Source organism: Zeus faber (genome assembly GCF_960531495.2).
Source record: "Zeus faber genome assembly, chromosome: 15".
Taxonomy (NCBI): Eukaryota; Metazoa; Chordata; class Actinopteri; order Zeiformes; family Zeidae; genus Zeus; species Zeus faber.
The window spans coordinates 5219408-5290971 of record NC_137194.1 but is presented as its reverse complement, the minus strand read 5'-3'; the positions used below and the strand labels follow the sequence as shown (position 1 = coordinate 5290971).

At 48.5% G+C, this 71564-nt stretch overlaps 2 protein-coding genes across 5 annotated transcripts; both read left to right on the top strand.

Annotated features, from left to right (window-relative positions):
* Positions 1–838: 838 nt before the first annotated feature.
* Positions 839–28646, top strand: spen (spen family transcriptional repressor; the record flags this gene model as incomplete). Its single annotated transcript, XM_080015825.1, has 15 exons — positions 839–921; positions 3030–3350; positions 11657–12265; positions 16525–16682; positions 16864–17064; positions 17168–17319; positions 17434–17559; positions 17686–17799; positions 17881–17994; positions 18116–18216; positions 18327–26139; positions 26270–26629; positions 26737–26931; positions 28023–28181; positions 28399–28646. 15 exons carry the CDS (start codon positions 839–841, stop codon positions 28528–28530), a joined length of 10638 nt encoding a protein of 3545 aa, XP_079871951.1. The 3' UTR covers positions 28531–28646.
* Positions 28647–44928: 16282 nt separating this feature from the next.
* epha2b (eph receptor A2 b) lies at positions 44929–66741 on the top strand. Of its 4 annotated transcripts, XM_080014793.1 has the most exons (17): positions 44929–45039; positions 45871–45950; positions 47578–48226; positions 58408–58563; positions 58691–59050; positions 59337–59467; positions 59682–59850; positions 60845–60944; positions 61831–61886; positions 61967–62092; positions 62892–63077; positions 63222–63283; positions 63447–63656; positions 63770–63919; positions 64023–64216; positions 64608–64763; positions 66196–66741. In XM_080014793.1, the coding sequence occupies exons 1-17, from the start codon at positions 44967–44969 to the stop codon at positions 66302–66304; spliced, it is 2967 nt and encodes a 988-aa protein (XP_079870919.1). In that variant the 5' UTR covers positions 44929–44966; the 3' UTR covers positions 66305–66741. The 4 variants fall into 4 exon arrangements, with proteins under 4 accessions (XP_079870919.1, XP_079870920.1, XP_079870917.1 ...); XM_080014794.1 differs by lacking the exon at positions 64608–64763; XM_080014791.1 differs by having other exon boundaries at positions 62892–63283.
* Positions 66742–71564: the final 4823 nt, after the last annotated feature.

The following is a 71564-nucleotide window of genomic DNA, read 5'->3' as shown; positions in this document are numbered from 1 at the left end:
AGATAGATAGATAGATAGATAGATAGATAGATAGATAGATAGATAGATAAACAGATAAACAGACAGATAGATAGATAGATAGATAAATAGATAGATAGATAGATAGATAGATAGATAGATAGATAGATAGATAGATAGATAGATAGATAGATAGATAGATAGATAGATAGATAGATAGATAGATAGATAAACAGACAGATAGATAGATAGATAGATAGATAGATAGATAGATAGATAGATAGATAGATAGATAGATAGATAGATAGATAGATAGATAGATAGATAGATAGATAGATAGATAAATAGATAGATGGTTTACACTTGTTGGGGAGTCAGACGACAAAAGCGCCGCCGCGGGCTGAGCGGAATCTCCGGCGCGTGCGCAGAGGGCGCGGCGATCTCATCGGAAAAGGGAAACGGTTCACACACAATGCCACGCGTGCGCCGTGCGCCGCTCGCCCACCAGCCCAAGTTTGCGGCATCTTCCTTTTTCTCCGCGAGCAATTCCCCCCGCGAGCGAAAGGTCGCACGGAGTCAGGGACGCGCCTAGTCACGGGAGCAGCGTAGAGGCGCGTTCCCGACGCGACATGCCAGGTCGCGCTTCCACGGCGTTACAGCGTGCTGCCGGGATCGAACCGAACCTTGTGCTTGATGCGTCGGGCTCCAGGAACCAGCAGTCCATGTCGGTTGTTGTTTTTTTTTTTGGTTTTTTTTCCCCCCGGTCCGCGGAGGGGATTTTGTGGCGTTTGTTTTGCAGCGTGCGGCGTCTTTTATTTTGCACGGGAGCGGATTGACATAGGAAACCCATCTGCATGACCGGGGGACAGGAACGCGCAGTATGGTCCGGGAAACCAGACATTTATGGGTGGGAAATTTACCCGAAAATGTACGAGAAGAAAAAATCATTGAGCACTTCAAGCGGTGAGTAAAAACAAAAACAAAAAAAAAAATAGAAAGCAATAATCAGACACAGCCACAGGTCACGTTTATTTGAGTCGGGAGCGGAGAAGGAGATTCCCCGTTCACACAAAATGCCATTCGGCGATTGTGCTGTCAGCTCACGCCGACCATTGCACGGGATTTTTGGGGTGGTGGTGGTGGTGGGTGGGGGGGCATGGCTTGGACGCATTAAAACCCAAGGCAGTTTATTTTAGCTGTTCTGTTTTCTCTCGTTGTCTTTTGCGTGAACCTGCGGGGCGAACCACTTCCTTGGCCGCTGCGCGACGCCGTTGCCCGTTGGCGTCGTGGCTTTTCAGGGATTCTTTATTTATTTATTTTAAATTTTTTCCCACGGGGTAATTCGAGAAGGAAGCTTTTCCTCCAACCCTAACCGCACGCACACCACCCGCCCACCATGCACACACCCATGTAAACAAACTCCAGCCTCTACCTGGGATTGTAAAAAAAATAATAATAATAATAATAATAATAATAACAAGGCAGGTGTTATTTCCCAGGCGGGGTGACAGTTGTGCACATGCACGGCGTGTTTGGCGAAGCCCTACTTTGTCTGCACACGAGAGTGCCGCTGCACCGCAACCCCAACCCCGTCCCCCGCCCCCCAACCCCGCGCGGCGCAACACTTGGAGGCGAGTGACGCGCAACATTTTAACGGCACAACCCGCTGCAGCGTGAAAACGTGAAGCCTTTTATCCCCGGCGCGTTAATTATTGAAGCCCGGAGCCCGTCCAGCCGCCCACGGGGTCCGGGCGTCCCGGTTCACTGGAGGCACCAGGACCCCGGTGCGTCAACCAATTGGACATATTGGAAACGTTCGTCTGTGTTTACTTTCTGTCTGCCTGTAGTTTTTTTTTTTTTTGTTTTGTTTTTTTTTGGCGGCTGCATTTTTGTCGTTGCAGACACGCACGCACGCGTATATATTGTATTTTTTTTGGTATTCTTTTGACCGGAGGTTTTGCATGGCTTGTGCTTCACGCGCTCTGGTTTCGCTATAGTATGTAAAAAAAAGAAATGCACCAAAAAAGAGAGAGAACGGGAGAAAAGTCTTCTTATACGAGCCTCTATACACGCATGTTTGTTTTTTTTTTTTTGTTTTTTTTTTTTTAATAATCCGTTGTGCGCATAAATCCGAGTCAACACAAAACACACACACACACACACACGCGAGTCTCTCCGACGAACCTGCGCTTTTAAAATGCACGTTGCGTCGCAGCCCGCCCCCAGATAGAGGGAAAATATATATATTTAAAAACAAAAATATAAATATATATATTTTTTTTCAAGTATACATTAAAATATATTTTAAAAAACATATATATGAATATTAAAATAAAAATATACATAGACAATAAATAAACAAATACGTATCACAAATATGTATATATACAATTTTTATAAATATATATCTTTCTCTGCAGGCTTCACCTGTATTCGCTCTGTATCTCAGCGGCTCGGGTGGATTTCCCCGGACGCGCGTGGTTTTTGTGTCCTGTGCGTGCGTGCAGGTGCGTGACAGTGTGTGATGGGAGTCATTGAAGATGGGGGACGGCAGAATGAGTAAGCAGTGTGAACAGCCTTCTAAAATGGCGTCGGAGGCTATTCGACGTGGGGGCCGGCATAATAATAAAGCATCATATTTACGGGTCCGGCGTCTCCACCCTCGGACGTTTGGAACCGTCCTGTTCGATTGTTCTGTTATTAAACCGTTTAGACGCCCTCGACCCGCCCCCCTACCGAGGGGGGGGGGGGCGGCCATTTTTAATTTTCTTAAAACACGTTATAGGATATTCAGCGTTTTAGGTGTCAGTCCCTTGCACCTGTCGCTGAGAGGGATCGATTTTTCATTTATTTACTTATTTATTTAAAATTTTGGGGTCGGCTGCTTAGAATGCGCGTGGTAAAACCAGGAAACGAGAGATACCGCCATACCACGTACCCCAAGCGCCCGGGAACATCAAATATCGGGACGAAGGTGCCGCGGAAGCGGCCAATTTGTGAGACGGGCGCCCATTTAAACAACAATGCTGTTGACACCTTTCTCTTTCCCTCCCCCCGGCCCCCCCGACCAGATATGGACGCGTGGAGAGCGTCAAGGTCCTGCCCAAGCGCGGCTCGGAGGGCGGCGTGGCGGCCTTTGTGGACTTCGTGGACATCAAGAGCGCCCAGAAGGCCCACAACGCCATCAACAAGATGGGGGACAGGGACCTGCGCACAGATTACAATGAGCCGGGCACGATTCCGAGCGCCGCCCGGGGGCTGGACGATAGCCTGTCCCTGGGCTCCCGGGGCCGGGATGTATCAGGGTTCACGAGGGCGGCAGGGGGCGCTGTGTACGTACCCCCTGCCTCGCTCCACAGCAGAGACGGACGCTATGAACGCAGACTAGACGGGTAAGTGGACACAAGTTTCTCTGAAGGCAGGGGCGGGCGGGGGACGACCTTGGGTTTTTTTATTTTATTTTTTCTTGTTTTGGGTTTTTTTTGTAGCTCAACCCCCCCCCCCCCCCCCCACACACACCCACCCCACCCCCCCAAGCATCTTTCCACCATCTATTCATTTACTCGTTTGGGGGCTAAAGAGGAGGCAAGCGAGGTCACGCTCGGGAGTCGATCATTTAGGGATGCCCTCCAAAGTCCCCGGAGCGTTGCCGCCGCCCTAGGATCCCGTACTTAATGTGTAGACGCCGAGGCCTCCTGTAAGTACCAGCATGTTTGTACGGTTTGCACAAAAACACCTCCGTCTCACGCGTTGAGTAGTCTGTCGCGCGCGCGGCGGTTGGGGGGGGGGGGGGGTTACCTTTTGAGTTTAAGCGTCTCGGTGAGGTGGATGTATCGCTGGGTGAGAAAAATGCGGGGCAGAGATATTGGATGCCCGTTCAAAAAGGAAATCTCCCGGGATTATTGGAGATTGCTAGAGAGAGAGAGGGGGAAGACAGAGGGAGAGAATAAGGGGGAGAGAGTGGTCCAGTGGCCTTTCCTGGGATTCCCCCCCCCCCCCTAATCTGGAGTTACCGGGCCCCGCCTGCTGGATTAATACGGCACCCTGTTCCATTTGGTTTAAGTAACAAAAACGACCAAAGCTACACCGACCGTTGTGCACCGTCGCCACACGGTAACTGCTGTTTGGATGAGTCAAAGTCTGGTTTTTCCTCCAATGTTTTGCACCCTCGGCGGCGGGGTCCATTTCTCTGCCGGGAGTCCTGTGGATAACCTAACCAGGATATATGCCCTCCTTCTTGGATTAACGCCGGCCAGACTACCGAAGGATATCCCTTTAATTCCAACAGGTACGGGTTGGTTTTTTTTCGCCTTTCGCCCCGCCCGGATTATACCTCAGATCAGCACATTGCGCGTTAAGTGCACGGAGACAATGTGACCAGTGGCACTGAGTGTTTTTATTTTATTTTATTTTTTACCCGTTGTGATGACCTCCCCGCGACCAAGACCAGCGCCGCAATGCGGCCGCCCGTGGACAATGTTTGGATCCTACGAATCAAAGAAGGGTGGCGGTGATTTATGACGTGAAGGGTTGCCAACAATACCCCGTGGAGATTACCTCACTTCTTTCCCATGGATTACCTCACATCCTCCTACATGTGGAACTGTAATGCTCATTTTGTGGATATAAGCCGCCGCCAGCGCCAGAAGCCCATATTATTAAAAAAACAAAACAAAAAAACCCCATAACATTTTATGAGTCTAGGTTTTCATAACCGGTTGCCCGGAAATATTCTGTTGCCAGGATGACCACGGACAGCAGATATGGACCTCTTTGCGCTTGAAAACTGCAGCGTACGGTTTGTTTTCGTGTTGGGGTGGAAGCTTAACCTGAACAAGATTTCTGGATTACCGGCGAGTGACTGAGTCTGCCTTTCCTCCGTCTGTGGAATTAGGCTGTTGTTGTGCGCCGTGCGATCAAATTGGATTTGTGAATAACTTTTTACGAAATGAAGATGAAAGACTTTTTTCTTAAATTTATCTTTTCTTATTTCCACACGCCTTTGCCCTCCAAATCCGTGGCGGCTGGGGCGTCGAGGGAGCGTTGTTTGTTCCCCGCGGATACTATTTCTCACCCTGGACTTGACAGTTTGTCACTTCCTGTTTTTGGATGGATGTACGGACAGCCATTGACTCAAGATGGGCCAGATCGAGACCTACTCATGCTTTAATTTTTTTTTACTTAAAAAAAACAAAATCGAAACCGCAGCTCATCAATGCGTCCAAGCCCCCGCCCCTCCCTACTACGTCGCTAAGGATTACGTTTTCCAACCCGACAAATTTTGCTTCAAGTTTTTGACCCGAACAACTTTTTTTTTTTTCTTTTTTTTTTTTTTTTTTCTCCGTCCTCGTTTTGTTCACAAAATTCTATCTCCCTAGATTGTATTTGGAATATTAGGTCAAGTTACCACTCTCTCAAAAGGTTGGTATGTACTGCCCTGTGTATTTTAGCTGTTCTCTCTAACCTCCTAGTTTGAACCCCTGTCTCTCTCCATTTTTTTCCCCACTAACAGAAGTAGTCGGTATACAGACCTGTTGTTGTTGTTGTTATTATTGCCTGTTTGTCTGTATGCAGACTCTTTGACCTTTTTTCGATGTTGATTTCCTTTTCCGTCCCTGACGCCTTCCCTCGCTCCCGGCTCCTAACTCGCTCCAGCTCCTCTGTACCCAGTGGCTCAAATGTCCCGGGCATTTTTCCCTGTGAAAAACGTCTTCGCCGAAAGATAGACCTTGGCGGCTTAACGTAACAGAGAATGTGGCTGTGGAATGTGTTTTTTTTTTTTTTTTTAATGTAATGCAGCGTTTTTGCTTTTTTATTTTTTTAATACATTTTTATGACATTGCTTTCTCTGAAAGCGTAAGGAGACAGATTTCGAAACTCATTCAAATTTAATTCACTCATCTGCTTACTCTCAGAACCCGGTTTATCAAGATCATTCATTTTTAAGCGGCACGCTGTATTCAGTCTCACATAATATCGCTGAGTAGTTGCGTTTTAGTTCCGTCTGGAAGACTCTCTGTCTTCTGCGGTGAGTGAGAGACAGCCCAGCGCCATAAAGTTGTATGCGCCTAGAAGTGTTGCATGTGCAAAACCGGTCACAGTCCATTTTTGTAATCTTTACAATGAGAAGGCAGTTAGAAATGACACACACTATACCCAGTGACATCATCTGTTATCAGAGTTTTTACATAACGATAAATCATTTCTCATTGGGATGATTTAAAGTTTAAAATTGCGTTTACCCCCAATATAATATATTATTAATAATATATAACATAAATGAAAGATTTTTTTTATTTTTAAGTAAGAAGGTGCCATTCTCGCCTTAAATGACCCAAAACTTCATGCTATAAATTAATCCAAAATTTTATTTGAGGGATTTAGCACTATGACACGCTATTAATAATAATATTCCATCCTTCAGAAATTCTCTTCAATTACAGCGGATCTTTTTTTCTTTTCTTTTTTTTATTACACCCATAAATAATGTAAAAACGTTTTTTGTGGGAATTGAAATTGTGGCATATCTCTTTCAGCCTGTGAGCAGTAAGCCTGTACCTTGGCCAAATTTGCATTTTCAAGAGCGTCTCGGGGTCAAGATAATCCATCATTTTCATGGCAGACATAGTGCCATGGGTGATATTCATAAATCCTGCACGCCGACGATTGAGTGAGATCAAATTAAATTATCCTCCAACCTACTTTACCTATGTGTGGTGCATTAAAATAAAAATCAGTCCCTAGCCTCACCCGTGTTTTCATGCACACCCCGGTCGAATCCAATACGTCCATGCAATCTTTTGTTCTAGGGCACTATGGGATGTTTTTCGGCGGAGGGCCTGTTTTCCGCAAATGAGAAAGGATAACTATATTAATGACTATTTTGGGAGAACTCTGGGAACCGGTTTAAACTGAAGATACCGTTCCGTGAGCGATACACTGAAATGAATTCCTTGTTAAGCGTTGGTGTTCTGAATTCAGTATGTACAATCAAATTACTGTGCATTACGTCATCATGATCATCGAGCAGAGGCATTTGTCCAAAGCAACTTACAATCCTTCATACGCCGATGGACAGCAGATAGGGGTTGAGCGTCGCAATCAGCGAAAAGGTTTTACATCTGTGTAGGCTCGGGCGAACGCGCAAAATTCCAACAGCAATCGCTGGGGGGCAGCGATGGCCATTTGTCGTGCATAGAACGTAATGTAATGCAGAACATGCAGTCTCCCCATTTCAGAAGTGCAGCATTTATTATTAACAAGTAAAGTATTTACACAAAAACATCCAGTTTTTACTAAATTAAGTCCCATAGCAACGGAAAGCAACAACGTGTGTTACACGGCTCGGGACAGTGGGGACACAGTTTATTATTATTATTTTTGGGGGATTCAGGACAGTCCCTAAACTCAGTTGTGTTAAGAAAATAAAATGAGTTTCATACATGTAGGAAACAACCAAAAATAATTACATCTGAAATAAAAACACTGTCACGGGAGTCGAGAAACGGCGTACAGTGAACCGCTCTCTGGTGGGGGGGAGAATTGCTAATTCTCTGAATTATGATTACGTTTTTCATTTTCTATACAAGTAAGAAACTAAGGAAACAAAATGACTAGAAATATTTCTCTCTGAGATTATATTATATATTGCTATATTGTTATCTCAAGATTTGCATATGGAGCGGGGGGAAGTGTGATACGATCAAAAGTGGTTACTTGACAGCTCTGAGCGGAGAGACGGGAGCCTCCGCCCCCCCTCCCTCGATCACCCCCTCTCCCTCCCTCGCTTCCTCTCCCCATCCCTCCCACCAGTTTCAGAACACGGTAAACTGCGCTCACACCGTTTCAATGTCAATCGCGATCGATGGAGTCGATCGCCGATGGACGATTTTATCGTAAATCTCCCAAGGCCTACATCCGTGTTTAAACACCCGGCCGATATCTCCATGCACTCCTCTGGACAAAATATTTAATCCGGCAAATTGATGAGTTAATGAATCAATCATAAAATTAACCCACCTCTTTAAATTAAACATCCGCAGAATGTTGACACTCCTTTCGCTCGGGGCGATTGAGGGGAAAAACAAACTTTTTTTTTTTTTTTTTTTTTTTTAAATAATCTCTAAAAATGTTGCATCTCCTTTGATCTGCACTCGTGTTGATAGGAACGGAGCGACACTGCTTTTTCACTGCCCATACACACTCAGAGACAGATTCTCAGTCCTGACCTTAAGGTCGCGTCGAGTTTATTCATATATATAGGCACACTTCAGACAGCGCACTGTCATTGACGTCAAAGGACAATCAAAAATGACACCAATAATAAATAAATACAATTCATCGTTATCTATACATTAAAAGCACTACATACAGATGTGCACCATGTCGTTCAACGCCCCCCCCATGCACGCACGTGAAATGCAGCGTTAATAAACCCCATCCATCCACACGTACAGCATGCATGGATTCACAAAATACATTGATGAACCCCGTCCACCCTACCCACGCAGCAGCTCTCACAAACACCCCAACAGGATACAGCCGAGTCACACGCGCCTACACCCAGACGCAGAGACTAACCTTAGTCCCCGAAGGGAAGCGGAAAGTGCTCGGCCTGCTTCTACCAAGTTTGTCTTCCAGAGAGCGTGACCAGTTTGTTCCAGAGAGCAGGGCCCGAGTGACTAAAAGGCCCTGATAAGCGTGTGCCCCCTACTTGACCCAATGTAGGCTCTTCTGGGTACGTCAAGGCCCGTGAGCAGATGTGCTAAACTCTTCGGAGCCTCATAAACGATCGGTAGCGCTTTGAAACGGATTCGCCGACTGTCGCTGGAGCCGGTGAGATGAGAGCGCGGGAGTGATGTGCGGCGCGAGAGCGTCTGTGAGCCTCCCCCGCGCTATTTCTTTGGGGTAATTCCAGCAAAGAGGTCGCCGTAACCAACCCCTTCCCCACGAACTCACTGTTCCATTTTCAGGCTGATACCAGGAGCTCCTATATTTGGAGATGATTTTTATTTTTTTAAATTTTAAATTCTAACCAGCTGTCCTGTTAATGTCAGCGTTACGCTTTGGAAAGTTGAGATTGCCATCGATACAAACACCCTGACAACGCATCTGAAATTCACCAAAACCAATCAAGTCGATCTCCGAACACCGAGCGTTAACACCCACGACAAAGATCTCGCTCCAGATGTTGCTCGGCTGCAGGAAGTTCTGGTCAGATAGCTTCGGCGGATTTCGTTGATTGAATTAAAAAAAAAAAAAAAAAAAGCTTATTCACACCGCCGGGGTCGTCACGGCAAAGGGAGACGCACGAGGGTGCGCATTGGGGACGGCGCTTTACATCGCCTTGCCGGCAAAACGGCGAAAAGTCAGGTCTTCAAACACTTGGCAGGCTGTGTCCGCTTCTCTAAAAGCAGTCTGCTTCACGTCACGTCAGTCACGGAATTAGAAATGAAAAGTGCTGATGCAGTGGTTTGTCAGCCCGCGTGTTGCAAGTGTTTAAATGAGGAACGGAGGTCGGGATTGGCTCGGCCAGTCGCTAACTGCAGACAGATCTAGGTTGGGACCCTTCAGCCAGGCGGCGATGGTGCGCTTGAGGAAACAGAAGAAGAGAGACCCAGAACCTTACACGATGGGCCGGCGGAACCCCCCCCCCGTTGAATAGTTTTTGCGGGAATCGGGCGGAGGGAGTAAGTGACTCCGGCTGCTGCACCGCGTCCACGGCGTCACCGGAGATATTGGGTTTTAAATGACATCTAGTGTCCGCGGCGGTACATTGATTTTTCGGTCAGAGACCAACGAGAGATTCAAATCTTATCTCTAATCTGAAAGTGTTGTATGTATTGTTCACCTCACGGGAGCAATATGACACATTACTTCCACCCAGGCTGTAGACTTTGGGCTCATTAGAACATAATGGGGTCAGCGTGCTTCCATCTGTCAAAAAAGCTGGACGTCAAGTTGCTCTCATTAAATCTCTGTGCGGCAGATCATTTATCCGGTTTGGGGGGTATTCTCAGATACGATGACACATTTCCAAGCTGGTTTTGTGACTGATATCCTGATCATTGGCGACGGCGTAATTGTCGCCTAATAAAGGCGAAACCAACAGAATACCAACTGGCATCCATCGTCGGTTAGCGCTGCAAGCTTTTCCAAACACTGTCTGGTGGGCGTGGCACGACGTTTTAGAGGGAGGCGTGGCTGAAATCTGTAGAACATTTCAATGAAATAAACCCGTGATGTAATCAAGTGTCCCAAGCAGCCAGAACTTTAATAATAATTTTTTTGCACAGTGAAGTTCATCAACACTGAAAACATTATTAAATCTAAAACCACGAGCCCCGACATCATCTCCTCTTTCTTATTCAGCTCATTGGTTGTTTTTCCTTTTTCTCTTTTTCCTTTTTTTTTTTTTTAACTGTCACACATCTGACAGAAACAGCCTGAGTGTACCCTCCTCCCCAGAGTCTGTTTCAAGGAATTCATTTTCCCCAATTACTTTAGTGATTGTAGTAGTCGTTTCGTAACTGTACCCCCCCCTTGTTCTCCCCTGTTAACTCCTGATCCATGTCTTCAATGACTCACATTTTAAATTCAAAAATGGCATTAAATCTAAACTGGATATATCCATGAAAATGTTTTAAATCCATACGAGTGTATGCGTGGATGTCTTCAGATATTAATATGCACCGATCCATCTTTTGCACCAATCCACCAATTTATAAACATGAATGTTTTAAAAACACTTAATTCTCAGAAAAAAATCTAAATGACTATCTATGGAGTTTGTTTACTCTCCAGCCATTTTTGGTTCGTGATTCTGGGAAAGGAAAATTGGCAGTTCCATTTTTGTGATACTCTTTATATGTCTTGCATTAGAAGATTGGCGGACTCTCTCTGAGGCCCTTGCAGTATCATGTCTAAATTCTGTAAAAGCTCATTGTACAATTTCAAAAGCTCTTCTCCATAATCCTGACAATTCCATTTGATATTTTAAAAGTTGGACGTTCGGGGCATTCTGTCGAACTTAAAAACTTGAATCAGAAAATCCATTTAGCTCAATGAAAATGTACCGCCCTTTCAGTATGTATTCACCTCATATATGATTCTGGCAAATAAATGGGTGTTATCAAACTAAATCACCACATATCAAACGATAAACCACAAAAAACGAATTGCATAAAAACACGTCAATAGAATCCAAGGTACGTGAGGTCATCAAACCTGCTTACGTGTGCGTTCGCTTTATTGTAAACACCCATTTTACATCGTTTAAATATTCTGTCGAGTAATCTAACTATGTAAGACTAAACTGCCTTGTAATTAAATGTTATGAAGTTAAAAATTAACCGTTAGTTATGCTGAAAACGCCAACCCTTAAAAAACCCAGACCCAATGTTTTCAAGAGATATGCAAATTTTAAAAAGAAGCTGCGATCATAAAATAACCATGGTAGATTTGGAGTTCTGTAGTCAGCTTCAGGCAGTCAAGGATTTTTTTGAGCGTTTTATTTTAATTGTTAAAATATATATAGATATTTTTAAATTTTGTCGCCCTGTCTTCCCAGTCGTGTCCTCAAATCACCATTTAAAAAAAAATGTTATTGTGTCTTGTTTCCTGAAGCTGCTGGCGTCTACAAGTGAAATTGTAACTGATAATGTTCCTCCTCTTCATTCGTCCCATCCCTGTGACCCAGGACCACCGAGAGTCGAGATCGCGCGTACGATCACAGTGCCTACGTACACCACGAGCGCCCTGGGAGCAGCTTCGAGCGCCAGCGCCACTACGAAACCGACTATTACCGCGATGCCAGAGAAAGGACTCTCAGCGCGGGCGCCAGCGGCTCCGTCACGCCGAGCGGGGGCTCTGGGGCGCCGGCGGCAGCGGCGGGGGCCAGCGGAGCTATCGCCGGGGCCGCTGCCGGCGGCGCAGGCGTCGGGGCGGGGGCTGCGGCGGGAGGCGGCGGAGGGGTCGCCACATCCGGAGGCGTCGGCTTCTACCGCTCCCACAGCAGGAGCCCGTGTCGCTTTGAGACGCCGGAGCCGCGCTACGAGCCTCGCGCCAGGGAGCCCTTCACGCTGGCTAGCGTGGTCCACCGGGACCTCTACCGGGAGGAGCGGGGCCGGCGCAGCGACCGCTCGTACCGGCACAGCCGCAGCAGGTCGCCGCACTCGAGGAATCCCTCCCCTCAGAGGCTGGCCAGTCAGGCCAGCCGCCCTGCCCGCTCTCACAGCGGCTCCGGCTCTCGGAGCCGCTCCTCCAGCTCCGACTCGGTCAGCAGCACCAGCAGCAGTACGAGTGGCAGGTAAGGGGGAAGACGCCCGCTCTCAACTTTCATGTCGACTTGAATTTGTTTTGTCTGTCCATCAATCTTGCTTTCATACCGTGGGTTTGCGTTCACACTTCGATCACAATAAGGTAAATTACCCGAAAAAGAGGATAGTTTGAATAAGCTGCATTATGTTGATTCCTTCAGCCAACGACGTTCCCATGGCTCAACGTGAGTGGGAACATTCATCGGAACTTAGGTCACGCCGGGAGCAGAGCAAGTGACGTGTACATTTTTAGCATTTTGCATTTTTGGCGCAGACTTTCCTGGAGGGGAAAAAAAACAACCTTTTTAAAATATTCAGCTCTTTCCTTTGGGTGGGAATGAACTGGTTCAATAAGTGAATTGTTGGTTTTCGGGTGTGGCACCAATCTCTGACCTTTTGGTGGATGCTCAGAATGGTAATAGAGTCAACTCTTTACGTGTCACTCAGTAGAAAGATTTGTTAAAATTTCGGATTCTCCGTTCGTTTTATTCAGTTTGTCCAATGCGTGGGTTCAGCTCTGAATTTTGAACGGAATTCACACAAGAATCAATGTCAAATGATTTATTTAGGAAGAATGTAAAGTGTAAATCAGTCACATTCAATATGAACGAGGCCAAATGCCTTCACCTTTTTTTAACATCAATTTAATCCTCAGTAGGCTTGGGCCAATATTTGATAATATCGAATATGGCGAAATTTGCCGCCATATGCAATATTTTCACACTATCTATATATATATTGTGGACGTATGCGCGCTACAGCGAGGAAGCAGACGGAGCATTTGGACGTGGTGGCGCGTGATTAAGTTGCCGCTCCAGGTTATTACGTGCATGACTAAAATTATATTATAAAAAAATGTTTTTTAAATAATTGTTACACAGAGCTGGCCAAGTCTCACACTTTGACTGTGAGACTCAGGCATATCAACCTGAGAATCCCAAAATAAGTAAAACATTTTTTTTTAATTTTTTTTTTATTCTACGTTTATATTTCCACACTGGCGCTCGGTGCCCGTTACTGTTCGCGTGGTGAACTGGAGATCCTTTCCGCAGCCACGTTTTGTGAACGCCCACGGGCAACTTCCTAGTTGGAGTGGCACAAAGCGGTCCGTTCTCCGGGACAAAGGTCCAAGTGTTTCTCCAAAGAAAACGAATACAGGGTGTTTTATTGGAGATGTATTTATTGTAATTGATTGTAACCAAAAAAAAACGCTATGCGCAAGTGGAACACTTTGTCCGTCTGCGACTCTCTTCACCATCAACCCCACCAACAATGACGATCATTCTGTGCATCGCGATATGACATTTTGGAAACTCGCCCGAGCCGTCTCCTCAGTGATTATTCCTCTAGATGCACATGCGTGGCTCGCCAGACACGGATCTGGTTCATGAACCAGTTCAGGAGTCACCGCCTCTGCTTGAGGCTCATGAGTCACTCGCGACTCGGGGCTTGCTTTTGTTGCAGGTTCAAGTCTCGGTGAATGCCTGTGTCAGGCTGCAGTTACCAAGTTGCAAACTCACGACTCCTTTCCTGCCGTGACCCGCGACTCCTTTCCCGCCGTGACTCGCGACCCCCTTGTCATTGAAAAGATGTGTTACCTACCAGTGAATGGTTGGTAAGTCTTGCATCACCAGTGCAAGTCTTGCATAACTAGAGGGAACACCCCAGAATCAATACGATCAAGGTGTATAGATGCCACAGTTAAAACGAAATAGGATAGACTAAACTAGGGGCTCGGTGTTCAATGCGACTTTTGTGATTCGATGCGCCTGATCAGATCACAGACCTAGTGTCCTGACACTCGAATTCGAGCTCTGTGGCATTATCTGAGATTGGATCTCACGTTCCCGTGTGATATCAAAATGACTTTGTGGTGGAATATCGCTGGGTGCACTGGAATCCGTTCTGTTGTTTTTATATCTTGAAAAGATGTCGATTTTTAAGAGAGTGCAGCGGGGGCGAGCACTGCAGTCGTGCGTGACCATGCTGAGTGCCATCTCGGGTCATGAGCAGAGGGGTGTGTGGATGCGAGAGCGCGGCCGGCACCGGTAGGGTCATACTGTCAACAGGACCGTCACGGACGCCACCACACACACCTCCGCGCACCCGTGTCTGTGCGCCCAAGGGTGGCGTTGGTGGCATTCTGCTGCTTCGGGACTGGCCTGTGATACCGAGCAGTGGCCCATATGTTTGGACTCAGCGAAACGCCAACAGGCACATCTCTGTCGCTCCACACGATTAGTTTTCATTCTGCCATTTTTTTGCCGATGCGTTGTGCGATGTGTGCCGGACCAGTGACTTTGAGTGCGAGTTGGTTTGGGGCAGGATCGGTGGGGTTGGAGGGCGTGTGGTGTAGTTTGCAGACGTAGCAAGTAATTGAAATCCACATCGTAATCGTATCACAAAAGTCACATGGAAATGGAAAGTTTAACTGAGGGCGAGGTTTGTCAGTCGGAATAAGCCTCGTCTTTATGTTGATCTGATATAACAAATATGGTGTAAACATGAAAGTTGCAATTTTGTGAATGTTGCCTTATTTGCAATAACATTGGGACTTTAGTGTGTGTGTGTGTGCGTGTATGTCTCAACACACTGATAGTGGAGAACATTGAGTGTGTTGATATGTGCTATTTGAGGCCATTCTACTAATGGATTTGATCCATTTTTTAAATTTGATCAGTGGATAGATCAGGATCATTTATCAATATAAAATCAATAATGTTGTGGTACAACTTCAATTTTGTCTTTTTCTGGTTTTCTGAATTTATCGGACCAGCTGAACGAAACGAACAGTGAATGTCTCTTCTTCGTGTCCCTTTGGAAATGATTATGGCGTCATGATCTTTATGTGAAGTGAATTTTAATGTGCGGTGAATGTTAAGATTTATATATTGACACGCTATTTCCTCACAATATCACCCACCTTCGTGACAATAGTCACCCCCTAAATTTCCAAAAATAAATAAAAATAAAAAAAAAGAGGTATGTAATTCTGTAATTGAAATGCCTGTTCTGTAAAATGACATAAGCACTGAATTAAACCACCGTGTATTTTAATTTTAAAAGACGACGCTGAAGCTTTGATCGGCAGCAACAGATATCACATTCAAGTCAATTCACACGAGGGAGAATGGAGTAAGGATTGTCCTCGCGAGGCCTCACAAAAGAATGGCTCCTCCGTTCTCCCTCCATATTTCTTGTGACGTGACTGGATCACCTACGGACACATGCCCGCCCACTCCAGCTGCTCCGAATGCGTCTAGCGACACGCGTTGCCCGGTCGGGGTATCGCGCCGTGAGGAGGGGGGTTTCAGGAGACGGGATAGTATATTTTCTCACTGCCTGCCTCCTGTGTGTGTGGATAATGCCTCTTCCCCACCCACCCTCCTTCACCAACCCCAACCCTCCCGCTCCTCCTCCTCCTCCTCCTCCGTGAGATCCAGTTGGAACTGGAAATTTCTGGCCACTGCTGGCTCCCTGCCCACTCCCACAGGCCTGGCTCCGTCAGCGGCACTTCCGGGAGCGTCTGAGCAGGGTGGGAGAGGAGCGTAGAGGGGAGCGGAGCAGCAGATTGCCTCGAAAAGCCGAGGCGGGCGTTGGGAGTGGAAGGGCTTGTGCGGTTGCCTCTCCTCACGGGCGGATGGGGGGGGCGTGATCGGTCGCGAATTTCACACGGAGATGCTGGAAAACCCTCCCCTATAAATGCCGTCAGCCCGGTCCACATCATTCCCGTGTTGGCCAGCATGAAGGGAGGTGAAAAACAAAAGGGGGGAGGGGGGCTGCTTCTTTTTCTCCCCCCTCTTGAGCTAAAACGAGCGTCCACAACAGCCGGACACATTCACATGCGTACGTTCGCAGTATGCTGCATGTCTGCAGCTCTTAAGCAAATGTGTCACGGTCTCACATTCTTTATTTTTTTTATTTTTTTATTCTTTTTTTTTTTTCATGCCATTGATTTGAGCCCACAAGATTCCTATTTGATCAAATAAATAATCAAATCCTAATTTGTTGAATTGTGTATGTGTTAGAAGTGTCATTTCTCCTGTGTTTTCTTTTTTTTTTTTTTTTTTTTGCTTTGATGGGCTTGTAATATAATTCAGTGCTGAAATGTTCCGTTTGGTTTTCATTGAAGTAAATGTTTGCAAAGCGTTAACTCACTTACTTGACGGGTTGTTACCGTTGGATATTGATTTGTTCATCTAGATTTATCGGGTTTAAACCGTAAGCCTGTGTTCATGTTTCGCTGCAGTGATTCTAGCAGCAGTTCCAGCGATGAATCCCCAGCGCGCTCTGTGCAGTCCGCTGCTGTTCCCGCGCCATCCGCCCTTCCTTTATCGTCCCTCGACAAAGATGAGCCTCGTAAAAGCTTTGGCATCAAGGTCCAAAATCTTCCTGTGCGCTCCACGGGTACGTTTTCTTAAACCCTGTGGTTTCTCCATCCAGGCTGAAGTTGTATGGTGTTGTGTGGGTGTCCCCTTCTCCTAATACACCAATTATGATGATCATGAATCATAAAAAGGAAATCTGTTATTCATACAGATTTTAGTCATGCTACCCTTTCCCAACTCGTTCTATTTGTGTTTTGCAGACACGAGTCTAAAGGACGGTCTGTTTCATGAGTTCAAGAAACATGGCAAGGTGACATCGGTACAAATCCACGGGGCCTCAGAGGACCGCTATGGACTCGTGTTTTTTCGTCAGCAAGAGGACCAGGAGAAAGCCCTGGGAGCGTCGAAGGGGAAGCTGTTCTTTGGCATGCAAATCGACGTCACCGCCTGGAACGGCCCCGGTAAGCCACGGACATCTCATGAATCATGCGGCACCAAAATATAAATCTCCTTGAACATCACCATCATCCAAAGGTTGTAATTTAAACGCCTGGTTTTCTCCAGAGACAGAGAGCGAGAATGAGTTTCGTCCATTGGATGAAAGGATAGACGAGTTCCACCCGAAAGCCACGCGAACATTATTCATTGGGAACCTGGAGAAGACCACCAGCTATCATGACCTGCTAAACATCTTTCAGCGCTTTGGGGAAATTGTGGTATGTTGGTTGTGGATACAAATACATTAGGATGGGGGTCCTTGTCAAAGTGTAGTTATTTGTGGTGATGTGTGTTTATTCAATAAATTAATTTATTTCATTATATCCCAAAAGGATATTGACATCAAAAAGGTCAACGGTGCCCCTCAGTATGCCTTCCTACAGTATTGTGACATTGGCAGCGTCTGTAAGGCCATAAAGAAGATGGATGGCGAGTACCTTGGCAACAATAGGCTAAAGGTGAGTGTGGCATTCATCCATATTCATTAAGTGAACACTAATGCTCATAATTTATAGACAAATGTTTGTGTAGAAGTATCCCCTTGGTTTGTGTATTATGAGTGTATTATGAGTCCTCTTTTTCAGCTGGGCTTTGGGAAGAGTATGCCCACAACTTGCGTCTGGCTGGATGGACTGGCATCAAGCACCACAGAGCAGTTTCTCACTCGCCATTTCTGCCGCTATGGACATGTTGTCAAGGTAAGTCTGACTGAACTTTCATAGTTCTCCATTGCTTCCATTCGGACACAACCGGTGACCCCATTTTCTCTTCTTCTGCAGGTCGTATTTGACAGGATGAAAGGGATGGCCCTCATTTTATATAACAACATTGAGTACGCACAAGCTGCTGTCAAAGAGACAAAGGGATGGAAAATCGGTGGCAACAAAATCAAGGTGATTAACGCAAAGCACAATATAACATTGAGTTGTCATGTTATATGCCAAATGTGAACTGCACTTTATTGCCGTAGATGTTTTATTAGGTTTACTTAACAAGGTGTGCTTGTCATTTTAGGTGGACTTTGCTAATCAGGAAAGTCAGATGGCTTTTTATCGTTCGATGCAGGCATCTGGCCAGGACATTAGGGATTTTTACGACATCCTAACAGAACGAAGGTTTGCATTGTCTAACTTGGTAACCTATAATTTGTGCTAAAAGAATAAAATAAATCAGCTATTTATCCTTTTTTTTTTCTTTTTCTTTTTTTCCTTCTTTTTTTCGGCAGGGATGAGCGGCGCACACAATATGAGTTTTCGGCAGAGCGACCGTATTATGACGGTGTACGGACCCCAGGAACGTACACTGAAGATGCGCGGCGGAAATACCCTGCTCGGAGTCGGGAGTTCTATGCTGAATGGGACCCATATCAAGGAGACTATTATGACCCACAGTACTTTGAAGACCCCCGGGAATACAGAGAATACAGGGCAGACCCTTACGAGCAAGACATTCGCAAATACAGTTACCTGCAGCGGGAACGAGAAAGGGAGAGGGAGCGGTTTGAGACGGATCGAGGGCGTGACCACGCGAGGAGGACAGTTGAGCGCAGCCAGAGCCCCGCTCACGTTGCTTCTCGTCGTCCTGCCAGCCCCACTGCATCCCCTTCCCTCTCAGAGAGAATACCAAGTGACTCTGACCGACGACTCTGCTGCAGATCGTCTGAACGAAGCGGGAGCTGCAGTTCAGTCTCTCCACCCAGGTTTGAGAAGCCCGACAAGGCGCGTACTGAGAGATACAGCAAAACGGAAAAGCCCGATAAGGATCGGGCTTTTGAAGCCGAACGGGGAAATGCGAGTGACAAGGAGAAACGGGCAGGACGCAAAGACAGGGCGGACAAGGACAAAAGCGATAAACAGAGACTCAAGAAGCTCAAAGTGGCGTCACCTAGCACCCAAACCTGCGAGGCGGATCCCGAACCCGAAAAGGATGCGAGCCCTGATTCAGCTTTTCAGAGTAAAACGAGCAAGGTCCAAAAGGAAAGCTCTGGCAAAGGAAGGGTAGATCTCTTGCCTTGTGTGGTACAGTTAACGCGCGTTAAAGAAAAAGAAGGCAAAATAATTGGCCATGCGGTCCCAGACAAACGACTAAGCGACAGTCCGCGGTTGTCATCCCCATCATCTGACCAGAGGAGTCCTCTGTTTCGCATAGAACACCCAAAAGGGGATGTTTCGAAGCTGGGAAAAGTGCCCAAGGATAAAAATGTGGCGAGCCTAGTAGAGGTTGTTGACAAAGATACCAAAATCAAATCAAAGAAACACGGAAAATCCGAAGGGGGATTCGATGGTGCCATTACTGTGGATATCGACCGTTTGGCTGCAAGGAAAAGGCGTTTTGAGGACTCAATTGTGAAACCTAATAGACAAAAAAGGACTACTGAAGAGGACGACAGCAGAGTGGAACTTTGTAAATTGGCAGAGAGTGCTAAGGATCCAGACAATGACAAGAACATGGCATCGAAAGGGATGCATAAGAAAGACCACCGCAAGGACAAATCTGACAGAGTGGTTTCTGTTTATAGTCCCAGAGAGGGGCAAGACTCTGAGAGTAACACCATCGGCCTAACTCTTGAACTTCAGTCCCGACTCGGTGGACTTACTGAAGATTGTGTCGATTTGTTAGAAAATTCATATGTTAAAATGGAGTGTGCGGGATCGAAAAGTCAGAGTAGCTCAAATCCCAGGAAGTTGTCGGATGACAGCAGTTTTGATCTCCACGAATCTAAAGAACAGAAACCAGTTCCATTAGAAATTGCCGAGGAGAGCATTGTGCGGTACAGTGACATGGGTGAGTTCAATGAACGACTTCCCTCCCACATGGACCAAATAAACAGTTGTAAAAAACAAAGGGAACATAGTCGTTGGCTCGGCCAAAAGTTTGTTGAGACTGATAAATTTGCCAAATCTGAAAGCCTGCAATGTAACGAAGCTGATGACTTTGAAAAGGACTGTGTTCTGCAAGATGCAAGAAAATCAGCCCCGGATGTTGACAACGATAACTTTTCATCCTGTAAACGTAAGAAATTGGATAATTTCAACTTTGAAGTTCTCTCTCCAAAAAGTGAACACAACTTTGGCAGTTCCCAAAAGCTTAATGAGGATATTCACCAGAATACCACATCATTAATAGGTTCGAATCACCTGTCCGCAAGTGAAGATGACACCACGCAGATTTCACTATCAGTTATAAACAAAGAGAGGAAGTCCTCTCCAACGGCAGATGATAAGTTATTCTCACGCATTGAGTCCTTGAAATACAACTTAGACCTGACAACCAGAGATTTTCAGTCGGCGGATACAGTTTTCCCAACTCTAAAGACAACATTTCTTGGATGTGACGAGGAACTGCTCCATCGTTGGGAACGGAAAATTAAATCGGATTCGCTGAGGATGGAGATGACCTTTCCGAGCGGCATTGCAAAACGTGAACCCTTACATAAGCGCCTTGGACAAGATTTAGAGCCTGGAGAAGTGCAGTCAGATTCCGATGAGGACGGTGACAACAAGCATCACCCGAGGACCAATACCTCCCTGTCTTATATTCTCAGGGAACGTGATGAGAGGTTGCCTGACGTGAAGCTCTCAGGCTCCTTGGAAAAGAATAAGTTTTATTCCTTTGCGTTAGATAAGACCATAACTCCCGATACAAAAGCACTCCTTGAGCGAGCCAAGACACTGTACTCCTCCCGAGAGGATAATTGGTCCTTTCTTCCTTCGCGCTTCCCGAGCTCAGACAGTTGCTCAGATAAGGAGAAGGTGGAGTTGGCACCACGACCTATTCCTTCTTGGTACATGAAAAAGAAAAAGATACGCACCGATTCGGAAGGAAAGCTACATGACAAAAAGGAGGAGCTAAAGCCCCAGGAACAGGAGCGGCAGGAGCTGTTTGCATCACGTTTCCTCCACAGTTCAATCTTTGAACAGGATTCCCGACGTTTGCAACGTCTTGAGCGCAAAGATCAGGATGTGGAGACGGGAGCAGGCAGACCGCTTGCCAAGCTAGGTGCTACCGAGGTACAACCTGTGTCTGGAGGAGGTGACAACCCTCAGGAGCCCATAGTGCTTTTCCATAGTCGATTTTTGGAACTCCAACAACAAAAGGACAAAGATCACCCCCAACCGGATAATGAGAGTGTTGTCTTTGTGGCAGAGGTTAAAACGGATGAAGTGCAGAATGGCGAAAATCACTCATCTGTTAAGGCATCGGAGCCAACACATAATGTCGAGGAGAAGTCAGTCAACCCCACTGTAATCTTGTCAAGTTCAACGCGTATTCCCTCTCCCACAACAATGTCTCCAACAGAGAGGAAAGAAATTATATCCGAAGTTTCAGGATCTTCTGTCTCTAATGTAAAAGAAGAAGTAGCAGAGCGCATCCTTGAGGTGTCCCCACCGCAATCTCCACAAGTGCAAGAATTCAAAGCGGTCGATACCATTATAGCTAGGAACTCTCCTGTTGTCCTTCCAGAGCCAGAAACTGATTTTGAGGCTAAGGTAAAACCATGTGAATCCATAGTGATAATGGAAGACAGTTTGATAGTGGGACCCAACCCGCTCTTGGAAGATAAGCCTCCCACCCCTGGTAGTTCTATAAGTAGTTTTGAAGGAGAGACTGCAGAATTCGTTCATTCAGAGATAATTAAAACCGAGCCCAAAACGGAGAATAAAGAATCAAAACAGTTTGAGGAACTTCATCAGACTGAACCGGAGAGAGACGCTGCTACGCGAGAAATACAAGCCAATGTGAAGACATTGGCGAGCCGTAAGCAGCCCAAAAGCAAACGGGCAAAGCAAACTGTGTCAGTGCTACGTTCTCCACAGCCTTCCCAAATTCCAATTGCTGAAAAACCTGCGACTCGAAAGAGTGAACGCATTGACCGAGAGAAACTCAAAAAGGCGTCATCTCCTCGAGAAATATCCAAGCCATCCTCAGAGGTTAAAACCACGTCCAAGTCCCCAGTTCATGCCTCAGACTCAGAACAAAACCTTGATTCAAGCTTGGTCCACGGCAGGACACGCCGCAGAAATGTGAGATCGGTCTACGCCACACTTCCTGAAGGGGATCAAGGCGGGAAGGAAGTAGTTGAGCCACCTCGTTCGATGCGTAAACGTGGTTCCGATAAAGACCAGGTGCAGCAAGACTCTCCGAATGTACCTAGGCGTGGTCGGCCCCCTAAAAGGGGAGGTAGACGCGGGGAGGATGTGTCACCAATGAAGGCAGATCAGCAGAAGAATACAGAAGATGACGTTGATCTTAGAGATACCTCAACAGCTGTGGATGTCATGAAATCCTCTGAGGGGTGGCGTTCACCCCGTACCCAGAAAGTGCAGCAACCTCAACCTAAGAAAGCAAGTAAAATAGAAAGACAATTGGGCAGAGCTGCGTCACCCGCAGAGGGGGATGTTTTAGCAAATATTGAAGAATTGGTGCCAAAAGCTAAAGTGGATTCTACACTGGGAGGGAAATTGTCAGAAAAAGTGGAGACTCCAAACTCGCCTCTCTCGAGAAAGGAGAAGGACCACGATGTCCCCAAATCTGCCGAAGAGGAATGTGAGGTAATCGACCCAACGCGATTGGAAAGAAAACCACAGCAACAACAACCTGAAAAGCCGGTTAAGATTAAAACCCCAAGGTTAAAAAGAAATGCCAAGCAGGTCACCGAAGAGAAATCGCACAGCCTTAAAAACCTTGAGATCCGGGTTAGTGTTGACGATGTGAAATGTTTACTTCGTACGGAGGAGAATGAGAAGAATGAATCTTTTGATGTGGTTACTATCACAAAAACCAAACCAGGACTTGAGGATGATGAAGAAACAAAAAACCTTGGTCCTCTAAAAGAGGAAAAAGAGCTCGGTGCACTTCAAAAGGAGGATGATATATCAGATACTGAAACTCCTGTCGATCCATCTGCCACTCTTTTAGCACAGCAAATGGAACTGGAGCGGGCCGTGGAAAACATTGCCAAACTTGCAGTGGAGCAACCGTCTCGACCTTTCAAAGAACCAGCTCCAGATCAACCGGCCACACTTCCCCCTATTGTAGTCGAGCCAGAGAGTGCACTTGAGGAGGAAAAACGAGCTATTCCTGCAAGCGAAACAGAACTTGCAGCAGCCATTGATTCCATTACATCTGAAGACATATCTGCAGATGGATTCACGGCTCCTTCTACATACACCGCAATTATTCCCAACTCCGAACCTTTAATATCACCCTCCTCTAATGAAATTATGGAACCTGAAACTCATCTGGCAATCAACAATATTCTTGCGGCAGATCCGGATGCTGGACCCTTGACACCGACCGCCAAGGCACTCGTGTCACAAGCCAAGTCAGCTGAACCAGCTGTTGGAGTAGATGAGGTGTCCCCTTTGCGTGAAACGCCAAAGAAAACGGGCAAGGTTCGAGCCAAGACTCCAAAGAAGTCACGTAGTCGTAAAGGCGTAGCTATCAAGAGGGGCGAGGCTGCTGAGGTTCCAGAACCGGAGCCCTCCCCTATCAAACTACCAGATTCAATCCCAGAAGACCACCAGACCATGAACTCAAAGGCTGTCACCGTTACAGCTGCATCAGCAGCAGCGGCCTCGGTGGTCACTGCCGTAGCAACCTGCAGACGTGACATTACGAGTGCTATAACTGTAAACACCCCTAAAGAGGCAGAACAGCCTGCAGTGGAGCAGCCTGTACCCCAAGAATCTGCTTTTCACTCCGGCACCGTCAACGTCTCTAATTGTAAAAAAGGTTCCCGGCCAGTAGAGTCATCTAGCCCTACTCTAGCTCCCTCTCCGGCCCGCCCATCACCCATTTCCCAATTCAGTGTACCCCTAATACGGCCTGGGAAAATGTCGGTCTCTCCCGACTGGATACCTAGATCAGAGGAAAGTAGAATTTATGTGACTCCTTCATCTCAAGTTACTGTGGTGACTCCCTCCCCACCCACCGTAACCACACTTGGAACCCCTTCAGGGAATCCAACCCTTCCTCCTGACACAAAGGCATCGGATATCGACCCAAGTTCAAGCACCTTAAGGAAAATCCTAATGGAGCCTAAATATGTGTCTGCGTCAAACAGCAACTCTATAGCTACCACCACGGTGACCTCTGTACTTTCAGAACCCTCTCGAAAGTCAGAGAATGAAAATTCTTCAGATAAAGTTTGTTCAAGGCAGGTACACTCTGAAGAAAGGCAACTTTTACCTCTTCAGACCACACATCACAAACCATCTCCCCTCACAGAGTCTCACCAAAACTATGGAGATAAGATTCAGCATACAGTCATTTCATCCCCCACCACGTCTGTGATAAGTCGGATACCACTTCCCTATGACACAGAGGAAACTCCTCGAATTTCTCTCAGCAACCGTAACACCGGCCTGTCCCTTCCCAAGCAGAAATTTAGAACAAACACAAATGAGAATAGCCGCTACCATGGAATAGATACATTGGAAGATGGGACCAGACCACGATCTGTTGTTGAGAGTACCCCGTACAGTACAGGCTCCAGTCCTGGCCTGAGGGTTAACACATCAGAGGGCGTTGTTGTTCTAAGTTACTCGGGTCAGAAAACCGAAGGTCCTCAGAGGATGAGAGCCAAAATTAGTCAGATTCCCCAAGCTAGTGCTGGAGACATAGAATTTCAGCAGTCTGTGTCCAAATCTCAGATTAAGCAAGAGCCAATCACCCCTTCATCCCAAACACAGACACCAAAAGGGCCTTCGACCCCTACGGTTTATGGACACACAGGGGTGCTGTTGAGTGGCCAGTCATACACCTCTCAGCCGGTCATCTCCAGTACCAAGCAGGAAGTCTCTGGGCCTGACAAATCTGAAGCCCCATATCACATAGGATCCCAGGGTGGCGTGGTAAAGATGTTTCAACAACCCGTCACAACTTCACAAGTTTTGATGTATAGCCAAGCTGTTATACAGTCACAGCATGGAAAAAGAGTACTCGGACCAGAACCTGTCCCAAAAAAGATAGACATGGGAAGATCAGCTTCGCAAACTAATCTCAGTCCGGTAATGAGCCCTCATCACCCATCACTGTCTGGCACCCGCATGAGTCCCAGTCCTGGCATTCCAACTGATCGATCGGCCCCACACCTAAAGCAGGAACCGCAGTCTCCGAGAACAAGGGTTCATTCGCCGTCACCTTTTCCCAAAGCATGTCCCCCTAGCAGTTCTCCCATAGGTACCTCTGTGGTTCTGGGTCCTGGCATGTCTACTATGTCTCCATACCATTCTAGTGTGCATCATCCACATGCAGAACAGTCATCTGTCATTATGCCACCTCACAATCTGTCTCAGTCAATGGCGCACGATGTCAGGATCAACACCCCGCCCATTTCTGGAATTGGCTATGGAAGACTGTCGGATTCCCTGACCTCCCCCCGCCCTGTGCCACCACAACGCTCAAACACGCCCCAGTCCAACGTAATCCGGGACATAGTGCAGCAGTCCCACTCTGGCCCCCAGGGGGTGGTGTCAGGAGGCGGCAACGGCAGTGGGCCTGAAGAGGAACTGAGACACTTTAACAAGGTGCTTAGCAGGCCCTCTGTTCCCCAGGTCCAGCCAGATGTAATGATAATCCAAAGTGATCACAGAGGGCTCCACCCAGGCATGCGCTTGGACCAGTACAGAGACATGCACCAGCGTATCCTCATGCACCAGCAGCTAGGGGAGCAGGTTGCCACAGAAGCACGCCAGTCTCGCACTCCAGAGTCCAGCACGACCTCGTCGGGCACCATCTGTGGGCCATCCAAGAGCGCTTTGATTGGAAAGAACATGGTGTCAACGGCGAAGGAGTCAACAAAACCTCTGGAGGGGAAGATGCTACACCCACCCCCCACTGAGAGTAGAATCATGGGAGTTCATGCATCTGGTCCTGTTATGGTCTCCCCACACCCTCAAGCCCTGCAACAAATGCATCCTGGTGGTACAAGCTCTTTTCCTGTGTACCGCGATATGCGGGGCTTTCCCACCCAATTTCCAGGACATCCATCAATGGGAATGAACCTGACCAGCCGAGGAACTGCACCACCTCAGGTTAGGGCATAAACACACACACACACACACTGCATGTGTTTCACTTGAAATATGTTTCCACCTGTCCTTCTCTGTACACTTGTATTTGTGTTCTTGAATTGATTTTAATAAATATTTTCACATTGATTAGGTCCCTTCAGAATCCGAGCTGCTACACAGGGGGAAATTATCTCAGTCGCTTTCTGCTGGGTCAATCGGGGGAGGAGGCGATCCAAAGACGGAGAATTCCCACCTACGGCACACTGCCTCCGTGGACCTGTCACACGTGTCCCGAATGCCACGGGACTCCATCTCACCATCTTACCAGTCTTCTATGACTTCCCCAATTGTTCTTCCGCATAAGGCGGAGACGTCTCTCCAGAAAAGCCACCCAGCCTACCTAGCGGCCCCTTTACCAGCAGTAGCCCCTTCAGGATCCTCACAGCTACGACCTGATGCCAAGCTGGAGCATTCGGGGCATCACTCAATTGACATGGTGCAACTTTTGACGGTATGAAATCGGAGAGACCAGTGTAATCATCGAGCGCCAATTCCCTGTAGCTCCAAAGTGTGGGCAAAAATACAACTAAACCCCTCCTTTGTCTTTTCTTTATGCAGAAATATCCAATTGTATGGCAGGGCCTGTTGGCGCTGAAGAACGACCAGGCCGCTGTCCAGCTGCATTTTGTTTCTGGCAACAACATACTGGCCCAGCGCTCCCTGCCACCCCCAGAGGGGGGCTCCCTTCTCCGCATTGTCCAGAGGATGAGGCTTGAAACGTCCCAGCTGGACAGCGTGGCGCGTAGAATGACTGTAAGTGTCTTTCCTTCTACGGACATAATAAGAAAATAAGACAATGGTGTAGCTGCGGGGAAAAAATATATGATGTTTTACATAAGTAAATAAAGGTATCTGCGGTCCCCAAAACATTTTTCTTATGAAAATACTGTTATGCATTCTCGCCATTGTTGTCTTTGTCGGATGGGGCCACCCTCCCCAGCCCCCAGGTTCTGTGAGCCAATGGGGTTTGAGCTTTACTCCAGGTTCCGTTGTATTAAGTCTGTAAACTTGACACTGATTTCACCTTATCAGTCCACCAAAATCAGTTTCTGGACAAATTTAGGTGAGAAATGAGCAATCCAGTTGCTGGATCTTCACTCATTTTAGATCTACAAGGCCTCGTTTAAAGTTTAAAGTTTGTTCCGACTTTCGCGGCCGCTCTGCAAGCTTATGGGAGACACCGCACCGGGGCGCAGCACGCTGGGATTTTTTGTTTCATGTAAATGTCGGAAAATTAGATAAAGAAAATAAATGTACAATTAAAAACACTGTTTTTATGGAGAAACACTTAGCGGATCGCGCGCCGCAGTCATCCTGACGCATACATTTTTTTATTTTTTATTTTTTTTAAGAAAGAAAGAAACTTATTCATTTTTAATTTTTACTTTAAATATATTTCCATCATCTGCATTTTCTCCATGGACAGTCGGCTTTAATTCCTCTTTCTTTCTCAAGATTCGTGCCGGCCTTCCCAGCGGCGTTTGTTATTCTCCGCGTTATTTCTCCAGCCGTGGGTGGAGTCCCTCTCAGATGGGGGGGGGGGGGGTCTAATTCTACTCTCTCATTGTGACGTAGTACGGAGAGACCAATCCGAACGGCGCGTTTCGCCACGTGTTCTGGAAACGACAGCTAGTAAAAGACTGGGTTGTCTTATTTCACTGTGTGTGTGTGTGTGTGTGTGTTAGCAGTTCCATCAGAAACCCAAATGTACTGCATGTGCACGAGCACTGAAACACTGAGTTTTTCACAATAGGTCCCCTCCAAGACGAATTCAAAACTCTACACGGCGTGTTTCCGTATATATTGCGTGACTGACATGCGCTTCTTTTTTCAATCCTCGTCAGGTGGAGAACGACTACTGTTTGCTGCTCGCGCTACCCTGCGGTCGTGACCAGGGAGACGTACTCGGTCAGACTCAAGCTCTCAAATGCGGCTTCATTACCTACCTGCAGGCCAAACAGGCAGCCGGCATCATCAATGTGCCAAACCCTGGTTCCAATCAGGTCTGTGGAAACCTGAAGGGTTTATGTCGAATGCTAGAGCAAGACCTAGTGTGTAGGGGCGTAATGATGACATTTTTCTTAATCTATACGCACTTTGTTTTTGATTCTTTAACGCTATCCAATATACTGCACTTGGAAGTATATATACTATACTAGATCCTACTATAATAAAAAAGAAACTCCTTTGCTAATCATCTCCTAACTTTTGTTTCGCCAGCCAGCCTACGTGGTACAGATTTTCCCGCCCTGCGAGTTCTCGGAGGACCACCTGTCGCGCCTGGCCCCGGACCTCCTCAACAGCATCTCCAGCATCTCTCCTCACCTCATGATTGTCATTGCCTCGGTGTAAATTGACCCTTTTTTTTTTCTTTTTTTTTTTTTCCCCCTCCTCTCCTCTCCTCTCTAAACCAAGCCAACACCAGCCTCTTTGGACTCATCCAGTTTTGTTTTTTAAATAACTGGGAATGCCAGGTTTTTTTTTGTTTTTTTTTGATGAGATTTACATTTTTATTATTATTATTATTATTATTATTATTATTATTATTTAAGCATGCATTCACTTTTACTTCTTCACTTCACCGAGTCCTTAAGTCACCCATCCACCTTGAATTAAAGTGAAAAAAAACAAAACAAACAAAGTCAACACTCTGCCTTTACAGTGAGCACGCGGTGGGGTGGCGTTGGGACTTTGGATAAGTTATGCGCTCGCTCAGTGCAGTTTCTCCTTTTGAACCATCGTCGGCGGGGGAAGCGGACGTTGAAACTTGGAGCATTTCGAGGGGGGACGAAACGACAGAATGACACCTATTAAGGGATATTTTTACTTTCATAAAAGAAGATTGTGAACATTTGCTTTTGTTTTATAGAGAATCGATCTGATCAGTCATTGCACTATGTTGTGGGGGGTGGGGGTGGGGCGGGGGGGCAACAAATTGTGAACTTTGTACAGATTTGGGTATTCGAGTAAAAGGAATTGTCCTGTAATCAGCCGCACGCTTGCACCAGAAAGAAGGAAATCTTTTGCCAGAAAGACGACTGCAGTGTGACAGCCTGGTCATTCATCCTCCTGCTTTTTGCTTCCTTTGCCATCGGCCAATTTTCTTCTACTTATTTCCAGAATCAACTCTATCCCCAAGTGTTCCTTTCCCCAGGAACTCCACGGGGACATCGGGAGTTGTAGTTTACACTCAATGCCTCAACGGGGGACTATATAAAGAATATTTAATTTTGTTTTGATTTTGTTTTTGGGTTTGTTTTTTTGTTTGTTTTTGGGGCTGTTCTTTGAGCCTGCGGGTATTGTGGACAGTTGTGAAATTGTAAATATTATAAATATTTAAAGACTGAAGAGATGGGTGGAGACCAAGTGGATTATTTTAAAAAGAGACAGATTGTCAGCTTCAATGCTTTTTATTTTGTTTTGTGTTCTTTTTCATCCTTTTTTTCGGGGAGGTGGAGCCAAACCCCACGAGGCCCCCGCGGTGATAACTTCACAGACATATTTTTTAAACTGAGCCCGTGCCAAAATGTCTTTTTGCAGATGCTTAAAAAAAAAAAAAAAAAAAAAAAGAAGAAGAAGAAGAAACTGCGCAATGTACGAAACGACTGATTAGAACCTATTTTCATATGTGACTTTGTATTTGCCATTCAGAAGGCAGGACCGCTTCCGTCTTCTTTTTCCTTTTTTGCCTGAGAACATAGCTCCGATGCCACAGCACTATCACATCATACGATTTGTTTTTTTGGGTATTTTTTTTTTATTTTTTTATTTTTTGTTTTTTGTTTTTTTGCCCCCTTGTTTCAAAGAAGCAGTTATGTAAGACTTTGAATTGAAGCTTTGTGCTGTCCTTACCTTCGCCCCCCTCCCAATGTTATCCGCCACCGCCCCCTGCTGTCTCGTGTGAACACCGTCGCCTCATATTTCCCGGGCAGATTTGTAAATACTCTTGTGACGACCCGTCCCGTCCCGTCCCCGCTCCCCGGCCTCTGTCGTCTCCATTCAGGGTCTTCGTTTTTGTTTCGAGCCGCCTAAGAGAATAACCACGAAAAGGGAGCTTGGTGCGCTTAAAAAAAAAAAACAAAAAAAAAAAAAACCGATGCTGAAAGTAAAACCACGCTTGGCAGTATTGTGTTGTAAATATTTCTATGACTGCAAGCTGAGTACTCTCAATTGTTGTTGTTGTTGGAGGCACTTCTACATTTTTTTTTTTTTTTTGATAAGCAAAGGAGAAGATAAACAAAAGGAAAAAAAAAAAACGCGATTAAACTTACAAAAACAAAAAAAAAACACAAACAAAAAACCTTGTCTTTTGACCGATCTTCAGTTTAATGAGTGTATTTTGCGGTTCCTCCATGAGGACATTTAAAAATGTAAAATAAATGGTTGTTTAACATACTTCTACAGATCATTAAATGGTCCATCAATCAGATCCTGTGTTGTCTTTCTGGCTCCTATTTCCTCGGCGTCGTCGGAGGATCCTCGCCTCACGTCCACACGGGATCGAACCCAAGCTTGTTCGCCCCCCCCCCGGTGCAAGGCAGCGGGGTCAACCGGCAGAGCCCCGGTGATGTTAAAAAAAAAACACAGGGAAACGCATCTCCCGGAACCTCAGAACATACATTTTGATTATACGTTATTGACGTTGAGTAAAAAACAACGATCAATTAAAACGAGAGAACCCTCGTGGGGTTGACAGCCCGCGCCCCCCGGGTTGCCAGCTGGGTTTTTGTTGCCACTTCGCCCACGCTCCGGTGCTGCACGCCGCTCGTACCTGGCAACCCATGGCCGCTTCACCGCCGGTGCCCGTGCGTCCAAAGTAATGGTTCTGGACGTGGCTGCGCTGGAAGCCACAGCCGAGGTCTGGTTTTCCTTTGTCTGTTTGTTTGTTTGTTTGTTTTAACCCGTGGCGAAGACGCAAGCCGCGTCTCGTCGGCAACTCGGCCGCGGGGCGCCAGGCTCGTCGATGCCGCCTCGCGTGGAGCTAACGCGGTGGGCGGGCGGGCCCCGTCCACCGCATCTGTGGACGCGGACGCGCGGGGAAACGAGGTCGGTTCTGACCCAGCCAAGGCTAGTTCACCAGAACCCGGGCGGGAGTGCACCCGCTGGAGGCTTCGGCGGTCATGGGAGCGTAGTGCACGGGTCCGCCAGAAGAGGTCACCGGCAGATGCCGTACGGCCGCGAAGCTGCGGGGGCCTGGCGCTCGTTTTGTTGTGAACCTCGTATCGGGCTTCAGTTGTACTTTGATTCATGCCATTGGTACCGTGCAGCACCAGGCTTAGTATAATTGTACAGTATGTTTTTATATCACATTTTTATTAGTCCTATTATTAAACTCTGTGTGTGTGTGTGTGTTGTCAGAGATGACCAACAAAAAGTGTTTTTTTGTTAAAAACTGAAGCTGTACTTTTAAGTGATTAATGCCATAAAGACACTGAGATTGAAATCAAGCGCTCCCACTTTCGAGCAGTAGTGACACACCGGCTATTTAAATCGGAACTCCTTTCGCGGAGAGTGTCGTACATACATACAATAATAACTGTGTTTGTGTGAGAGTAATGGCAGTAGAATAAGGGTGTTGTCTGGAGGCCGAAGCCGCCTCTCAACAGTTGACCCTGCCATGGTCCGTCCCGTTCAGGGCGCCTCCGCCCCTCGCGCCCGCTCCGGCCGACGGGGATGGGCTCCGGCCCTCGTGTCCGGAAACACGACGGAGCAGGTAAAGCGGGCAGAGGGGATACCGCATTCCGCGCGGGGGGAACGTGGGTGGTGGTGGCGGCGGCGGCGGAGCGGTCCCCGCGACGGCCCTTTTGAAAGCGTCCCGTCGCCGCAGGCCTGAAAAAAAATGTTGTCGGCCTCACCCCGTCCAAAGCGGCGCCCGACCATCTTTTATGCCCCCCCCTCCACCCCGATGTTTCCTCAGCATTCCCAGAACCGAGGATGGGAAACGTGTCCGGGCTGGAACGAGGAGCGCTGCGTGGATGCCGGTGGAGTAACGCTTCCGGAACAACGGGCGCAGGGATCCCCGCATGCCAAGAGCCCCCGCCCCGACGCCCAGGGGTTTCCGGCTGCTCCCACCGAAAAATTTCAAGAGCACCCAAGTCCACGGATTCCGCAGTGGGTGGGGTGGGGTGGGGCGGTGGGGGAGGGCGGACGCATGCCTCTGGTGGAGCGCTCCGCGGAATGTCTGGCGGTGGAGCGTTTTTGCAGGGCCAGCACCTTATTTTTGGAAAAAGTCTTTGGAACGTAATAAACGTAATCCGCGGCCTTCGTTTGGCACCAGCATCAAAGTATGTCATGGGAATACAATGTTTCGCTTATCTGCTATTTCCCGTTATTGCTGCGGCGCAAACCGCGCTGACGTTTTGAAGAGCACCAGATTTACGGCGCCCTGGCGGGCCGGTGACCCGGTATGTTAATTGACGCCCTGGTCCGTGAGAAGAAGAGGATCCGCCACGGGACGCGGCGAAGGAAAGGAGGCGAAACAGGGACGTCTCGGGGGGAGGAACTCAATTGGACCCTGATGTTGGCTGATGTTACACACACACACACACACACACATAAAAGCACACACACACACACACACACACACATACAAGCACACACGTGCTCCTGGCTTGAAGGCTGGTGGGGTGGACTTACAGTAGCCTGGCTTCAACAGACATTCAGGGAAGGGTCAGAGCGGGTCGTCTAGTAATCTAGGAAGATGGCCGGTGCGATCCCCGGCTCCTCCGGGGTGGCGTGCCGATGTGTCCTTGGGCAAGACACTCAACCCCCTAACTGCTCCCCGGGCGCCGCAACATGACACCCCTCTGCTCCCAGCTACGTCAGTTACTAGGATGGTGAAATGCATTTCGTTGCCTCAGTTCTTGTACTCTCTTGTGCACTGACAATCAGTTGAATCAAATCAATATTTCTACTTCCGATACACTGAAATCACAACACTCCCGCTCAGAACACTGACTCCTGAGAGTCCGTGCTGGGAGTAAGTGAGCGGCTGGTGAAGCGAGAGGTGGGGCTTGGTCCTCTAGTGACCTCTTCCCCTGAGGTGTGTGGACAGATGAAGAGACGTCCCATTTGTGTCGGAAGGCGTGGCCTCAAGCGCCGCTCCCCTCGGTCTGTGCGGGAAGACCTGATAACCGAGAGGTCATTCAGGAAGTGTGTGTGTGTGTGTGTGTGTGTGTGTTGATAATGTGAGCGTGGTTTTCGCCACAGCAGTGCACTGTGAGCTCGTCTCATCAGACAGAGCACACGCACCCTTCATGTGGCCTTTTACAGCCCGGGCACCGCGGCCACTGTGCCTGTGATGTCCTCATTAAACAATAACGTTTGAACTGGAGTCAAGGTCCATCGCCTTAGCACCATTCATACATCAACAAAATGCAAAGACAGTGGATTTTCAAACTCTAAAGTTTCTATTGACTCGTGGCATTTCCACCTGTCACACCCCACCCGGGCGGTGTTTTCAGGGCCCTCCAACACAAAGACACAGGCAGAGGTGTTCCAAACACACAAGTTTATTGTAGAGAGTGGGCAAGCTGTAACAAGCAGGGAGCAGGTGGACAACATGTCATGACAGAGGCTGTCATGACATGTGATGTGGTGTGGATGGGTCATTTACCTATTGCTAATTGATTGCTCTGACGAGCAACAGGCGTACAGCCACCTCTCCGGGAATTGCCTAGAACCAACACAGTGTCTGCTTCAGCCGCACCACCCCCACACCACACGTACTGACCGGCCTTAAGCCACAATTCAATCATGACTAAATGATAATCAGAGCAACCCATGGATGAAATGGTATGATCTGATACCCCCCCCCAAACTCCACACACACACACACACACACACACACACACACACAATATCACGATAGATCAAGTGACTCCAGGGGCCAATGTGCACATTAGGCGTGGCCAAGCAGAGCTGAATGTTCAGCGTCCGCGCCCGGTGGGTGACTCAAACGCCATAAAGGCATCGCCTCCTCCTCCTGTACCCCCGCCAGGACGCAACCCCATGTCGGACAGGTTTGCGTGTGTGTATTTCTCGCGTTCTTCAAACCTTTTGTGGCGGGGAGGGGCCATGCGGTCCTCTTCTACCTGTAGGCAAATATTTTTTTTTTAGGTTCCGCTTCTTATTTATTTATTTGTTTGTTTGTTTTTTTGGTTACATTTTGTTGTCGGTATAGTGTATATTTTATTGCGTGCAGTTAGCTGTTAGGTTTGTTAACAGGTTTGTATTATTGCATATTATTACCATTTTCTTTTTAAATATTATTATAATTCCAGCCATTATTCTATTGCTTTATTATTATTATTATTGCCTATTTTATGGTGTAAGCTGTTTCTGACACTGCAATTTTATATCTGTCTGTCTGTCTAAAAACAGGTTGGAAAAACATTCGTCCCTTTGTCCCTGTCAAATACAACCTGTATGTCATGACGGTGGGAATGGCACTGAAGTTTACATAGCCCTCACGAAGGTTTCACAGAGAGAAAAAACCCCAAAAACTTTAAAAGATGTTTCTGTAAATGGAACACATATATATATATATATATATATATATATATATACACTGTATATATATATGTTGGTCAGGTGAGGGCACGGCTTCAGGGGATGGGAGGTTGATTTGAGGTCGGTTCTCTTTCAAGGGAAATAAAAAGACAGGCTGGTTGGGTTTTTTTAATTATTTCTTTTATTTTATTTCCAGTCCACCTTTGCTGGATTTTAAACCCCCCTCCCTGTAAACTCTATCTGTCACTAAGTGGGAATAATGTGTGTGTGTGTGGATGTGGGTGTGGGTGCGTGTGTGTGTGTGGGGGGGGTGTTCTAGTGTGTGTGCGCATGTGTGCGGGGGTGTGTTCGTGTGGGTGTGGGTCTTCGTGTGTGCGTGTGTGTGTGTGTGAGTGTGTGTTCCTGTGTGTGTCCAATTCATCCGGCAACAGATTTTCAGTGCTTGAGTGGGTGTGTAAAGAGGTCTATTATGCCAGTGGAGTTGTGCTGAGCGTGGAGGGGGAGCTGGCGGTGGCCGCTGCACTCCGCGCATCCTGGGATGGAAACCGGTGGGTTGGAACCCGTAAGAATGAGAGGGGAAGGGGAGTTTCGCTCCACCACGGAGGGTAAGGGTTAGGAGGGTATTTGAGTTTGAGGACGGAAATCTGGAAATCTCCGCATTTGTTTTGTTGAGTGCCAGTGCCTAGAATTTAGGTTAAGGCTCAAATTGTCATTTTTAGTTGTTTTTTTCCACTAATGGCGAGTACACAGTGTACCCAAAACCCGGACGCCGTGTACAAGAATATCACCGAACTGCTCCCCCTCAAACCTCAACCGTGTTATGATTCATGGCAGACTGCCGCTTCGCCCGGGATCCAGCCAACGACCAAACTGCAACTTCACATAGAAACTCATACTCCTCCCTCGCAGATTGGAAGGACTCCTTCTCTCCGCTGCCTCCATCTCCCTCTCTGTTTTAATTTGTGACTCACCGACCTGACTTATGCAACAGGACGAAAGCACAGAGGCATATGCTCGTTGTGTACCTGTGTGTGTGTGTGTGTCTGCGTGTGTGTGTGCCCTGTATGTGTGTCTGCGTGTGTGTGTCCTGTATGTGTGTCTGCGTGTGTGTATGTGTCCTGTATGTGTCTGCGTGTGTGTGTGTGTGTGTGTCCTCTGCGTGTGTGTGTGTGTGTGTCCTGTATGTGTGTCTGCGTGTGTGTGTCCTCTACGTGTGTGTGTGTGTGTCCTGTATGTGTGTCTGCGTGTGTGTGTGTGTGTGTGTGTGTGTGTGTGTGCGTTCGTGTGTATATGTGTGTGTGTGTGTGTGTGTGTGTGTGTATGCTGAGTCACTTGAGAGAGACTGAACAAGCAGGGACAAGCCGGGCTTGAAAGCTTCCTGACTGACGGGCGCTAATAGAAGATGCCATTTTCCCAACAATAAATCACCCCCTATGACTTATGTTGCTAAACCCCACCCCCCACATTAGTGACTTAGCAGCAGTGATCCCGGTGGCTCTCTAAAAAAGATACGAAACCTTGTGCGAGGCGCATATTTGGGGACAACACACACGCACACAAACACACTTTCTTGTACTGGCGTCAAAGTGAGGACGGAGTAAATACACACCCCCTAAGTTAGTACCCATGCTCCTGGCGTACTTCACTCAGAAATAGTCTAATTGGAGACCGGCCCTTACAAGTGCAGTCTCACACACACACACACACACACACACACCGCAGATACCCTTTGTTTATTCAACTGTTTACCTGAAGTGTCACAGCTGCACCTTGCTTGTCTGTCCAAACAAACCAATGCAACCTTTTTTGATGTGTGTGCGCGTGTGTGTTTGTCTCTGTGTATGTGTTTTACAGCCTAAGGGCCCCGGGGCCTTTTTCATCAGGAAATACAAGGCGTACACCGACCGTAGGATTTATCTCTCTTGGCTGATAACAAATTCATGGCACCACCTGCGTTCTGCTCCAAACAAGGAAGCGCCCTCATTCCACCTCGTCTGGTGGTATTTCCCTTCTGCCCTCTCACTTTCAATATGACTTGGTGCACGACCGGGACATTTTTCTTCGTGGCTGCTCAGCCAGACCCATTTCTTCACGTCTTTTAATCACTCGTCTGCCAGAGTAAAGTTGTGTTTTTTTCCCAGACAAACAGGCGCAAACAGACGCGGACGCGCAGCTGTTCCAACACTTTGATTGTTGTAAAAGCCTCCAAACACCAACCCCCCCTCCGAGGGGCGGGGGCAGACAGGGCCATATGGAGTGGAGTCAGACATGCCTGGCATCCCTGGCTCAGCGAATCACAGGCCTCAGAAGGGCCAACAGGCCCCCAGCTATCGGGACAGGTGGCACGGACGTGACATCACTTCCTGACGCGGGTCGGTGCTGGAGACCTGGCCCAGGGACAGGCCGGGGTTAGGGTGGTCACCGGGCACGGGGACCACCACGCCTTTTAGAACGGAACAATTAGATCAAGCCGCAACGGAATAGAATGTAATGGAACGGAACCCAACAGCAAGGCTCGCACAGACTCACGGAAACAGTCATCCATGTGCGCACACACCCTACACCCCACACCCTACACCCTACACCCTACACCCTACACCCCTTCCTCCCTCTCGGCTGTCCCATCTGATGCCCCCAGTAGGGTCATTTGGAACTGAATCAACAGGTGGCTCTCAATGGATTCACTCACCAGCCCCGACCTCCCCCACCCCTCCTCCTCCTCCTCCGCCTCTTCCTCCTCTGTCCTTCCTCTACACCCCCACCTACCCAAGGAATCTATCTCACAAACTCTTGAAAAGCTCTTTCTCTTCTGGGTCTCCGCTGCGTGCCTCCTTAAACGTCACACAATGGCCTTTAAAGATGGCCGTCACTCGATACGGAAGGCGCGGAGAGCCTCCAGGAGCAGGTCATTCTACTTGGGTGAGCAAATGGAACATCTGCTCCGGGCGGCCCCGCTCCCCCGCGACCCGCGTCTCCAATAAAAAAAAAAAAAAAAGAAGAAGAAGAATTTTCTTGTCCTTTTTTTTTTTTTTCCGAGGCCTCGTCTGCGAATATGAGCGCATTCCGGCCCTTGGCATTGGAATGTGGAGATAATGTTGTGATAACGAGCTGGATGAATGGTGCGGGGCGTCCGTTGGAGCCCTCCCTTCCCCGACCCCGAGGAAGATCTGTTACCTTCAAGGACGACCTCCTCGCCGGGCTCGGGAGGGAGCGGGAGGTTCACCCGAAGATAATTGCGAGGCCCTGTCAAGTTTCTGATGCCTGGATAGGGAAGCTCCGAAGGGTAGAGGGGGTGGGGGCGGGTTAATTTAGGAAAAATATGACTCTGGGCCAGATGTTAGGAATAATGAACTTACAGATATGATAATAAAAAAAAAACCATGAATGAGATCAGAAGCCTGTTTCTAACCCTTGGAAAAGCAGGTTTTTGTCATTAGCCAGGGGCAACGAGGAAATGCCCTGACATTTTAATCTGGTTTTCTGGGAGTATTTTACTCGTCCGGATGGGGTTAAGACGACGGGAGGCCGTTGAGTTCCATGTGAAATGTGGGTTTGTGAAGCCCTTTGAGACTGCGTCGCGGTTAAGGGCTGTATAAATAAACATGACTTGACTCGACTAATGCATGAACGACGTTGTTTCCTTTACTTTTACGATTGAAAAAAGCTTATGACGGCGCAGCCAGTGCGAGTACTTGCAAATAGCGCTTTTCAAAGCGGAAACACGACGCCCTCAACTCCGAAGCTCGGTAACAATCGCAACGGTAATGGATACGCCTCGACGAAAACCCAACCTGCGAACCGGCGCTGAACATGAATATCAAAAGCTTGGCAGATACCCTTTCGGCGTCAGCTGTCACGGCGAATTCCCTGTCAGCGCGGGCCCCCTCGGACCCTCGGAAAGACAAATGGCGCCCCGCCGCTGCATTAAACCAGCCACACATGGTTGGTTTACATCACAACTCAACACGTAGTTTGCACAGTCGCCCTCAAGGATCCGCCGCCCCCGCCGCCCACCCCTCACACCCCGCGCCCCGCGCCCAAACACACATTGGCCCCAGAGACACATACGCATACCACTAACTAACTCACGACGACCGTCTGGCGACATCTCCACGCAAAACTTTTCGAAATCTGTATGTGATGGAGTCACGGTGCACGTAAGCCGAGAGCGCGGTCCCGTGCCGTCGTTTCCATATCGTGTTGCAACGTCACCGGCCCGGGCTCCCGTCCTCGACCGTGAAGGTGTCCTCTGAGACGGCTACGTGCACTGGTAGCCGGCGCCCGGCCGGTGCACTGTTTATCTTTAGCCACCAACCCTGTTTGCTTAAAGAGGTAAATCTGACAAGACACATGGAACAGCTTCCCCGAGCTGCCAAAGGAGCTCGGTCGCCGACGTAGCTCCAGATCAACGGGGTCAGGTGCTGTTGGTGGTGGGAGGGGTTGGGTCATTTGGGAGGGGGGTGGGGGTGGTGGTGGTGGTGGTGGTGGTGGTGTAGAAGCACCACCAGGCTTTATGGCTAATCACACTAACAGATGAGCCTATATCCTGTTCTCACATGTGCTGGCACGGACACGCACTTGTTGTGTTTGTCTGTGTGTGTGTGGTTGTGTGTGTGTGTGTGTGTGTGTGTGTGTGTGTGTGTGTGTGTGTGTGTGTGTGTGCCTGTGTGTGTGTGTGTGCCTGTGTGTGTGTGTGTGCCTGTGCGCGCGTTTGCGTGTGTGTGTGCGTGTGTGTGTGTGTGTGTGTGTGTGCCTGTGCGTGTGTGTGCGCATGAGTGTGTGCGTGTGTGTGTGTGTGCCTGTGCGCGCGTGTGCGTGTGTGTGTGTGTGTGCCTGTGCGTGTGTGTGCGCATGAGTGTGTGTGTGTGTGTGTGTGTGTGTGTGTGTGTGCCTGTGCGCGTGTACGTGTGTGTGTGCGTGTGTGTGTGTCTGTGTGTGTGCCTGTGCGTGTGTGTGCGCGCGCGCGTGTGTGTGTGTGTGTGCGCGTGTGCGTGTGTGTGCGTACGCGCGGTCGCAAAGGGCTGGGGAACAATGGACCCGGTGTTTGCCTTTACCGCCGCTGGTGTGGTTCCCCCCCTGTACACCTGTGCTTGGCAGCCCTCTACACCCCCTCCACGACCTCCACCCCACCCACCCTCCCACCCGCCCGCCCCACCTCCACCACCGCAGCCCCCCGAACGCTGAACCGCACCGTTCCCATCCACTTTAGTTCTCCGTTTACACCCTCAAAGGGCTTCCTAAGCGACGCCACTACAAAGAACAATGCATATTCAACAAGCAGGCCCAGTGGTGGGGATGATACACACGTGTACCAGGGTGGGGGGGCGGAGGGGGCGCGGGGGGTGGAGGCGGGGGCGTTCGGTCGTTTCGAAAACCGAGCAAAAGACGTGCCCCCGCCGCTCGCTTGTCCTGAAAAAGTTGCGGGAAAGCGCAAAACGAGGCCCGTTTGGCCTGCTCACACTGCTCTTTCTTCTCTCCCGGCCCCCCTCCCCTCCCCTCCCCTCCCCTCCCCTCCCACACTGTCTCTCCTATCAGCCTTTTCAATCTCGGCCTCTCTGTACATTTACCCCCCCGCCAGCCCCACCCTCACAGATGGGGGTGCTCCTCAGCTCACTCCCACTGCCGAAAAAAAACCAGGACGAGGACTGAGAGGAGAGCAGGAGCGCCGGTGTGTGAAGTGGGAGTGGGAGGGTGGCTGGCTGTGGGGGAGGGGGGGTTTCACAGTATTTTGATGAAGGGGGTGGTTGACGGGAGCGGGGGGGGGGGGGGGTGGTCAGGGGGCTTCAGATGTGCACCGAGACCCAAAGCATTTTTCTTTTTCTGGTTTAGGGGGGGCTTTGTGAAACCAGAGGTCCCCCTTCCCATCCCACCCCCAACCCACCACACCCCATCCCCGACTACAGTAAGCGAAGGGCATCTGGTAGGGGTGTGTGTGCGTGCGTGCGTGCGTGCGTGCGTGCGTGCGTGCGTGGGTGCGCGTGCATGCATGTGTGGCTTTTGAGATTGTGTGTGTGTGCGTGTGTGTGTGTGAGTGTGTGTGAGTGTGAGTGTGTGGTTCTAGACTGAAACAGAAGAAACTCATGACTTTTCCCGCAGTCTGAACCAAAGGTGTGTGTGTGTGTGTGAGTGTGTGTGTGTGTGTGTGAGTGTGTGTGTGTATGTGTGTGTGTGAGTGCATGTGTGGCTATGGCTGTGTGTGTGTGTGTGTGTGGGTACATGCATGTGTGAGTGTGTGGTTGTGTGTGTGTTTGTGTGTGTGTGTGCATATGTGTGTGAGTGTATACCTGTGTGTGTGTGTGGTTCTACACTGAAACAGAAGAAACTCATGACTTTTCTAGAAGTTGGAACCACAAGTGTATGTGTGTGTGTGTGTGTGTGTGTGTGTGTGTGTGTGTGTGTGTGTGTGCGTGCGTGCGTGTGTGTGTGTGTGTGTGTGCGTTTGCGTTTGCGTGCGTGCGTGTGAACCATGCCAAATGAATGACACACTGTGCTGTCATCCTCTATGGTGGGGGACAAGGCCAGGACCCAAAAGGTAAACCCTTACCTGCGAAGGGCCCTCGCATCGCTCTCCCGAACCCATCCAGCCGCACGCGAAGAAAGGAGGATTCTGTTCAAAGGGGGAAATATTAAGTTCCTAAGCGCCCCAAATCATCTTCCCAGCTCTTGCCAAAGCCTCGCCACAGCAACCGCGGTTATAACAAACAAAGAAACTGAGAGGAGATAAACCTTGGCGTCGAATTCCTCAGAGCGCCAGTTGCTAGGTAAAGCACTTTTTTTTTTTTGCACGTCTCCATATTCATATTTAGCGCGGGCGACGTTTTCTCCATCCTCTTTCTTTCCCTCCGCTCCCCGGTCGGCCCGCGCCCCCTGTTTTCAGGTCATAACTCCCCCAATTTTTTTTTTATCCAAAGGGTTGGCAGGGGTGCCAACATTTCTCAAATGCTTCATATAAATCCTGACAGGGTGTCGGTGGGCCAGCTGTACCGGTGGACACTGGGATTCGGGCGCGCTATTCTGCCTTTATGAATACATTTCTATCCGCTTGTCGCGTCGATTCTGGCTCTGGGTGCGGGGATCCCCACAATAAAAGGGGGGCAAGTTTAAGCCTGTGCCCCGCCCCCTCCCCGCCTCCCAAGCTTCAAAATCCCATTCAGAAGCGCAAACAATTCAGAATCAATATATCCGTGCAAGCGATTGTGATGCTGTCCAGGCTGGGACCAGAAAACGGTGTTTAAAAAATAAAATAGAGATAAAGCGGCGTCTGGGACGTGACCCGCTGGATTCTGACGGGATGTTTTGAAGCCTCGGGTTTGGCTTTACGCGCTTTGCGCATCTCGCAGGATGAGGCCAGAGATTTATAGATTTGGGCAAAGGCTTTGTTCCACGAACCCAGACTCCCGTGAGAAGAAGGGAACTCCTAAATACCAAATGATGTATTGTATTTCTAGTGAGAGGTTTTTCATTTTCAGTGATTTCCATTGACTCTGAAGTTATTCGGGGTCAATTTGCTGAACTTTTTGAAATGTATTTATTAATGAAGCACGGAGCACAGAGGGGAGAAATGTTCTCTGAAGAAAGATTTTTATTTTTATTCTTACAAATGTGAATCAGTTTCCTGTGGTGGAAAGTAACAACGTGCAAGTACTTTGTGACTGTACTTAAGTACAATTTTCAAGTATATGTACTTACTAAAGTGTGTTCAATTTCGTAGACTTGGCTTTTACGCCACTACACTTCAAGGAAAATATCGACAGTATCTACAGTACTATTTACTCTAACTATACTTTTCTAACACAGTCACGTTACTTAAGTTGAAAAATTAAAAATCTAGATTAAAATATATACAGTATACTGTACAGTACATATGGTATGGTATAAGTATATCCTCTAGGATTTAAAAAATATAGAAAATATAGTATGGAAAATATAAAAAGTAAGAAAAAACATACTCATAGCACTCCCTTGCAGAAAAAGAATAACACCTTTACTTTATTAAGTATTACAGGCTCTGTCATATCAGAGTAAGTACCTTTACTTTTAATACTATAAGTACAGTAACAGGAAGTGTTTGCATACTTTTACTTAAGTAGTACCGTCAATGGGGTACTTTCACTTTTACGAGGGGGAGTTTGTTTCAGGGTACTTGCACTTTTACTTGCGTAAATGTTCCTGAATTTCCCTGCAGGGATGAGTAAAGTGTGATCTGATCTTATCTTAAAAAGCCTCAGCTCTGGGTGTCTTCTTCCACCGCTGTCACTCCCATAAACTTGTTGGTTAAATACCAAACAGTTTGGGTAGAGGCAGCAAAGAATAAAAAAGGAAGGTTTGTGTTATTTTTATTTTTAATATGAAGACAGAATTTTGCCATGAGAATAAGATATAAGATGTTAGAATAAGAAAGAATAAGAAGAAAGATATACAACAGCCGATGAAATAAATTTGGGTTGGACGTGAAATAAGTTCCGATAATTATCGTAACTTTTTTCGCAAGTTTAAACTTATTTTATAATATTTCCAAAAATAAATATCATTTTATCTATATACATCATTATTATTTGTTATTTATTATTATCATTTGTTATTTTATATGATAAAAAAAATTTATATAGATGTAATATTTTTTAAAATATGTGTTTTATTAAAACACACACACACACACACATATATATATATATATATATATATATAATAATTATTTTCAAACATAAACAATGGTTTTTTTTTACAAAAAATGTTGACATGCACAGAATAAAAATGCATGACCAGTTAAAAATAAATCGGACAATAATAATAATAATATAATATGAAATAATAATAATAATAATATTATTAATTATAATAGTAATATAATAATAATAATAATATTATTATTATTATTATTATTATTATTATTATTATTATTATTAATAATAATAATAATAATAATAATAATAATATCGTATAATAATAATAATATACTAATATCAATAATAATATATAATAATAATAATAATACCATAAAAAATAATTATTATAATAATATACCATTAAATAATAATAATTATTATTACTATTATCAAATTATTATTATTATTAATATTATTATTATTATTATTAATAATAATAATAATAATATAATTATAATAATAATATAAAATAATAATAATAATAATAATAATACTACTATAAAAAATAATATAATAATATACATTAAATAATAATAATAATTATTATTATAATTAAATTATTATTATTATTATTATTATTATTATTAATAATAATAATAATAATAATAATAATAATAATAATAACTATGATAATAACTATGATAATAATAATAACAGTAATAATAATAATAATTAGAGTAATAATAATAATAATAATAATAATAAGAGTAATAATAATAATAATAATAACTATGATAATAACTATGATAATAATAATAACAGTAATAATAATAATAATTAGAGTAATAATAATAATAATAATAATAATAACTATGCTAATAATAATAACAGTAATAATAATAATAATTAGAGTAATAATAATAATAATAATAATAATAATAACTATGATAACAACTATGATAATAATAATAACAGTAATAATAATAATAATTAGAGTAATAATAATAATAATAATAATAATAATAATAATAACTATGATTATAATAATAACAGTAATAATAATAATAATTAGAGTCATAATAATAATAATAATAATAATAATAATAATAATAATAAGAGTAATAATAATAATAATAATAATAACTATGATAATAATAATAACAGTAATAATAATAATAATTAGAGTCATAATAATAATAATAATAATAATAATAATAATAACTATGATAATAATAATAACAGTAATAATAATAATTAGAGTAATAATAATAATAATAATAATAATAATAATAAGAGTAATAATAATAACTATGATAATAACTATGATAATAATAATAACAGTAATAATAATAATAATTAGAGTCATAATAATAATAATAATAATAATAATAAGAGTAATAATAATAATAATAATAATAACTATGATAATAATAATAATAACAGTAATAATAATAATAATTAGAGTAATAATAATAATAATAATAATAATAATAAGGGCCAGCAGGTAGGCTGAACGTGGAGCCATGCGCCACACCTCCCCACGCGCATTCCACCGGGCGGAGTCCGTGACGTCACCGCCCCGCGGAGGGCTCGCGGCTCCCGGCGCCGCAGCTCCCACTCGAGACGAGGGCGAGTGGAGAGACGGACGGAGGGCTCCCGGCCGCAGCCCCGATGGATCCCCGTGGACTCCCGCGCCTCTTGCTCTCCTGCCTGCTCCTCCACGTCACGCTGCAGAGCCAGGAAGGTGAGCGGAACCGCCGTCGTTCGACTCCCCTCTCCCCTGCACGGAGCTCTGGGCGGGTTCAGTCCCGGTGGGGACCGAGCCGCCCCGCGCCATGTGTGTGAGACGCCGCCGGTGGCGACTGCACACGGTGGACTTGTGGACGACTCCAAGCGACTTATTACGCTAGTAATAGCAAGATGGCACACGTTATAGAACTAATAATACAATATGAATATCATACAGCTGCTCTGCTTGGCCCCGTGCCTGAGCGTGCTCCGTCACCCATCCCGACTTTTACTGTGTACGACTGTTAATATGTGACCTCGCCAAATGCCGTTCAAATTAAAGTTAAAAAACGTCACACTACATACGAAAAACAACGTTTTGCGGTCTTTTTTTGGATTATCCTCCCGCAGGGACTTTCAAAAAATTTGAAATAGAAATAAAATACAAACTCATTTCTTTATTTATGTACGTATTTCTTTTTAATCTGTGTCGTCACCTGCTGGTGTGGCATTTTGCATTCGGTCGGTTTAAAAAAAAAACAAAAAACGTAACAAAAAACCCAGTGAAAGGAAAGTCACTTTTGAATGTATAAACTCCGCTCTCCGTTTCCTCAGCATGCTCCATGCACATGCACAGTGTGGTTGAGGAACAGGACGCGGTAGAGGCATCTTAAAATGGCTAGAATGCACAATCTGCAAAAAAAAAACAAAAAACAAACAAACAAACCTAGAAGACATGTTTTGGGAACCTCAGAAACCTTTATTAACTTGTCAAAAAAGGAGTATGATGTGGAACCTTTAAAAAAAAATAATAATAACAATAATAAAAAAAACCTCTTCCCGGCAGAAGTTCTTCTGGACATGAAGGCATCCGGGGGTGATCTGGGCTGGCTGACCCGGCCCGTCGAGCAGGGAGACAAGAAAGGGGTGAGTAGTGACCCTCCCCTGGCCGTTCCACCGGTGTCCCCGTGGAACCCAAATTTGCCTTTTCGGAATCGGGATTTTGCCCAAGGGAGGGAAAGGGGAGAAAGAGAAGGAAGGGGGGGGGGTGAATGAGAAACTAAATCCTTGTTTCATTCCGGGTCATTTGGGATTTCTCGCGGGTCGGGTTCCCTCAAAGCGTGGCCCTTTGCATGTAAATGTGTGGAGAACGCCGCCGGGAGCGGGGAGGAGGAGGGGGGGGGCCCTCCGCAGATCCTCCGCAGCGTTTTGACGCAGAGTGAGAAGAGTTGCGCTGCCTGCGCCGGAATACCTGTGGTTTTTCAAGGCCGGGGCTCGGGAATTGTATGTTGGAGTGCAATTAAAACTTTAAACGTTTGCTGCATGTGGTGCCTCTTACAGGGGAGTGGGCGGGGCCAGCACTATCTCTGCCTGACCCAGGGGAAAGACTTTGGTGCCAATTTGAAGTAGCTTTTTGGCCGGAGTTATGCAAACGCACTGTACATTTGACTCACTTCACGTGCTGATGGCTCAGACGTGCCGGGACACGCCGGCGAGGTTTCGGGGCCGACACGGGCTCCGCTGGCTGCGGGAACTCTGAAATTAAAATAAACGGCGTTCAGGTGACTGCTCCGATGTGTTGCAATAGGAACGGTGAGTTGCGGCCAATTTTAGATCGAGATGCTTGTTGCGCGCTCTTTGTTTTTTTTTGTTTTTTTCATCTGACTCTTTAGGCCATCCTGTTGTTGGTAATTATGATGAATTATGATGATTAACATACAAGCTTGTTTAAATACCTCCTTGTTGAAAAAAAAAAGTCAGTGGCAGTTTATAGAGGCATTGGCTGACTCCGTTCGTCAAGTTTATGTGCCACACACTCAGCCAACAAAGCACATTCCTTTAATTAATCACACAGTGGTAACATGCAGGGCGCAAACCGCAGCTGGGAGCCAACCCTGCCGGGCCCATCGCTCGAGGCAGCTACGGTGATGATACGGTAAAATAACTGGCAACGCTAGGGTCCCGCCTCCTCTGGTATCGGCCGGATAAGAGTCCCAAAGTGACGACGCCGTGCGAAAGACGCAGGAATGGCAACCATTTGGTGCGCCTTCGGTGCCAGATGTTCGTTCTCACACAAAAAAGCCTCCCGTGGCCTTCTGGCCCCTGAGCAAGGCATCGCAATCCCATGAGGTGGGCAAATTCCCCGACACGTAGGAGAAATGTTCATTGTTTGTGGGAAGTTGCGCTTCAGAGCCCCCGTGGACCAGGTGCTCCCCATGCAACCTGCGCTCTGCAGCTTTTTAAGGTTTGAAACAGCAGTGGTTCTGGCCTGGACCTTCGTCCGACGTATCAGAGCCCCTGTGTCTTTGCCACGTGCATAAAGATACTTTACTGAGGAGGTTTCTCCCAAGGTCACTACTCCGTTTCACGCTACCTCTGTGGAGATTCTGCTGGCCTGCCGCACTCTTTCTAAACACTGTTATTATAGATCCTCTATTTTATGTTGATTTTAGCTTCACCTTTTAAAAATTTTACTGGGTGTTGTGTACGACATCGCCAGTCGCCGAGAACGGGATTTGTAACCCTGAGGCGTTGCTGTGGGCTTGCGTTTCAGTGGGAAGTGTCCCAGAGGACGCTGAACGGCTCTCCCTTTTACGCCTACTCCGTGTGCAACGTCGGCGAGCGAGAGCAGGACAACTGGCTCCGCACCACCTTCATCCAGCGGCGCCCGGCGGCCTCGCGCGTACTGGTGGAGCTCCAGTTCATCGTGCGCGACTGCAACTCCTTCGACGGCACCTCGCTGACCTGCAAGGAGACGTTCAACCTCTACGCCTCGGAGTCGGACGCCGACGTGGGCACCACCTTCCACAAGGGCCAGTTCAAGAAGGTGGCCACCATTGCGCCGGACGAGATCAACAGCAAGAACGAGATGCGCATCAACACGGAGACGCGGGTGGTGGAGAACCTCTCCCGGAAGGGCTTCTACCTGGCCTTCCAGGATATCGGCGCCTGCGTGGCCATCCTCTCCGTCAGGGTCTACTACAAGACCTGCCTGGCCACGGTGCAGAGCCTGGCGGCCTTCCCCGAGACGGTGGCGGGCGGCGAGAACCAGGCGCTGAGGAAGGTGGAGGGGGCGTGCGTGGAGAACGCCGTGAGCGAGGACGTGCCCCGCATCTACTGCACGGTGGACGGGGAGTGGGTGGTGCCGGTCGGGCAGTGCCAGTGCAAGCCGGGCTACGAAGAAATGAACGACACGTGCCAAGGTAAGGGCGTTCTCCCTCTCTCTCGCTCTCTCGCTCTCTCTCTCTCTCTCTCTCTCTCTCTCGCTCGCTCAGGTGCTGCCGTTTGAGTCTGTGGTATTTGTGAAAAGTGTCTTTGCCCCTCAGCGTTTTTTTTTCCTTCGTTTTTTGGATTCTTGTCGGTTGCGCGAGGCCAAATTACAAGTTCCCACGAGGTTGTCTTATACTTTCGGTCACCGGCTCGGCTTAATGGTGCCAAAGCACGTTGTTGAACATGGGAGACGATTGGTGCGTACGGTGGGGAGTTATTTATCGCCGGGCGGCGGCATTCTCCCCGTGGCGCACGCTCTCGGCCGGGGAAGGAATGCTCCGGCCTTCCCTACATGTCACAACATCATCCTTAACCTTGAACCCAATTTGACACAAATCCTTAAACTGGTCCTCACCTTTTTGTAGGATAACTGAGACGCAATTTATTTCGGGGGGCGGGGGGCGGGCATGACCCACAGCTGTTTATTTCCCATTTAAGAGTCTGAGTGCCAAGCTGTGTCTTTTATTTCCACCCAGTTGTGATTTGCTACGTCGTCCTCGTGGCTCACGCCGTTTCGATTTTCCAGTTATTGCTCGGGTGTTTTTTTTATTTACGTTTTTTTTTCTCAACCTTGGGCGGGTATAATTGTTGCGGTTGAGGCCTGTCAAGATGGAGGCCCCGGATCAAAAGGCGTCTCGAACGTGACTGGGCTACCGTGCGGCGATGAATGGGGGAATCTTCAAGGCGCTCGGGGGCTGAGGCGGGGGCGGCGGCGGTGGCGGCGGCGGCGGCAGGAAGCGCCTTGCGCGCCCCCATGGCTGTGTTCGCCACATGTTGGGGGGAGAGAGAGAGAGAGAGAGAGAGATAGACGGGCGGCCGGCCGGGCTCGCAACCGCGACCGGTCCATTCGCCCCATCCTCAGCCAGTCTTGGCGTTGTCTGACTCCAGCTGCGCGTGCGAGCGTGTTCGCCGGCGTGCCCGGGCCTGTTCGGAGCCGTTTGGTGACGGAGCACCTCAAGACTGCCATCAACTGAACTCGACATGTTTCTCCACCGCTGGAATTTTCACACATGCACTTAGTCACAGGTACATACACGGGTGTCTGTGCGCACGCACGCACACACACACACACACACACACACACACACACACACACACACACACACACACACACACACACACTTGCACGGACTACGGCTTTCACCCACGTTGTGGAACAGGCAGAGTGCCGCACGCACCTTGGGCTGTGGCTGTAAAGCCACAGGCTGAACCCACCTTCGTCTGAGAGGCTTTTTCCGCCGAGTTCACCTCCCTGGTAACGGCCGCGCCACACATGAGCGATGATCCGGTCTGTCAGTACGCGGTTTCATCCGCGGGAGGATCCCGGGCGGCCGATGAGGGGAGGGATAATGCAACCCAAAGCGAAAGAATGAAAGAAAGAAAGAAAAGAGTGGGATGAGTGGTTTTTTTTTTTTGTTTGTTTGTTTTTTTCTCTTCCTCCCTCCCTCTCTGTAAAGAAAGGTGAGGAATGGAATGCAAAGGTAGAGGAACAATGCAGCCCTGTGTCTTGTGCGAGGTCGTAGGAGCTGGCTCGTCCTCGCTTTTTTTTTTTTTTCCTCCCAATTGGTACATTCCTGTTGAGTTTGCTGAGCAGCAGCAGCAGCAGGAGGAGGAGGCGCCATAGGTTACTACAGACCTGTGGAATTCCCGGGCGGGGGGTGGGTGGGATGGGGGGGGGGGGGGGGGATCAGCTCCGGGTCAGATCCTCACATCATAAAATAAAGAAAGAAAGAAAGGTGGATGAAGTCAATTTGAACGGTCCAGGGGAAGGGGGCTGGTGGGAGATAGATGTTGGAGATAGATCACATGGGGTTACAAAGTTAGGCCAAGACGAATGGCTCCAAGCGCCTGAAGTGACAGACACACACACACACACAGACACACACACACACACACACAGAACACACACACACACACACACACACACACACAGACGCACAGACACACACACTCCAAAAACATGGCTCATGTTGAGCTAAAAACCACAAAAGACGTTTATATGACTATTTACTTGAGTTATGTCTATGGCCTCTAGCAGCCGGGATAAGAGAAATACAGCTTTTCATTTTTGACTAAATGTTTTTTTTTTTTTTTTTTTTTTTTTTTTTTTGATCATGGCTCGCTCACTACCCACAATGTCTGAGTTTTCCTTTTACTCAATATAATGGTAATGGGGGAGTCCACTATGCCCACACACACACACACACACACACACACACACCATTGCCACCATCGGCTGCCCCAGGCTGGCCCTCGGTGGAGGGGGGGGGGCGGGGGCGTGCGGGACGTGGCCCGCCGGGGCGCAGCGGATGTCAGCCCGCCGCGTGTTTTGCCTCTTACCCCTCCGCCCCAAACTTCCCTGTTTACTCATCGAAACCCCGTGTGGAATGTGCGGCCTGCTGGCCGCTGTTCTGGTGTCATTTCGGCATCGCCCATGGCAGCGCCGTCCAACGAGTTCCAGTAAAGAGAAATTCCCCCGCCGTTCCAGTAATCTTTTATTTTCCTCTGTCTCTCCCTCCGCCACTCCTTCTCTGTCCGTTTTTTCGCTCTCCCTCTCTCTCTCTCGGTCCCTCATGGCATCCTCTGCTGATGTAACCGAAACGGTTGGTGACTGAGGTGTAATTGCGCGACTGTGCCATGTGGTGAGTGGCTGCCTCATCGGGGTAGTAATTGACTTGGGTGTGTGTGGGAGCGTTTGGAGCTAAGGTAACTACCGCCTCTGCACACATTTATTTTCTTTGCCTCTCTCTCTCTCTCTCTCTCTCTCTCTCTCTCTCTCTCTCTCTCTCTCTGTCTCTCTGAACTCTGCAGCCTGTATTTAATGGTATTTATATTTATGCGTTAACACGCCGTTCCCATGAACTCGGCGACGCTGCTGCAGAAGAGCCGCCGTCCGTTGCAGCGGAGCCCAAAAAATAAATAAATAAATAAATAAATAAAAACACTCCCCAAAAATAAAACAAACAAACCGCTCATTTAATGGTCGAGGCTGTTGTTGTTGGCGCACGGCGCAGACCTTGAATGCGACGTCCGTCCGACTTGGACGTCCCCCCCGTTTCGCAGGCCCCAGGACCTCCCGGGCCCCTCCCGGCCGGGGCTATTTAGAGCAAATAAATAAGTTTGCTTTCCCTCCCCCGCCAGTGACACGGAGAGATAAACAGTGGCCGAGCAAGTCCTGGCTTTATCGTGCTCTATTTATTTTTGCTTAATGGATTGAATGGTGGCCCGTGAAAACCAGCTGACCGTCTCCACATCTTGGCCAGGGCGCGGAAATATTTATCGGATATTTAAAAAAAAAAAAAAAAAAAACACCACCCCATACGTTTGTTTCCAACGCGTCTTCATTTTGGCGGGCGGGGAGTTTGGCAACCCAGAGAACACGGAGAAAGAGGCGGCGGGGGGGGGAGTCTCCGTAGCGTTTTCATATCCAGATGTAAAACGTACAGAGGTCGGGAGGCAGCGTTCACTCCCTCGTGTTTTCCAGACCCCGGAGCCGCCTTCGCCGCGATCATAATCCTCACGGAACCGTTTAGGGCCGGCAGGGGCGGAGCGGGGTCCTTTCGCAATTCCATCTTATCTGGATGCGGGGGTTGTTTTTACGGAGCCGTCCAAACCCGGGATCCCAGAATCGGCGATCTCGGGGTGGGGGGGGGGGGGGGACCGTCAGAGGAACCGTCTCACGACCGGGCCTTCCTTCAGTGTAAGAGTCTCCCCCCTCCAAAAGCTTCTTTTCCACTCTCAACCAATCCCTCAGGTCCTTATGCAAACATGTCACTCTGCAAATAAACTGGCACTCCTGTGCCTCATTTAGACGCTCAGGCCACATGCAAAACCACTTTTTTTTTTTGTTTTTTCCCCTCCCATCGCTCCTTGTTAGAAAGGGAGGTTTCGCGAAAAAAAAGTAAAAAAAAAAAAAAAAAGTAAAAAAAAATAAAACGAAAGCGCCGCACTTTGAATTAGCGTCGTCGTCAGATCCCGTGCCAAGTCCAGGCGGGCCTCCCGGTCTCAACCTCGGTAAGGCATTGGATAATAGGAGATAATTGGGAGGGGTGGAGGAGGAGGTGGAGGGGGTCTGAAGATGATTTAAAGTGGTGTCGTGCACCGTCTTGTCGGAGCTCCACGTTTAGGAGTGGAGGAGCGATCGACCGGGCGCTCTGGGGCGGCACGATGGGAGATGTAGGAGCGTTGAGAGCTGGCAGACACCACCGCCGCCACCACCACCACCACCACCACCCCCTCCACCACCGCCAGTTAATGGATGCTCACTTTTGCAGTTTTTTTCTTAGTCACTGTGGCCGGTCACTGTGGCGACGGAGGCTAATAACCCAAATATGACTGTCGTTTTTTCACCGACAGAATGTCAATTAGGTGCCGTGTACGGTTGAGACCGCCATGACGTCAGGCCTCCGTGGAGGTCTCGGTTTCCACCGGTGTTTTAGAAACTGCCCACGAGATCGTTAGATACTTCATCGATCCCCGGAAGGCAATTACAGTGTCGCAGCAGCTTGCGTCAAAGTGGGCAATAATAATAATAATCATCATAACATAACATAATCACAATACCATTATAAAAATACAAATGGGGGGGGGGAGCAATAATCAATAAACCTGAGGATTGCCTGGAAGGATGGGATTATTCAGAAGATAGAAAAATTGGGAATGTGTAATAAAAATAAACCCACATTTATACAAAAATGTAATTGGCAACCTACTGGATGGACAAGTGGACACATTGAAAACAATAGAATGAGCCTACAAATCGACAACAAGCAACTCAGAGCATCGGGAGGAAACCCAGACGAGGCAGAGGATGTTTGGTCAATCTGCCGCCGGCCAATAAACCACACTCCAGGTGTAAATCACAATTTACCGTCAAGTTTGTTTGTTTTATTTGGCTCGCCTGCTAAAAACCCTACCAAGCGCTGAGTGCCGCGGCGACGGCCGGGGGCTTCCTCCCGGTGACATTCCTGGGGCCCGGGGGCCGTCCTGGGGGTGGTGTTTTTTAGGTCCGCCAGCTATGTGGAGTGCATTGTATTGTGCCGCTGGAGTGTGAGGTCAGCACTTCCTTTCCCTGTGTCAGTCGCCCCCCTGCCCCCCCGCCCCCCGCCCCCACCTCCCTCGACAGGACGAGTTAGGCCGGAAACCGGAGGCCGACTAATCCCGCCGCGAATCTCCGTCCCCGGCCCGTTGGGTCGGGGCTTTTCCATTGTCGGCCTACGCTCGGCCGCCTCGCTGCACCGCCCTCGGACCGGTTCCTTCTGTTTTATTGGTCTCGTTCGTTGACATTATTGTGAATGGAGGGGTCCGAGCGGGGGGGGGGGGGCGCGCGACCGGGCAGAGGAGCCGCGGCCTTAACCTCCTTTGCTTCATTTTATTTATTTTTTTTGCCTCTCCCTTTCTCCGCCACCATAAGGGTGACGGAGGTGAGCGAGGAGGAGGAGGGCGGCGTGGGGGTTTTAGGAAATTTATTGTGTCTGCTAACGACCCAGGATGAAAGCCGGGGTGCGATTGTAAAACAGATGTAATGGCCCTTTACAGCTGCCCCATCGCTCGGCTAATTCCTTTGAGTAATAATGTGCCCCCTACACCTCCGGACCCTGCTACACCCCCCCCACCTCCTCCTCCGCCCCCCATGGGTGACCCCTGGCCCGGCTCAGGTTACACCGCTTCAGAGACCCCCATTGTTCCGCTCTACACCCCACCTCGACACCACCCAGTCATGCTAATCACATGTTGTCACCCCCATACAAACAACACGACATGACGCATTGCGTTTCGGGGGGGGGGGGGGGGTCGGGTAGATGGGGGTCGGGTCAGGAACGGGGTGGGGGGGGGGGTTTGCGGCGGAGGTCCAGATGTGGAAAAGTTGCGAATCTGAGGGAATGGCTTCACCCCCATCCTCCTCCACCACTTCGGGATCCGTCTTATTCAGTCCGTACATTATTCTTCAGTGTTTCTTTTTCGCCCCTGTACACTGGGGCCATTCTTCCGAATCTGCCCTCCTTGCTCATGAAATAAACCAGCTGCTGCTGCTGCTGCTGCTGCTGCTGCCGCTGCTGCTACTGCTGCTCCTCATCTGCCCCCCCGCCGCACGCCCCCCCACCCCCCAACTCCCACTCCGCTCCCACATGTGTTTGTTTTGTTTGACCGTGGCGTCCGTGTAAACCGCGGACAGTTTAACTCGTTGCTCGCCCGGGGCAAACGTGACCCTTCGATCCCCGAGTCGGGGCCTCGGAGTCAATTGCGCCCCTGCCCGCCCCACCCCCCCCCCCCCCCCCCCATCCGGCGTCCTCGGGGGGCCGTTTATGCTTTGGAGCCGCCGTAAGACCCATTCAGCCATCCGTCTCACCGACGCATTCATCACTGTCGCCAATCTCATCCGTCTAAACCGCTGTCGACAAGACCCCCGCCCGCCGCCACGCCACTCGGGGACGGGGGGCTCCCAGAATGTAGCAGGTCCCTGCACTCACTCACTCACTCACTCACTCACTGGCAATTAACAAAAAAACTAGCCTCTTTGGGGAAGGGGGGGGGGTGCGCGCAGGGCCTCTCGGATGACGGCCAGAGTGCCGGAGCAGGGGCGGCGGCGGCGAGTGGAAATGGACGTTTGACATTTTGTCAGATGTTTCTAAACGCTGCAAGAGCTTTTTTGTTTCTGGGGGAGACGTATAATGTTCTAGGCACGCGCACACACACATACGCACGCACGCACACACATACGCACGCACACACATACGCACACATACGCACGCACGCACATACACAGATACACAATACATACATACATACATACATACATACACACACAGATACACAATACATACATACATACATATACATACACACAGATACACATATACATACACACACATACACAATACATACATACACACACATATACATAGATACATACATAGATACATACACACACACCTCCCAAGTTTTAACTCTTGCTTTCTTGTTGGCTAATCCAGAGTTTGGGACCTCCATTGGGAGGGCTCTCCTGTTTTTTTTTGCGTGCCTTGATCGGCTGCTTTAGGAAGGAAGCTCTGCGTCAGCCTCCTGCTTCCTGTTGTGTCCAGCAACAATCTGGAGACAACCTCTCCTACACACACACACACACAGAACATTCCCTGGATCGGACTTGGCTCAATTGTCGAGGAATCCAATTGTTAAATACCTCAACGGCCATGAGAGTTATCACAGCTTAAACCGGGATGCCATTTACTGTCATTGTGTGTGTGTGTGTGTGTGTGTGTGTGTGTGTGTGTGTGTGTGTGTGTGTGTGTGTGTGTGTGTGTGTGTGTGTGTGTGTGTGTGTGTGTGTGTGTGTGTGTGTGTGTGTGTGTGTGTGTGTGTGTGTGTGCGCGCGCGCGCCAACAAAACTCCCATTGGTTGACCTTTACGGAGGAGAAACGCTGGCTGAAAACTGAAACTCCGGCGGGGGCCCGCGCCAGCCCTCCTGTTGGGTGGTGGACGTTGGAATGCGTCTTGATTATAGAGCCGGCTCGCAGTGTAAGGCCATCGTCCCCGCAGTCCTAACCACCATGCACTGCAGTGGACCGTCGGTCAGGCCCTGCAGAGCCAAAAAGGAGGCTACAGTCCTCTATTCGGTTGCCATGTGGCATCTTGGCTATTCCTGTGTGTGTGTGTGTGTGTGTGTGTGTGTGTGTGTGTGTGTGTGTGTGTGTGTGTGTGTGTGTGTGTGTGTGTGTGTGTGTGTGTGTGTGTGTGTGTGTGTGTGTGTGTGTGTGTGCCTTTGTTTTTCCTCTCCCTCTAGTTGAATGGTGTGGCATTTTCCCTGTCTGCTGGTCAGGGCTGAATAGCAATTTTAATAGGTTAGCTGGAGGCTTTTTTAGCCTGAGGTGTGGGGGGTGGGGGGGCAGGAATTTTGGGATTATGAGGAGTGAGTTGGGGGGGTTAGGGGTTTTGAATTGGGGTTCAAGACGGCAGCTGTTCTCCGCCCCCCCCCCCCCCTCTTTTTTTTTTTTTTTTTTTTTTTTTTTAAACTAAATGGCACAGTTTGGGCCACCTCGCCAAATCCACAGCAGGGATACAGTATTCCTTTTCTCCCTTTTCGTCGCCCAGGCCTTCTCCTCTCCTCCTTGGCCCTTCTGTCGCCTCGGACACCTACTCCTCCGCCTTGCCCGGTCGGTGTTAATGAGTAGCAAGGGGAGCGGCCGGCGAAACAGCTGGCAAAGAAAAGGGAGCAGAGGTCGAGGCAAAGGAGGTGTGTGTGTGTGTGGTGTGTGTGTGTGTGTGTGTGTGTGTGTGTGTGTGTGTGTGTGTGTGTGCGTGTGCGCGCCCCTGTGGTCAAAGGGTGACAGTCCAGATTCCTTCCACTATTGTCAAGATGTGTATTGTCATGTGTCTCGGCTCTATCTTGTGAACTGCTGGCGAGAGGAAATCTGAGTGGAGTCCAAAGGGAAGAACTCAGAAGTCGATCGGACGTCTCAAAGTCTGAAAATCCCCTCGACGTGCGGCGGGCGGAGCGAGGCTCTTTTCAACTCGTGCCTCTTGGAGGCAGGGGGTTCCTTTCTATCTACGTCTCTATCGTGGAGGGGGAAAAAAAAGAAAAAAAAATCCATGGCGAGGGAAGGAAAAATAAACGGCTTCCGAGAACTTCTTGTGAGGGAAATTATCTTCCCGTCCTGAAACAAAACAATTCTCAAATGGCCGTGTTTTGTCTTGAAAAGACCTCCCCGGAGTCTCTCTTAAGTCTTTTTTTTTTTTTTTTTTTTTTTTTTTTTTTGCAAGGTCTATACAATTATAAAACCTGATCTACCTGTTGCACGGCCTTTTTGATTTCAAAATAACGATCTTTTGAACTTTTATTTTGAAATGAAAAGGCCGTGCAACATGTAGTTCATGGTTAATAAAGTAGTAGTCACGGGCCCCCCGAGGTGGCTGCCTTGGGGCCGTTCACTGGGTTTATCCGGGCCCCTCTCTCTCTCTCTCTCTCTCTCTCTCTCTCTCTCTCTCTCTCACACACACACTCTGTCACACGCTTCATAATCAATGTATGCGACTGTCATCTTAAACCATGTATTCAAAATTGCTTGGTTATGAGTCTCTCCCACTCTGGTACACATAGAAGTACTTGACTGCATTCAAATTGTTCCATCATCCTTGGTCCTCATTTCCATTGTCGATATCCATTGACGTCCACCGTCAGCTATTTAGGTGCAACAGGTGTGTGTGTGTGTGTGTGTGTGTGTGTGTGTGTGCGAGAAAGTGAGAGCGTGTGTGAAAGTGAGAGCGTGTGTGTTGTGTAAAGTTTGGGGAGGACTTTATGGGGGTATGAACAGGTGACGGACATAATCCGTCTTCAGATGTCAAAGGCACCCACCCACGGGCCTTCGTGCCTCCACGGCCGTGCTTTGCACACATGTACGTGTGTTTTGCACACACATGCACGCACCGTCCGTGTGGGGAGGAAAGCGGATAGTGTGTGTGTGTGTGTGTGTGTGTGTGTGTGTGTGTGTGTGTGTGTGTGTGTGTGTGTGTGTGTGTGTGTGTGTGTGTGTGTGTGTGTGTGTGTGTGGGGAGACAATCGGGGAAGCCTCTCGGCACTCCTGCTCGGCAAGAAATTTCACACCGTATTAAGTTCATATTTCACCACCGCCACGCACAGCTGGAACCACCTACCTGCTCTTCTTTACTCCGAGGTTTGGATTTGTGTGAAATCTGACGGCATCTCGTCTGAGCGCTACGGTTTCAAAAGGCGCTGCACCCAAGGCGGGGAGGGGGGGGGTGAACTAGAAAAGTTTGACCCCTGAAGTGAGCGTGAAGGCTGCTCTGGCTCCTCTCTTGTTATTTGCAGCGTTCGTTCTGCCGTCTCGCTTTTTGGACTCCTCACTCTCGCATCTCGGGGCTTGGGCCCAGCTTACCGCTGTGGAATGTGGGATGACTGGTTGTGTTTGTACATAGAGACCAGCCGGAGATGCAGAGATGGAGCACTCTGGAGAAGATGTGGTGGATAGGCAGGGAATCCCACTTTGTTTTTGTTGTTGTTGTGCTAAAAAAAAAAAAAAAAACCCCACTGGGCAGAGCCTCCTTCTCATAAATCCCGTCGTTAACCGAACGCAAAAACAATCTGCTTTGACGTTTGCAGAATGCCAGCCCGGGTTCTTCAAAGCCGCCGTGGCCGCTGGGACGTGCCAACCGTGTCCCGCCAACACGCAGAGGCTGGACACGGGGGCCCTGGCCTGTCCCTGTGTGCTGGGCTTCTACCGCGCCCCGGACGACCCGCCCACGGGGCCCTGCTCAGGTGAGAGGGAGGGAGGGAGGGAGGGAGGGTGGGGTGCTGTGGAATTCCGTCCGTTCCGTCCGGCCCTGTAAAATAAGGCGATCCTGTAACCGGGCCTCCCCCTTCTTTTCCTCCTTCCCCTCCCAAGGCCTGCCGTCCGCCCCGCGAGACCTGGCGGCCACCTCGGCCCAGCTCCCGGCGGGCCGGCTCCTGCTGTCCTGGAGTCCGCCCGAGGACACGGGCGGCCGCGCCGACCTCACCTACAGCGTGGACTGCCGGCGCTGCGAGGGCGCGGTGTGCCTCCCGTGCGGGGAGAGGGTGCGGTACGACCCGGCCGGCGCCGGCCTGACAGACACCCGGGTGCTGGTGAGCGAGCTGGACGCCCACCTCAACTACACCTTCAGCGTGGCGGCTCACAGCGGAGTGTCGCAGTTCGCCGGCGAGGCCACGCCGCGGGCAGGCCGCCCGCCCTTCACCAGCTCCCTGACCACCACGCTGCACTACACAGGTGAGTCCGGCTGATAAGAGGTGGCGGGAGGGAACCCATCTACACCGCGGTAATGACAGATGCCTATCTATGATGTGGTCTCGGCTTCACACTGATACTGCAAATCGAAATGTTGCTGCAGGGAAAGCCAGTCATTTTTTTCTGCCGTCTGTGCCAAAACGTATGTTTGTTCTCTCAAGGTTTTCTTTTTATTTTTTATATTTCAATATGGTGTTTGGTAGCTCCACTACCGTGTGCCTCGGGAAAGCCTTTGATATGCCAACATTCCTTTGCTGCCCCTCCACAGACCCTCCAAGGGTTACGTCCATGCGTCTGGATGACAGAAGCACCACCAGCCTGTCGCTCTCCTGGTTTGTGTCCCCCCAGCCGTGGGCCAAGCCCAGGACCATTCGCTACCAACTCACCTACCGCAAGAAGGTAATTGGACCACACAACCTGATTTGGCTGGGAAACAAAAAGGTTGCTCGGAAAACAAACTGCGGTCGTAAAGAACTAAGTAATAATTAAACACATGTTGCCCACAATCTTGTAAAATACAAGAAGAATCCTGACCCAACACAAAGTCTGCTCAGGGTTTTTGGGGTTTTTTTAATTGTTTTTTTTTGTTAAATTTCTCAATGTCCCTGTGTAGGACGACAACCTGAACGCGACCACGTACACGGTGCTGAGTTTGGACAAACCCTCAGTGCAGATCAGCAAGCTGGCCCCCGGCACGACCTACCTGTTCAGCGTGAAGGCCCTCGCCGAAGGGAGCCCCGACGGCTCCAGCATGGACAACGAGTTTGACACCATGCCCGATGGTACGCACACTTTTACACTTAGACTTAGATTTTCACATCAAAATAAAATAGGTGATTGGCACCTTTCCCATTGACGAAATAAATTTTCCCGGTTTTGCGGCGGTGCTGGAGTGGCTCGGCGAGCGTGGGGGGGGTTCTCCTCTGTGCTCCCCACGGTGCGATCCCCACACTCAAAACATTTCACGCTTTTTACAATTAAATAATCCAACGCTACACCACTGTCCTGCTTGCCACTAAAAACACCAGAAATATGCAGGACTGTGCTCATTATTATGACCCGCTTTTGGTGAGTGTGGCGAGACTCGCAAACGATTAGTTTGTCGTGAACCAATGTCTTAAACGGCTTGGGAGTTGGGAGTCACTCAAAAGAGTGAATCTTTGACTCACAAGCTGAATAATTACGACCGAGGACAAAATTAAAGTCAGAGGCGAAAAGGGCCAAGGCGTACGGCACAACTCATGATGAAGGTGACTCATTAACTCTTCGACATTCCACCAAAGTAAATGATATTTGCAGAATGAAATGGTCCTCGTGAGGATTCCATCCACGACTCGGAGCCGAAGCGACTCCTCTGACTCGGCGGCCGAGTGAGTCAGAAGAGTCGCTCGCCGCGCCCGAGACGCCAGCCGAGTCAACGAGTCGGAGAACCGGACGAAAGGAAGAGTCCGACCCGCCACCGTGACGACCGGTTCTCACTCTCTGTGAAACCTGTTCTTTTGGAGCTGCTGTTCTGTCCGGAACTGATGAATTAGTGCGGCCTTGCCACTTTGATCTTGCAACACAAGAGTTGATTTCCATTCTTTGCGTTTATTTTTTATTTTTTAAGTGTAATAAGGAAATAGCCCTGCTCCAAACCATCTGTGCCGGTTTGGAGCAGAGGAAGTGCCGGGACTCCCCGGCCCAGCGCTCGGCGTCTCGGGGGCTTTCTGGAGTGTGGGAACGTGGTCCCAGCCGTTGACGTGTGTCCGTGAGCGTCTCGCTTGTGTCTTTCAGCGGCCCAGCCCCAAAACAACACAGCCGCCATCTTCGGCGCCGCGGTCGGAGGAGTGGCCATGTTGCTGGTGGTGGCCGTGGTCCTGCTCGTACGCAAACGGTCAGAAACTTCATCAACCTTTTTTTTTTTTTTTTTTTCTCTCCTCTTCTTGCTCTCTCTGTTAAGCAGTCACACCACACAGTTCTCCTTCTCCTTCCTCCTTCTTCTTCTTCTCCTTTTTTCTTCTTCTTCCTCCTTCTTTTTTCTTCCTTCTTCTTCTTCTTTCTCCTACTCCCTCCTTATTCTTCCTCCTTATTCTTCTCCATTCTTCCTTTTTCTTCTTCTTCCTTGTTCTTTTTTCTTCTACTTTCTTCTTCTTCCTTCTTCTTCTTCTTTCTCCTACTCCCTCCTTATTCTTCCTTCTTCTTCTCCTCCTCCCTCCCTCCCAATTCCCTTTGCATTCGCCCTCTGCTCACTTCGCTCCTTTTTCCTTTTTCCTTTTGCCAACTCACACTTTCCTTTTATCCGGGTCCGTGTCTCGGCGCTCACTCGGGATGAATTATCCTTGAATGCGTCTGGTCATTGCTCAATGCTTGTATTCTGCCGAGCGGCAGGGGCCTTGGAAGGGACGCCGGCTTGCGGTGGCGCATTGTTGATGATAAGAGGCGCCGGGCCCTTTCTGTACCAGACACTAGGTACTTTGTAAAGGTGACCCTGTCCAGTGTCCTGGCTTACTGGAGCAGGCCGCAGCCGCCCCGTCTGCCTCCCCGCCCGCCTGACTGACTGTTGTTTAATCGGCTCGACAAACAGTCCGCCATCAGCCTTTTATCAAAGGGGCCGAGTCTTTCTGAGCGGAGACGGCGCACACATGCCTGGCTCCCTTTGGAAAAGGACCAGTCTTTTAAAAAGCCCCTTAAGGAAAATCCGCCGCAGCGGTTGCTACGCGCCGTCGGTCCAGGGGGAACGAAACGCACGTTGACCGACGTTGTTCTTATCGTTCATCCAGGAAGAGAAACTCCCACGCCAGACAAGGCCCGGAGGACACCTACTTCTCCAGCTCAGGTAGGCCGGAGACCAGGCCCTCCATCACGTCCTTGTTCTCCTTTGTCTTTTTATGCCCTAACGCTTCCCTCGCCTCTCAGAGCAACTGAAGCCCCTGAAGACCTACGTGGACCCCCACACCTACGAGGACCCCAACACGGCCGTCCTCAAGTTCGCCAGCGAAATTCACCCCAGCCACGTGACCAAGCAGAAAGTAATCGGGGCCGGTGAGTGAAGGCTCTGCCGGAGCGCTCGGCCGGCGGCGTTGAGAGATCTCGCCAGGTCACTGTTTACACTGTCTTTCTTTCCCGTCAGCTCTTTATTCCCAAAAGCTTAGCAGCTTGACAGACAGCGGTTGCTCAAGAGGGCTTTGCATCCGTCAGGGCGAATTGTCACCCGACGAGTTGAGACACATTTCGGTGCCGCAACTCTCAATGTGTCTAAACCTGAAAGTCACCAAAGTGGATATGTCAACGCTGTTGATTAATAGCAGTACACCTTAAATGATATCGGCGTATCTCCCTCGGCTCTTGATAAGTTTACTGAAGTGCAACCACCTTTACTCTTCGTACAGAGCCAGCCCCCCCCCACACACACACACACACACGCGCGCCGGGTTCCCACGCCAGTCGTGTCCTCCCTTTTGTTTAGCCACAGCTGATTCCCATGCTCCCCCACCACAGGCTCCTCCACCAATCCAAGAACATCTTTCAGCGCCCTGCCAACACACACACACACACACACACACACACACACACACACACGCGCACACACACACACACACACACACACGCACGCACGCACGCACCTCTTGCCGACGGGGCCCCAAGGCAAAACAGCCCTGAAAGAGAGTCTTCCTTGTTTACCTTTTCTTCGTATTCAAAGGAAAAAAATAAAAATAAACAACGCCCTCGGAGCCGGAAACCCGAGGAGAAGAAGATGTCGACAAAGCGGCCGCTATCTGCGATGTGTGTTGACCGAATCGGTTTTCTCTCACCCCCCACCCCCACCCGTCCCGCCCCACAGGAGAGTTTGGCGAGGTGTACCGCGGCATCCTGAAGGCGCCCGGCAGGAAGGAGGTGGCCGTGGCCGTCAAGACCCTCAAGCCGGGATACTCGGAAAAGCAGCGGCAGGACTTCCTCAGCGAGGCCTCCATCATGGGGCAGTTCTCCCACCAGAACATCATCCGCCTGGAGGGCGTGGTCACCAAATGTGAGGACGTCTCGCCACCGCCGCGCACCACTCATGCGTCTCCCATCGTCCGTTGTCCATTTCTCTTGAGTTGGCAATTTAATCATTTTTGGTTTGTTTTTCTTTCTTTTTTTTTTTTTTTTTTTTTTTTGTGTGTACATACAGTCAAACATGCCATGATCGTGACAGAATACATGGAGAATGGAGCGCTGGACAAGTACCTTCGGGTCAGTCATCCCCACACCATCCATCCCATTAGAAAACGACGTAGTACAACCACTACCTGTGTTTCATCATGATATATGAAGGGCGCTCATAACCCAGACGCCTCCAGTAAATGGCGGGTCCTCTGTTTGTTTTTAATGGAAGGCCTACTCTTTGTCACGCAAGGATCACGACGGCGAGATGCCGGCCTTCCAGCTGGTCAGCATGCTGCGCGGCATCGCCGCCGGCATGAAGTACCTCTCGGACATGAGCTACGTTCACCGCGACCTGGCCGCCCGCAACATCCTGGTCAACAACAACCTGGAGTGCAAGGTGTCCGACTTTGGCCTGTCCCGGGTGCTGGAGGACGACCCGGAGGGGACCTACACCACCAGCGTGAGTTGACGTCGGCTCGGTGGCTCATTGGGCATCGTTTAAAAAAAGATTATAATAATAATAATAACAAAAGGTAAAATCTGTACCCTAACTTTTTGAAATTATTTTAACAGGGCGGTAAGATCCCTATTCGCTGGACCGCTCCGGAGGCCATAGCGTACAGGAAGTTCACCTCGGCTAGCGACGTCTGGAGTTTTGGCATCGTCATGTGGGAAGTCATGGCCTTCGGAGAGAGGCCTTACTGGGACATGAGTAACCACGAGGTGAGCTGTGCTCTAGCACCGTTTTCTTCACGCTGCTCATCCTATTTAAGACTTGAAGGCGCGGCCTCTGGAGGGTGACGCTTTTGCCCGCCGCCCGTCTCAGGTGATGAAGGCCATCAACGAGGCGTTCAGGCTGCCGGCGCCCATGGACTGCCCGTCGGCCGTGTACCAGCTGATGCTGCAGTGCTGGCTGCAGGACCGCTCCAAGAGGCCCCGCTTCCCCGACATCGTCAGCCTGCTGGACAAGCTGCTCCGGAGCCCCGAGTCCCTGAAGGCCATCGCCGACTTTGACCCGCGGTGAGAATCCCATCGCACGCAAAAAACGCATTGTGGAAAGAAACTCAGCTGAGCGCATGGGAAAAGTCACATACAGTGTGTCATTTGTTTTTTTTGGGCAGGGTGTAGTAGTCGTTTAAAAAAAAAATGAGAAAAAAAAAGAAAGATCTTTGTCCGGCCTGTGTTAGCATGTGCGAGCGCACTGCACGGCGCGCTGAAGCGGGACAAAGGCCCCGTCATGTCGGTGGAACCCAACGGGCTCTCGCTCCCGACTGCGCCGACCGGTTTGATCGCGGCGCTTCCTGCGCGGTAATTACAGCCCTGTCGTCGGGCGGTCCTCTGTTGCGGGAAAGCCTGTGCGCAATTATCATTTCGGGTCCCCCCCCCCCCTTGCTCTCGCTCCCTTTTGCAGCGTTTCCATCCGCCTGCCCAGCACCAGCGGCTCCGACGGGTCCCCCTTCAGGTCCGTGTCCGAGTGGCTGGAGTCCATCAAGATGAGCCAGTACAGCGAGAACTTCACCTGCGCCGGCGTGGTCACCATGGACCAGGTGCTGCAGATGAAGAACGAGTACGTGGGCTCTTCACTTGGTCTCAGCGTAATGACGGCGTGTTGGGAATCTGGGAAGCGTCGCTCAAGCTCTTTTAAGTCTCCGCAAAGGACCGGGAGGAAATCGATCTTGTTAAATTCCTCGGCGCTAAATCCGGCGTTGTTGCATAAGGACAAATTTTATTTTTATTTTTTTCATTCTTTCTTTCTTCCTCCTCTTCCCCCAATCGCATATTTTGTTTTCATTTTTCCAAAATATCACGTTTAACAGCCAAGGAGAATACTTTACGCACAATATAGTCTTTGGATTCAACAACAACTTGAAAAGCGGGCGCGACGGAAAAAATAATGACGGGGAAGAAGGGAAAGGGAAAGAGTGGGCTCATTTGTGGGTAGCCCGGCGGTGGCGGCTTGCGGTTCCCTCGTTCCCCTATTCTTCCTCCGTCACCCCCCCCCCCCCCCCGTCCTTTTGCTCATCCCCCGACTGGAAGGGCCGGGCGGAGGCCTTCGCCGTGGCCCGTGAACCGCCGGCGGTGCCCGTTCGGGGCCGGTGGCCTCGGCTTCGGTGACATTAAAAGGGGAGAGAGGGAGAGAACAGCCCGTGGACCATCGGGCACCGTCGGGCGTAAAGGAAACTGAAAGGGAACGGGCGGAAGTGGAAACCTCGCTGTCGTCACGTTCGGACGTTTGGGAAAGTTTGAGGGGGGAGACGGAGACGGACCCCCGAGTGTTCCGCGGTATCGCACAACGGCAAATTGGGGCCATTATCATTCCGGCTGTATCGTCTCTGAGGTGGAGGGGGACCGAGCGGGGTGGAGGGGCCGGTCATTTAGTGAAACGGAGTAAAAATGGTTAGTGAAGCACATAATTTCAGGCTCTTTTTGGGCAATAACGAGGGCCAGGAGTTTTCCCAAACCGCATGATCTGCCAAGCGTAACCCCCTCCCCACCACCGCCCCCCCACCCCCACCCCTTCGATCCATCCCAAACCACGGCACACGTTACCCAGACCGTTGATGGTGATTCGGGGAAGAAGAAGCGGATGACGGAGCCTCTTTGAAGTGTTTGTCATTTTGGATGGCGAGACTTGCTCGCTCTCGCTCTCTCTCTCTCGCTCGCTCGCTCGCGCTCTCACTCGCGCTCTCTCTCTCTCTCTGCCCCTTTTTGCCTTTTCCATCTGGTAGCACTCTCCGAAAACCGGCAGCTATTTACGACCCACCCTCTGCTCGCCAGACGAGTGATTCATGGTCGACCGGGAGAATCCTCGTTAAGTAATTAAGGCTGTAATTAAAGCCTTGACTACGGGCTGGCGCGTCGGCGCTCCCCGTTGCAAGTTCACATCGCGCGTCTCTGCCCCCTTTTTTTTTTTTTTTTTTTTTTAATGCGGGAGATGATCATCACGCCCCGAATAAAAAAAGTGTTTTCTCTTTACTCCCTTTTTTTGTCTCTTGCAGGGACATCAAGAACATCGGCGTGAGGCTTCCCGGCCACTTGAAGAGAATCGCTTACAGCATCTTGGGTTTGAAAGACCAGACAAGCACGCTGAGTGTGTTCGCAGTGTGATCATCCCGCCCTCCCCCCGCCCCGCCCCGCCCCGCCCTGAAAACTGAACTCTGAATTCTGAAGCTGAGCTGAAGAGGGCGGGGGAGAGGGGCTACGCCCAAACACACTGACTTTACTGTACATTAGCTCCTCTCCTAAGATTTGTTCGTCTTATCCAAATGGGAACGGAGCTTCCACATCAGCCGATGTGTTGAGTAGACCGTGTATATTTAGAAATATACTGTATATATAAATATATTTTTATCACCTGTCTTCTGTACCGTTCGCCATACACTGCTCGTCCTTTAATTATTCAACCTTCGTGCATTCCTGCTTCCGGGGAAAATCAGAAAGTGAGCTGAGCGGCGAGTGGGCCGCGTTGGGAGGAGCGAGCTCTTGGGCGTAGGTGTGTTTAAAACACAACGGCTGGAATTCCGAATGGAATCTTGCAGTGGCTGCCATCGCCCCCCCCCCCCCCCCCCCCCCATACGATGCCCGATCCTGGCTCCGTTCAGATGTTAAGCTATTATCATATAATTGATCAAAAAAGAAAAGAGAAAACACGTATCAGGTACTCTGCATGTACAGTTTCCTCTGACACCACCTTTTTATTTTTTATTTTTGTTTTTTTCTTCTTTTGGTCTCCGGGCAGTTTCCATAAAAGCAATGTGGCGTCGCCCATTTTTAATGTAGCACTTGAGTACAAAAAAAAAAAAAAAAAAGTTTTGTTTTTTGTTTTTGTCAAAATCGAATCCGAGTCGAATTTGAAGAAAGCGGTTGAAACCAAATGCGGATTTTGAATCATCGGGGCGAGTGGAACGGGACGAGGCGTGAGGCGGTTCTGTCGTCTTATAACAGGTCGGCCCAGACCGGAAGAGTTGTGGTGGAGTGGAGTTAAGAAAGATGTTAAAAGGGTTAGGAGGGGGGGGGGGGGGGGGGGGGGGAAAAAGATTTGAAAAGTGACTCAAGTTATGGTTGCGATGGTTTCTATTAGATTTTTTTTTTTGCGATTTTCGACGTTTGATTCGGTTTTTGTTTGATCTTGGTTCTCCACATCTCTATGGGTTTGAGTAGCAGGTGAACCTACTTGGAAACCAAACCTCCACAAAGTGCCTGTTAGAGGTTCCCAGTGCTCTTAATCGATTGATGACTGCAAATCTTTTTGTTACTGACGTACACCTTCCTTTACTTGAATAATTTTGCTGTAAATCTTTTATTTTTCAAATGTATCTGATTATTTTTCTATGTAGTAGTAGCCCATCTTTGAAAAGGGATTTTTTTTGTTTGTTCTTTATTGCTCTTGATCATTGGCTGCAGTTGTATATTTTTTGACTCTTATATGATTTGACTATTTAACTATTACCAAACCTGTTCATAACTGTTCTTTGACTTTGATAGCCGTCATCTACTGTTTTTCTTCCGTTGCGGACATGTTTTGGGAATAATTTCATCAAAGAAAAAACTCCTTTCTTTTCCCCTGTTGTTTTATACTGTATTTAATAGTCTTATTTATTTTGTACTTTTTATTTATTTGCCACAAAAAAAAAAACACGAAACTGGGATTTATAATTGAAAACATTATTCTCTCAGTCAAAATAATAATAATGATAATAATAATAAAGATCCTTCAAAGATTTTTCCATTCAAGAATTTCATTCAGTACATTTGCAGAGCAATAAAATGCCTTAAACTAAATAATGCTTTGGTTTGTGACTTGTTTGTTGGAATGCACTATTTTGTTCAGAAGTCTGGTTTTTATTATTATTATTTTTTTTTTAGACAGAGGATGTTTATACCTCAGCCTGGATATCCTTTTTAATGCTGCGGGTGAGATTTATTCCCATTGATTACCTGCACCGGAATGGGGAATTCCAACAAAGAAAAGATAGCGTTGTCTAGCGGCTTGTGTTTATTAAATGCTGAACGAACATGTCGCGATTTGCCCCCAGGATTCCATTTGCCTGAGGAAGTTCAAGTGAAGTGACCCTGTGTCTCCAAAACACAGACTTAATCTCCATGAACTAAGTTGAGCCCAGGTAAGTAAGTAGTGATGCAAGACTCGCCAACGATTCGTTCACAGCAAATCTTTTAAACGACTCGGGAGTCGGCGGTCCCTCCGGCCAAGGGCACACCCAATAAATAATTGAGACGTTATTAAACGCTTCCTGTGAGAATACCATTCGCAATCCAGAGCCGAACGAGCCGACTCTCCTGACTCGTTACACCGACTGAGTCAAAGGAATGGAGAGTCGTTTTTTTTTACTTAAATAGTCAAATCTCAAAATGAGCCAAACTTTTCATCACGATAAGTAAGATTGTCCTGGGAGTCTTAACAAGTCCAGACCTGCCCATTCTTTCATCTGGTGTTTTCCCTTGGCCCTTTCACTCCATTCTCATATTCTTTACTTTACTTTGACCGTGCTGTCGTGGGGAAGTTGTGTCCCCGGCGTCCTCCAGTTTAAAAATGATCAGCTTTGCTCTACTGATTGGTGGAATAAAGCCCTTGAAACATTCCACAGATAAGAGAAACACGCCTCAAAGGAGGAATGTCACTATTGTGATTACGGCTTAATATATAAATCTTATGGCTAAATTAGGAAGTTGAGGGGGAAACATCAGGTATAGAGAGCATGGGAACTCTGTCACCTCTGGTCAGTTGGTACTTGAAGTCTTGGTCCTTGAATTACAGCAAGCGGTGTCCTGTCTGTCTGTCTGTCTGTGGCGTGGGAGTGGTGTGGATGGGCCCAGGATCAGGGTGGCTGTATGCCTGTTGCTTGTTGGAGTAATCAGCAGAGCGCAGGAGAGGAGCCCTTGTCATGACATGCTTGCCTGTCTATATCTGTCTATCCATCCACTATCTGTCTATCTATAAGGAGGGATGGATAGTAAAAAGGCAGGGTCTGTTCTTGGCTTACAGCGGTAAAGTCCTTGTACTATTATAGTCCAGTGAAACCCACGGCCGGTTTGCTGTAATCAAGGAGAAAGACTTCAAGTACCGACTGACCAGAGGAGATGGAGTTCCCATGCTCTCTATACCTGGTGTTGCTTCCCCGCCAACTTCCTTATTTAGCCATAAGATTAATATATTAAGCCATAAGCTAAATATTGACATTCCTCCTTTTAGGCGTGTTTCCCTTATCTGAGGAATGTTTTAAGGGCTTTGTTCCACGCATCAGTCGGCAAAGCTGATAATTTTCCAACTGGAAGGCGCCAGGGACACAACTTCCCCAAGACAACAAGGTCAAAGTAAAACTTTGAGATTGGGGGGGGGGGGTCAAGGGAAAACACCAGATGAAAGAATGGGCAGGTCTGGACTTGACGCCCAGGACAATCTTACTTATCGTGATGAAAAGTTCCATCTATGTGTGTAAGAATATACATATACTGTATACAGCAATCAGCCACAACATTAAAACCAGTGACAGGTGACGTGTATAACATTGATCATCTGGTTCTAATGGCACCTGTCAAGAGGTGGGATGTATCAGGCAGCAAGTGAAGAGTCAGTTTTTGAAGTTGATGTGTTGGAAGCAGGAAAAATGTCAAGCGTAAGGATCTGAGCCACTTTGACAAGGAGCACATTGTGATGCTGGACGACTGGGTCAGAGCATCTCCAACACCACAGGTCTTGTGGGCTGTTCCCGCTGTGCAGTGGTTAGTACCTACCAAAAGTGCTCCATGGAAGGACGACCGGTGAACCAGCGACACGGTCATGAACGCCCAAGGCTCATTGATGCACGTGGGGGAGTGAAGTCTAACCCGTCTGGTTCGATCCCACAGAAGAGCTACTGTAGCACTAATTGTTGAAAAAGTTCAAGCTGCTCTGATAGAAAGGTCAGAACACACGGTGCATCACAGCTTGCTGCGTATTGGGCTGTGTAGCTGCAGACTGGTCAGAGTGCCCATGTTGATCACTATCCACCACCAAAAGTGCCTACAATGGGAATCAGAATGAGCGTCAGAACTGAACCATGGAGCAATGGAAGACAGTGGCCTGGTCTGATGAATCACGTTTTCTTTGACATCATGTTGACGGGCGGGTGCATGTGTGTCGTTTACCTGGGGAAGAGATGGCACCAGGATGCATTCTGGAAGAAGGCAAGCCGGCAGAGGCTGTGTGATGCTCCGGGCAATGTTCTGCTGGGAAACCTTGGGTCATGGCGTTCATGTGGATGTTACTTTGACAGGTCCCAGCTACCTAAACATTGTTGAAGTACACCCCTTCATGGCGACGGTGTTCCCCGACGGCAGTGGCCTCTTTCAGCAGGACAATGCGCCCTGCCACACTGCAACAATTGTTCAGGAATGGTTTGAGGAACATGACAAAGAGTTCAAGGTGTTGACTCTGGCCCCAAATTCCCCAGATCTCCATCCGATGGAGCATCTGTGGGATGTGCTGTAACAACAAGCCCGATCCATGGAGGCCCCACCTCGCAGCTTACAGGACTTAAAGGATCTGCTGCTCACGTCTTGGTGCCAGATACCACAGGACACCTTCAGAGTCTGGTGGAGTCCATGCCTCAGAGGGTCAGCGCTGTTTTGGCGGCACAAAGGGGACCTACATAATGTTAGTGGTTATTAGTGGTGTTTTTAATGTTGTGGTTGATCGATGTATCTACATCCACGATTAGATTCGTGGGAATTTCGAGTGCGAATTGTAGTTGGAAACACTGTGTTTTCAACCCCGGTTGGAAACACAGTGTTTCAGGAGTTTTATATCGCTGTTGTTGAGGGTATAATTTCATTGTCCGTGAACGGAGACTTGTGTCTGTTATTAGTATTGTAAATGAGAGGGATTTACAGCGAGAGAGAGAAAATGTGGGTGGAGGGTGGACTGGGGGGTTTAGAAAGAGAGAAGGAGAGAGAGAGAGAGAGAGAGAGAGAGAGAGACAGAGACTTGAGCCGTCTCGGGCTTAACTGCCGGCCACAATAGCATGTGTGGTGATTGTGTTGAAGGCCAGGCGCTCGGGGCCCGCGCCCGCCCTCAAGTTATAAAGCTGAGCCCTTGTGGATTCTTCCTCGCAGTGGCGGGGGCGGCGGGGCCGGCGATCCTTCTCCTTTCATAGCTTTTCTTTTTTCTCCCTCCCTCCCTCCCTCCCTCCCTCCCTCCCTGCCTTCCACCTCGCAGCCCCCGGTTAGATGTCTCTTTCCTTACGGCGAGGGCCCGTTTTAAAAATGGAAAAAGGAAGCGCTGCCATGTATGACCTCTCCCATCCATTTCCATTTTTTTTTTGTTCTCAGATTCATGTGGAATAAAAAAAGAAAATATGAGAAGAAAGGG

Bases quoted from the DNA above. Each gene is read 5' to 3' on its own strand.
- epha2b (XM_080014791.1), top strand. From the start codon at position 44,967: ATGGATCCCCGTGGACTCCCGCGCCTCTTGCTCTCCTGCCTGCTCCTC. The intron at 60,945-61,830 runs GTCAGAAACTTC...TCGTTCATCCAG, and splicing joins GTCCTGCTCGTACGCAAACG to GAAGAGAAACTCCCACGCCA. The intron at 63,284-63,446 runs GTCAGTCATCCC...TTGTCACGCAAG, and splicing joins CGCTGGACAAGTACCTTCGG to GATCACGACGGCGAGATGCC.